Source organism: Gossypium raimondii, chromosome 9 (assembly GCF_025698545.1).
Source record: "Gossypium raimondii isolate GPD5lz chromosome 9, ASM2569854v1, whole genome shotgun sequence".
NCBI lineage: Eukaryota > Viridiplantae > Streptophyta > Magnoliopsida > Malvales > Malvaceae > Gossypium > Gossypium raimondii.
This window is the reverse complement of record NC_068573.1, coordinates 49477417-49547376: the sequence shown is the minus strand read 5'-3', so window position 1 is coordinate 49547376 and position 69960 is coordinate 49477417. Positions and strand designations below refer to the sequence as shown.

The 69960-nt window shown below is 32.0% G+C and overlaps 9 protein-coding genes across 15 annotated transcripts; 5 read left to right on the top strand and 4 right to left on the bottom strand.

Moving 5' to 3' along the window:
- Positions 1–66: 66 nt before the first annotated feature.
- LOC105800802 (agamous-like MADS-box protein MADS2) lies at positions 67–4373 on the bottom strand. The gene is made up of 8 exons (XM_012632139.2): positions 4040–4373; positions 3073–3151; positions 2888–2949; positions 2318–2417; positions 1583–1624; positions 1097–1138; positions 552–697; positions 67–280 (listed from the first exon to the last, which is right to left on the bottom strand). The coding sequence occupies exons 1-8, from the start codon at positions 4222–4224 to the stop codon at positions 193–195; spliced, it is 744 nt and encodes a 247-aa protein (XP_012487593.1). The 5' UTR covers positions 4225–4373; the 3' UTR covers positions 67–192.
- A 13056-nt stretch (positions 4374–17429) lies between these two features.
- LOC105800800 (protein LONGIFOLIA 1) lies at positions 17430–22533 on the top strand. 3 transcript variants are annotated; one of them, XM_012632135.2, is made up of 7 exons: positions 17430–17629; positions 17719–17794; positions 18000–18176; positions 18624–18694; positions 18784–20814; positions 20900–21050; positions 21466–22533. In XM_012632135.2, the coding sequence occupies exons 3-7, from the start codon at positions 18029–18031 to the stop codon at positions 22278–22280; spliced, it is 3216 nt and encodes a 1071-aa protein (XP_012487589.1). In that variant the 5' UTR covers positions 17430–17629; positions 17719–17794; positions 18000–18028; the 3' UTR covers positions 22281–22533. The 3 variants fall into 3 exon arrangements, with proteins under 3 accessions (XP_012487589.1, XP_012487588.1, XP_012487587.1); XM_012632134.2 differs by having other exon boundaries at positions 17719–18176; XM_012632133.2 differs by lacking the exon at positions 17430–17629 and having other exon boundaries at positions 17666–18176.
- A 749-nt stretch (positions 22534–23282) lies between these two features.
- Positions 23283–26629, bottom strand: LOC105800798 (uncharacterized). 3 transcript variants are annotated; one of them, XR_001135860.2, is made up of 3 exons: positions 26135–26629; positions 23603–23747; positions 23283–23443 (listed from the first exon to the last, which is right to left on the bottom strand). XR_001135860.2 is itself a non-coding variant. In XM_012632131.2 (2 exons), exon 1 carries the CDS (start codon positions 26516–26518, stop codon positions 26135–26137), a length of 384 nt encoding a protein of 127 aa, XP_012487585.1. In that variant the 5' UTR covers positions 26519–26629; the 3' UTR covers positions 23469–23747. The 3 variants fall into 3 exon arrangements, 1 of the variants encoding a protein (XP_012487585.1); XR_001135861.2 differs by having other exon boundaries at positions 23283–23440; XM_012632131.2 differs by lacking the exon at positions 23283–23443 and having other exon boundaries at positions 23469–23747.
- A 750-nt stretch (positions 26630–27379) lies between these two features.
- Positions 27380–31680, bottom strand: LOC105800797 (exocyst complex component EXO70E2). The gene is made up of 2 exons (XM_012632128.2): positions 28656–31680; positions 27380–27756 (listed from the first exon to the last, which is right to left on the bottom strand). The coding sequence occupies exon 1, from the start codon at positions 30600–30602 to the stop codon at positions 28668–28670; it is 1935 nt and encodes a 644-aa protein (XP_012487582.1). The 5' UTR covers positions 30603–31680; the 3' UTR covers positions 27380–27756; positions 28656–28667.
- Positions 31681–34545: 2865 nt separating this feature from the next.
- On the top strand, positions 34546–43098 carry LOC105800796 (uncharacterized). 2 transcript variants are annotated; one of them, XM_012632127.2, is made up of 10 exons: positions 34546–34779; positions 35662–35722; positions 35841–36091; positions 36222–38812; positions 38974–39086; positions 39346–41247; positions 41419–41467; positions 41563–41810; positions 41941–42039; positions 42504–43098. In XM_012632127.2, exons 3-10 carry the CDS (start codon positions 35899–35901, stop codon positions 42736–42738), a joined length of 5430 nt encoding a protein of 1809 aa, XP_012487581.1. In that variant the 5' UTR covers positions 34546–34779; positions 35662–35722; positions 35841–35898; the 3' UTR covers positions 42739–43098. The 2 variants fall into 2 exon arrangements, with proteins under 2 accessions (XP_012487581.1, XP_012487580.1); XM_012632126.2 differs by having other exon boundaries at positions 35662–35733.
- Positions 43099–46129: 3031 nt separating this feature from the next.
- LOC105798002 (NAC domain-containing protein 102) lies at positions 46130–48104 on the top strand. Its single transcript, XM_052621314.1, has 3 exons — positions 46130–46652; positions 46989–47129; positions 48079–48104. Exons 1-3 carry the CDS (start codon positions 46211–46213, stop codon positions 48102–48104), a joined length of 609 nt encoding a protein of 202 aa, XP_052477274.1. The 5' UTR covers positions 46130–46210.
- A 5070-nt stretch (positions 48105–53174) lies between these two features.
- Positions 53175–56094, top strand: LOC105800795 (40S ribosomal protein S19-3). Its single transcript, XM_012632125.2, has 4 exons — positions 53175–53334; positions 54388–54478; positions 54620–54803; positions 55769–56094. The coding sequence occupies exons 1-4, from the start codon at positions 53251–53253 to the stop codon at positions 55839–55841; spliced, it is 432 nt and encodes a 143-aa protein (XP_012487579.1). The 5' UTR covers positions 53175–53250; the 3' UTR covers positions 55842–56094.
- A 1157-nt stretch (positions 56095–57251) lies between these two features.
- Positions 57252–62662, top strand: LOC105800792 (plant intracellular Ras-group-related LRR protein 7). Its single transcript, XM_012632123.2, has 10 exons — positions 57252–57575; positions 58643–58712; positions 58819–58865; positions 59151–59259; positions 59412–59497; positions 59801–59891; positions 60074–60159; positions 61298–61384; positions 61490–61623; positions 62363–62662. The coding sequence occupies exons 1-9, from the start codon at positions 57477–57479 to the stop codon at positions 61598–61600; spliced, it is 786 nt and encodes a 261-aa protein (XP_012487577.1). The 5' UTR covers positions 57252–57476; the 3' UTR covers positions 61601–61623; positions 62363–62662.
- A 130-nt stretch (positions 62663–62792) lies between these two features.
- On the bottom strand, positions 62793–69213 carry LOC105800791 (heparanase-like protein 1). 2 transcript variants are annotated; one of them, XM_012632119.2, is made up of 10 exons: positions 69055–69213; positions 67566–67783; positions 66539–66575; positions 65999–66182; positions 65438–65586; positions 64891–65124; positions 64143–64332; positions 63883–64008; positions 63412–63511; positions 62793–63314 (listed from the first exon to the last, which is right to left on the bottom strand). In XM_012632119.2, the coding sequence occupies exons 2-10, from the start codon at positions 67773–67775 to the stop codon at positions 62916–62918; spliced, it is 1629 nt and encodes a 542-aa protein (XP_012487573.1). In that variant the 5' UTR covers positions 67776–67783; positions 69055–69213; the 3' UTR covers positions 62793–62915. The 2 variants fall into 2 exon arrangements, with proteins under 2 accessions (XP_012487573.1, XP_012487574.1); XM_012632120.2 differs by having other exon boundaries at positions 68929–69059.
- Positions 69214–69960: the final 747 nt, after the last annotated feature.

Genomic DNA, 69960 nt, shown 5'->3' with positions numbered 1-69960 from the left:
GAAAAGTAGAAAGGGTATAAGCATATTTTAACCAAATATTTAATACCATATACAGAGAAGGAAAAGTGAAATTAAGTCCTTACAATTTATTATATGTTCATGTTTATGTTTATTGTCATTCATACAAATATAATTACAAGTTGCGTTAATTTTTGTTTAAATAAATAATGAAAAGTAGGTAGCTAGATATAATTAAAGCATCCATCCTGGGAAATACCCGTTCACATTTTGGCTATGCACTGCCCCATTCATCTCATCCGAAACCACATCATTGCTATATCTGCAAAATTAAAAATAAAATTTGCAATTCATTAATTAATAAATAAATGTGGCTCAATGGCAGAGGGAATCTCCTTTAAATGAAAAAAATTGTAAAAAACTTATAACTTAATACATTATAAAATTATTTTGATTTCTCAAAAAAATTATTGCTCCTCCCTTATTGCTAATAAAATAATGAAATATACATTTTAACCCTCTAAAAAAATTATAACTCTATTTTCATCCTTAATCATAAATTAAATAGAGTTAAAACCAAAGGAAAAACGTACCCGATTTGTGAAGAGCAATTGGCCCCAGGAGGGTGAAAAAATGCCTCAGATTGAGCTGCTGTGAGGCGATTGTAAGGTGGAATGCTTGGCCCTCCAATGTTGTCCCATGCTAGCCCTTGAGGAACTTGTGTGCTCAACTCCTCCAACTAATCAAACATTATATATGTTATAATCCCTGCATTTTCTCGAGTAATAATATTTGTTTCTTAATTAAAAAACGATTAAATTCTAGTTTTAATCCGTCTATAATATTTAAGGGGGAAGAGAGAAGGAGTCACCCTAGTTTGAACTCGGGACTGATGTTAACAAGGACTTTTTTGTCTTAAAATGTCGATGTAGATTTGTCTTAAAAACATCCCTTCTAACTAATTAATTATAATATTGATGTTTTATGTGCACGTTTTTTTATGAAATCCACATCAACATATTTAAACTAACCAATCACATTATAAAAGTAAAGAATCATAGTGTAGATATCAAAACCACAGTATAAAGATTAAATTGTCATAATATAGGGACCAAAACCAAAAATTGGAACATGATACCTTCCTTCTCAAGGATTTGTTGGCATCCACTAGCAGTTTCTCCTGTACCAAAAAATAAGGGCAAAATTGATTCTTTAAAATGCATGTAATTGAGAACCATGGCAATGTCATAAGCGTTTATTTATATTTGAATATAAATATTACATTATAATCTTTCGAAAAAATGGAAAAACGGTCCAAATTATAATGTTGGGTTTAGTGTTTATTGATTTGAATAATAATTAGATATATTTGTTTCATTTTAATTCATGTAAAACGTAATCAAACCAAACTATACTTTATAATTATCTCAATTTTCAGCTAATGACGTAACTCAATTTCATAATGTACATCACCATATCTCGACAGAATTCAAGTTTAAGGACTAAAATAGATGTAATTCCCAAGTTCAAATAGCAGAGTAGGCTAAAAAATATAGATACCAAGTTGAAGGACCAAAATCACATTAAACCAAAAAAATATTTATTTTCATAAATAAATGAATACCCTGTTATGAAGGTCATGGAGCTGATCAAGCATGGCTTGAACCTACGAAGTAGATAAAAGAGAACAATAAGATTATGACAATGCAACAAATTTAAAGCATAATCAGGGCATACTTTAGATTTATTGGTTGCCTAGTTTTCTTTTAATCCTTTTAATTATTTTGAATCCGATAATTAAAACAATTCTTAAAAAATAATTAATGAACTACTTGATGGAGCAGGTTTATAGACATCTAGTTACAGGTGAGTTAAATTAATTATTTAAAATAATACTTTTAATTATGAGTTTTAATTTAAAGATAATAATATATTACAAACACCCAACTCATATAAAAACAAATAAAAACACGATAATTCATTTTTAGTGATTATAAATAACTTTATATAAACATAACTCAAATAAAAATCCGATATTTGATATAAATCCTAAATTATAATCCTGAAACTTCAAATTCAAGAAAGAATATAATAGTTATAATTAATATTTAATTATATTCAAATAAAATGACTAGTCTTCCACTATTTTTTCCTAATAATAACACGTTTGGTAGTACATAAAATTAAAAACCGAGGTGCATCTAATCAATTAATTAACTCTAAATTACAGCCTGCTTCATCTTTCTTATTTGTAAAATGCATCCTAAAACCACGTTTTCATATTTTGATTTTATTACTTTACCATCTTTTTTTGGTCTTATAAGATGCTTAATAATTTGGGTTTTTTTTTTCTTTTTACCTTGGTTGATCTTATTTGCTTCAAAGATGCCTCCAATTGATGTTCAAGTTGATCAAGTTCCTTTGAGTCCAATGGCCCTAAATCTTCACCAAGTAGGTTTCTATAACATCATTTCAAACCAAAAAAAAAGTTCAGAATTCAATTATAATAATTTACGCGAATATTATTTATAATTTTTTAACTAATCTCATTATAGATTCGGATTTTTTTTGACAAAATGTCTAAAACTACCCATAAGAGAATAATGTGTTTCAATGCACTCGAACCTATATCCTCCTGCACTGATAACAATGTCCATGCTAATTGAACTGAAACTCAATATATTGAATCATGATGGTATCATAATCTATAATATATTTAATAAAATAATAATTTCGAGCCGATTGAGTCATAGCTTGATTAGCATTGATATTGTTATCAGTGCAAGAGGACATAGGTTTGATTGCGCTGAAATGCAACATCCTCCTTAAAGTTAAGGAGGGGTTGTGGATAGTTAAATGCATTGTATTAAAAAAAGCTAAGAATTTGAGGAAAAAATATAATATAAAATTAAACATTGATCAATATTACCTTTGAGATCTTTGTAGCACCTCAACTCTTGCTTTCAGCTTCAAATATTCTTGATAACTGTTCTGCTTGTTACACAATATATATATATATAATATAAAATCAAATTTATAGTTGGAAGTGTGACTTGATTTAAAATGCTATTTGGTTCGGTCCGATTTCAACATGGAAACAGAATTTAACTGTACCTGAGTTTCACTGATTGATCGGCTGTTGTCAAGTGTACTGTAACTGCACTTCTGGTATTTTTCAAGTGTTTTCGTCATGCTAAGAAACGAAGATAAAAAATAAATAAATATTTTTTTTAAAAAAAGTAAAAATAAATATAAATATTCAACATGAAATTATATGAAATAATCAAACAAGCTTATTTATTTTCATAAAACAAATCTTCTTTTTTAAATTTTAAAAAAATTTAAAATGTATTAAAGAAGCTGGTGTCTATACATATTAAAACAGTTTATATATATGGAGTTTTTTACCCTGAAAGCAGTGCTTTAGAAATGGTAATTATAATTTAATTAAATATATTTACTAAACAAAAGAACTATGATGAAAATTGAAGAATACTCAGCCAAATTGTCTTATTTGCTAAGTTGTTTTTGCAGCTTTTGGAAAACAACAGTCTTTGCACTGCAGAAACATCAAATCTCTCATAGGGACCAAATCATAACAGTAATAAAACCCTGTTTAATTTTAAGCCCCCAAAGACTTTTTATTTATTTTTGCCTTTTGAGTAAAAGAAACTACTTAGGTCATGCACCAACATAACCAGAACTTGCTTTGAATCTTCTTTCTCAAAGGCCAAAACCCTAATTTTTTTTCCCTTCAATAAACACCAACTTCACTTATGAAAACTGTTTTTTTCTTTCCTTTTTTAAAGACAAAAATTTATATATATATTTTAAAGAAAACAACAACAGATCCTCTCAAGAACAGCTTTAAGAAACTGTACTTCAAACAAATAAAGATCAAAATAACCAAAAACCATTCATCAATGGGGAAAAAAATGAAGAACAAACCCCCCAAAAAACCATGTCTTTGTTCATCAAAAAGATACAGATCTTTGCACTACAAACAAAAAAACAAAACCCCAACGATAGTATAATAACATTTCACATACATACATACATGAACGGGGAAAAAACAATATACCTAGGGCTGCTACAAAACTCATAGAGCTTGCCACGATTAGAGAAGACGATAAGGGCAACCTCAGCATCACAAAGAACTGAGAGCTCATAAGCTTTTTTAAGTAACCCATTTCTTCTCTTTGCAAACGTGACTTGCCTGTTGATTTTGTTTTCAATTCTCTTCAACTCAACTCTCCCTCTCCCCATTTTTTTTTTCTCTTTTCTTTTTTTACCTAAATTTCTCGCACTTCCTTTACCACTCTTTATTTTCTTTTCCGGTCTTAGCTAAGAAAGTGTGAGAGAATTGAGCTTGTTTAGGGGGGGGGTACTAAAACGGATAACAAGTGAGAATTAATGATAAAGAGAGAAAGAGGAAAAAAAAAAAAAGGGTTTGTGGAAAATAAACCTGAGGTTCTCAGTGAATTGTTATGTCATGTACTCCATACGTATTATGTTATGCTTAGCTTTTTTGTGTTTTTTTTCCTTTCACTTTCTACTTCCCATAAGAAAAAGGTCTATTTTTTATTTGCGTACCCCTATTTTTATGATGTTTGGGATTTCAGCTTATATGAAAGATAGGCTCCCAAACTATGCAACTTTTATCATTTAGGTACTTTTTTCCTTTTTTTTTTTAAAGTAGGTACCTAAAGTTTTATTTCGATACCACTTTAGATATTAACTGGTAACTCCGATTCAAAAGATGCATAATTTGATTGTTCAAAGGTTTTTTTAACCGGAGTTAACATTTACAATATTTTTATTTAATTAAAAATTTCATGTGGCATAATTTGATTGGTTTAAAGGGTTTTTTAGTCATAATTAATGGTTGACACCTAAAATGTTAATGAAATAAAACTTTAAATACCTAAATAAAAAATTATATTGTTTGGATACCCATTTCATATAAGCTTTTATTTTTTACATAATTTCGTCCCTTCATTATATATATACATACATATATATTTATTAGGGATAGGAGAAAGGATTGCCCATACTTTAACTCGGGACATAATGTCCACAAGGATTTGAACAACATAAGACATTTGTTACTAAGGTCTAACTTTTTTTAGCCCCACCTACTGTGCTGATGTTTGGGATTTAATCCCTTTGATTTAACATACTTTGGCCCTTTATGTTTTTTATGCAATTTTTTTTTACTAAGGTCTAGTTTGATTTTAGCCCCCCTACTCTGCTGATGTTTGGAACGTACCCATTTAGTTTAACATAACCCTCTCTCTCTCTCAATACATTTACACACACGTATATTGTTATTTCAGATAGAGTAAGGTTACCTAGATTTGAACTCGAGACCTAATGTAAATAAGGGTATAAGTAATGTAAGATATTTGTTACAACATAATAATTAGATGATTATTTTATAATGTTGTTAGAATATAGAATTTGGTTAGATTGGTCGATTGAATTAATTGAAAAAAAATGGTCAATATATTAACTTGAATCGATTTATAAGTTTTTAAAATAATTATTTAATTTATTATTATTTTATTATTGGTTGTTTATTTATTTATCATTAAACCAGTAGATGAACTGCTATGTAAATTATTATGTGAAAATTGTATAAATTTTAATATATATTCATAATTTTATAAATTTTATTGTAATTATATTTAAATTGTTATATCGTATTTATGTTTTTTTGTCAGAATTGTAACGTAATAATATCAATGAAAAGTATTGAACACGTGTCAAGTTCTTAGTAGAAGATCTTTTTTTGCAACTATTGGTTTTCCATTTCTAGTAAATGTGTAATAATAATACCTGTTCATTGGGTTCCGAGTAGTCCGTACAATCGATTTAAGTAAAGGAATCGAACTGATCTCTGTTCGGAATTGATAAAAATTAAAATTTTTTAAAAATATAATTAAATTTAGTTATAAATAATAAATACTTCAATTGGTAAAATATATAAATAATATAGATTAAAATCATCATTATTCCTTTACACAATCGAAGCTTCGGAGCAGTGGTGAAACCAGAAAATTCTTTTGGGGGACGAAATTAAATTGTATATTTTACGATAATAAAATTACAATTTCACTATTTTAATAGTCTATATCTTTATCTTTTAAAAATGATTAAATTATTTTTTTATTATTTTGGGGGGCCAAAATATAATTTTATTATTACTAATTTAAAATTTTATAAATTATAAATAGTCTAAATGAAAAAAAATTCTATTTTAGGGAGAACCGGAGCCCCCGCCAGCCCCCTTAGCTCCGCTACTGCTTCGGGGGTGATTCTAAATGCTCGAATAAGTAGAAATAATCGTAAACCTAAGGGTACGTTTGGTTCACTGTAATGGAATAAAACTGTAATTGAATATAGTTGTAATGGAATAAAGCTGTGATCAGTAATTCAATTGTTTGGTTAAATGGAATGGAATAAAACTGTAATAGTATTCTTGTGTTTGGTTGAATGGAATGGTGTTGTAATAGCATAAGGAAAAAAAACTAAAATGACTAGAATATCCTTAGCAGAATTTTTTAGGTAGATAATTATTGTTATTGTTGTTAAATTTTAATAAGCTTATTATTAAAAATAATTTAATAAAACTAATAAATAATTTAACCATATTTTAACATAATTATTATTAAATATAATTTAATAAAATAATATATGATTTAATAAAATTCTTAATATAATTATTATATGAATTAAAAATCATAATATATAATACTATAAAAATAATATATAATCTACTTTATTATTTTTAAACTGCAATACATATTTAATGTGCTAAAATATCACTAGTGAAACAAATAATTTAATTATTCTACAATAAATAAATAAAACAAAATATTAGAAGTAATAAACAACTTTAGAATTATATTTCACATCCAAACATAATATTCATATATTAACAAAAAGTTACATGATTTCATTAGTTTATATGTCATAATTCATATGTTATAAAATTTTACAACATAAAAAAGTTACAACATTATAATGACATTCTATCATGTCATTATACCATTGAAATATTACAAACACAAAAAGTTACCAAAATATTATCAACACAACCATGATTTTTAATTGTCAGCAAGAAATCTTCTGACCCATTCCAATCGTACAGAAGAAGGCAAACTAAAGAAAATGAGCATTTGCGTTGGATGATCTGGAATTTTACTCAATGCACGATAGCACCCATCTTCAGTTAAACCTTCTACTTCACATAATGTTGGATATAATTTTAGAGCTCTTTCTTGAATGGTCATTTTTTTACTTTTGTTGAATTAGCACTTCGGAGGCAAAACTCCTACTGATTTCTCGATTGATAAGATTAAACGAAAACCTAATGAAACAAGAAAAATATAATATTACATGCCTCTAGTTCATAGATTATCTCGATCGCACTGTAAAACTCCTCAATAGGCCGCTCCTTCCGCCTCACCACAATAACAGTTGCTATCACCGCCGATATCACCGAAGAAACGATCAAAAGGCAAACTGAACATTAAACTAATTTCTTTCTTTTATCTCTATGAATTTCCCCCTATCCCTCCCTCCTTAGCTGCTGAGGAAGGTTTTTAATTCCAATTTCAATCTCAATTTCCCAATTTCTACGTCAAAAATCCTCTCCGTTAATCTGCCCCCAAAAAAAATTTGATATTCACAAAATAAACATGAAAATATAAATCAACAAAATTTAAAATATATATGTCTCTGTTTTTCTATTTTTATTTATTTCTCAATGATCTCAAAAAAATAAAATCTTAAAATTGGTAATTACTTAATCAGATTTTTCACTCAGAAAAAAAAAACTTATAAAATCTAAAATAAATAAAATATGATCAATTTACCTCTCCGACCTAGATTTTGCTGAACTAGATTTTGTCAAAGGGAGATCAAGTTGGTGAGGATAGAAGCATGAAAAAAAGGGAGATAATGTTGGGAGGAATTGGGAAGAAGAATGAGAAAAGAGAAAAATGCTTTAGACGTGAGAAAGAAATGAGGGTAAATTTGAAAGTTAGAGGAAATTTTTCACCCACCCATTAACTGAATTGTTATTCTGAACCACACTACTGAATTGTAAACAAAACTTTTGCCTTGAATAATCCCGTTTGGAATAGGATTGTAATAGCTCATTACAGCCAACCAAACAATGGCTTAGTGATGGGCTCACTGAATTCAGCTGTAATGTATTACTATTACAGCCAACGAAACATGATGTAAAAGTTTAGGTATGATTTGAGTCGATTCTATGGCATATTTAAAATTAATACTAATTCAAATTAATTAATTTTTGTGAAAACTAAAGTTGCTAAAACCTTAACGGATGAGAAGGTAAGCCAGGTTCCTGTACAGTATGCATGAGAAATAAATAATGATGTGTCAACCTATAATTGAACAAATGTGTTTCCCTGCCCTAATAAAAGTATCAGTGGAAAACCTTTTCAACAGAGTCCGTACTATCTAACAACTGTAAACTAAATTCCCAATCCCAACCATCTTTTATGAAGAGGACATGTGTCGTTACGGATGAAAGCCTATTATTTTATTGTAATATATTTAAAAGATGTATAATGTTAAATTTAATCCTTAATATTCATTTATTTTTATTACTTTGGTTCTATTTTTTTTATCATGTACACAGTAAAATTTTAAACCTTTTTCAAATTAATTTTATTTGATGAAATTATTAAAATTTTAATGACATTAATGTGAGTCTATGTTTACTTCACTATGAACGTGGATAATTTTTAAATTTTTTTACGTTTTTAATTGTTTGAATTTTTAAACAATTTTATTATTTTTGAATTTTGGTAAGATGCATGTGGATTACTACACGAGTTGATGTGTTAGAGTCATTAAAATTTTAATGATCCAATAAAAATAATTTATTTAAATATTAAATATTAAAGGCAAATAAAAAAATTAGGGTCACAATATTGCCGGTTGACATAGAAAATGATAAGCCTCCATAGTAATAAATTGATATTGAGTTTTGTATTTTCATTTTAATTAATTTAATTGGTCAAAAGAAATATATATTTTTATTTTTAATATTTAGATATTTTATGCTTACTTAATATAAATTAATTATGAATTACAAGTAGTTTTCTAAAAAGTAAAATGCATAGGAAATCAGTTTTATTAGTTCATTCAAGCTTTTATTATTATCTTATTTTTAATAGTTCGTTCAAGCTTTTATTATTATCTTATTTTAAGTTTATTTCACAATTTAGCTCTTGAAATATATTCATTTTCTCATTTTAGTATTTAAATTTTTATTTGTCTCAATTTGATAGTTAAAGTATTAATTTCTTCTATTTTGATCTCTTTTGTAACAACCATTAAAGAAAACCTGTTAGCCCACTTTGGCCAATGGCAAAGTACCATATGGCTTATTTTTTGCCAATAAAAAAAATTCACGTGAAAATTAAATTTATTTAAATTAAAAATATTAAATTTAAATTAAAAATAAAAAATTATAATATTAAATATTTAAATATTATAAAACATTATTAATTTAGACAAGTCGATGAACAACCACAGATTGGCATTGACCAAATGTTGACAAGCATTGATCGAGCGTTGACCTATCCTGTGGTGCTATTAGAATATGCCACATATCCTCTCTTTTTTTAATATTATATAAATTATATTGATTAAAAATGTAAAAAATTATATATAATATATAAAAATTAAAAAAATATTTTTTTATAAAATTCTAAAATATATATAATTATCAATTTTAAAAGTCAAATTAATATATAAAATTGTTATATTTTCAAGTAACTTGAAATTTAAATATATTTTTAGAATTTTATAAAAAATATTTTAAAATTTTCTTAAAATGTTTTTACAGTTTCTTTTTTACATTTTGTAATAATATTATTAATTTCAACTAATTTCTTTTCAATTATCTTATTTTTGTAAATTTTATTTTTATAATTTATATTTTCTAGATTATATTTTTCTATATGTTTATATATTTATTTATATTTTCATTTTTAATGTGTATATACATTTGATAAAATTTATTTATTTATTTTTTACATAAAACCGCCATGTGACGTTTTGTAATTGGCTATCATATTTTTTTTAATGCTTGTGAAATGATAGACTTTTCTTAATATCGATGGTGATGTTCAAGTGAGATCAAGGAGTGCAGCTACTGGGGGAGTGATGCGTAATGAAAATGGAGGTTGGATTCTTAGATATAACAAATTCTTAGGGAATTACTTGATTCTGAATGCATAACTTTGGGATATTCTGGATGGCCTAAAACTCATCCAGCAAAGAGGTTACAACAAGGTGGTTATTCAATTGGATAGCTTGGAGGTAGTTAAAGCTATACATAAAAGTATTTCAAAGATTTCAAACTTTGCTCTGATTAGAAAGATACACCATATTTTGACCCAAGAAAGTCAATGGATTTTAAGATACATTCATAGGGAGGAGAATCAAAGTACTGACTATCTACCCAAATTGGCTTTTGAAATAAAGGAGTTTTTACAACTGGTTGAGACCCTTCCAGTCGACGCATTAAAATTTCTTAAAGTAGACAAAGAGAGGAATTTTTGTATCTCTTCTCCAAAACTATTTAGATCGATATTGTCTAATCTCATTAGAAAAACGTGAAACTTCATTTTTATTATGGAAAATAATATAATATTAAACTTTTTTATATTTAATTATTTTAAAAATTAAAATTAAAATAATAATTCAGATTGTCAAACTAGCCTGGATTGTAAATTGCTTCATCAAAGGCAATGGCAGCAAGTAGAATATTAGTATTTTTTTTATTTCTTTAGGTAATCGAAATAAACTTTAAATATTATTATGGTAAATTTCTAATTAATTTAATTATGAAAATATGTTACCATAAAAACAATTCATTTGATATTTAAATAATTTATAAATAATAATCTGTTTGTGGGTTAAAAAAAGATTGGGCCGCAGTCCACCACTACTCATAAACTTGTCTTATTGTTTTTTTTAAGAGATTTCCTTTTCTTGTCTTGTTGTTTGGGATTGAAGTTCAACTTCTCATGTCTACAACATCTTGGTGTTGTCATTGGGTCAAAAGTTTCTCGACAAAATAAAATTTCTTAATTTTTTCTATTAATATTTATTTATTTTATAATTAAATTTACATGAAAATGTATTTAAGGATATATTTAAAAATGAAATAAGTGGTAATATTTTAAACTGTGGCAGAACTAGAAAATTTTTTGGGGCCAGAATTAAATTATATATATTTTATTATAGTAAAAATATAATTTTACCATTTCAATAGTCTATGTTTTTTATAATTTTTAAAGGATCAAATCAAATTATTATTATTATTTGAGGGCCAATGTGTAATTTTACTATTATTAATTTAAAATTTTATAAATTATAAAAAGACCTAAATGGGACTGGGGCTGTTGCCAGCTCCCCTAGCTCCGCCACTAATTTTAAATGTTCTTTTTCTTAAAACTTGATTAATTTTAATAAGCTAAGTTTGACACTCAAAGACGAATTTGAAGGGACAAGTAGAGGTTTGACTTCCCTAGAATGAAAAAATTGTCATATAAATCACTATTAAATAATTAAATTAAAAATTAATTTATAGTAGAATTACCGTTTTAACCCTAAAAATAATTTTTAAAAAAATGAAATCATTGTAAATTTATATTTTAATATCTCAAAAAAAATTCATTCCCTACAAAATTTCTCAATTCGCTCCTACCCTTGCTTATCCTAGATTTGTTTATGTAATCACCATCATCCTTTACTTTATAAATAAGTTAGAGGCACGAAGGGATTTTGGCCCCTTAATCTTAACCCCTGATAATAATAAATTACTTAATTAACATAAAAAAATAAAAATTGTATAATTAAATCTCCACCTCTTCAAATTAATATATAGGGAGAGATATTTGCTACATTTAGCAAAAGAGTAGGTTCCATCTTCCGTGTGCCTTCTAACCTGTTTTAAACTAAACTATCTTTGCTTAAATAATCACAAATCTCATTAGCCCACACCAACCCTCTAATTTGGGCCCCACCTTAATAACTCATAAATTGGGCCCTACATACAGCTATTAAAAAGCCCAATAAATCTTATTGATTATTGACGGTAACTTTGATAATTACTTCACATGGGCATTGTTTTGTGTTTAACCTTATGGATATCTTTATATTAAGATATTAAATTATATTTTGTTCTATTTACTCAAAAAGTGAATAAATTAGTCATGCACATTAGATCAAAGATTAAAATGGTCTTTCTATTAAAAATTCCATTCATTTCTATTATTAAGTGATGACATATTTACTATTTGATTGCTTGAATTATTTCATCTACGTTAAAAATTCTATTCATTTCACTGTCTACTAAAAATTTTATCTATTTTGCTTGAATTGGTCCCTACATATTTGCATGAGTTACACGTATGTCAAGTGTCCTTATTCGGTTACTCCATTAACCGCTTTAGCACTTGATAGTAAAAATGGATGAAATTTTTAACAAAATGACCAATTTACTTTTTGATCAAACATATAATAATTATTTTACTATTTTTTTAATAAAAGGGCTCCTAGTACAAAGACTTGTATGATACTTATAATTGAAAAGGGAAAAAATAAAATAAAAAAATCAACCCCTCACACGTCTTATGATTATAGAATCTGGATGACATGTAAAACAACAAAATGTTGAATGGTTGAAAAGATGGATAAGAAAAAGCTGTATTTTTAGGTAACTATTTCATACCTCTTTTAAGTAATTCATTAGCATGAAATTATGGTATTTACTATATCAATCTAAGAACTTTCAATATTTATATTTATTTCAATTTTGTCTTTATTTTTTAAGTTAAATTTAATATTCGGCCTTTTAAAATAATAGTAATTGATCATTAATTTATCAAAAGTGTTGAATTATTGCATTTTAACAAAAAAACTAATTAAAACTTTAAATTTTTAAATATGGTAGCTCACATATACTTCATATTTTTTAATTTTTTATTTTGATTTTTAAAATATTTTTATAATTTAAGATTGTTTATTGTTGTGGTATATGATATAAATAATGTCATATTAGGATGAAGTACATGTGGACAAATTGTTACACCAACATGGTTAATAAAACAATGTTTTAGTCTACATTTTCATTAAAAACGATTTGACTCTTTTTGAAATACTGAGAGTTACATTTATATTTAAAAATGGTCAATTTGATAAAATATATATATAAACGTTGAGAACGAAATTTATCATTATACATTTAATAGATTATATCTATCTAGATGGTTTTTTAATAAAATGATTTGTAATTTAAATGTTTTTGAGCTAAATTACAATTTAATAATAAAATTTTAAAATAAATATATTCTTCTTATTTTATTATTAATAAAAGAAGTAATTTTTTTCCAATCAAAAGTCACTTTAGTTGCAAACCTAAGATAAAATCCACAACCTCTTGTCAATTTCAAACTTTATCAATGATTAAAAGTAACAATGGACCTTAATAAATATATATTTATATTTATATCCTTTAATTTTTTGGCCTATAATATGAGAGATCTTTATTTTTAGTCCACTCATTTATTGTACTATAAACTCTTTATTCTTATTTATATATATATATATATATATATGTATGAATGACATTTATACAAAGAGAATGTTAATGACATTGATTAAGATGATGTCAAAGAAAAAAACAATATATAATTACACTTTTGTTTTAATTCATTAAATGTAAAAAATACTAATTATATATTATCATCCTTAATTAGGGCTATAAGCACCAATTTTAAAAAAACCCTTATCAAATTATTATTGATTGATAAATTTGAAGGTTTTGATTCCAAATTTGTTTGGTTATTTGTAGAAATGATGATTTTGGTTGAGATAAGATGGATAAAATTGTGATAATCAAGGAAATAAATAGGGTGGATTAAGCAAATAATAAGAAATATTTTATTTAAATAAATATAAAAGTATTAAATATTTTTCATTATTAATATTTATGTTATGATGATTTTTGGTTATTGAAATTTTGCAATTAATTTAATGAAAATAATTTTTTAAAAATTAATTTGAAATTAAAAGAGAAAATATTAAAACAAAAAATGTTCACCTATTTTTTAATCTTTCATTTTTTTTTTGAAAAAAATGTTTGTTATACTATACGTCGATAATGGCAGTAGGAATGATCGTAAAGCAATAAAAAAAAAGAACACGGAGATTTTACGTGAAAAGCTCTTATCGAGAAAAACCACAAGCAGAGGAAAATAAATTCATTAATGTTGAAAAACAATAATATAATAGATTTTTGGCTATATATGCACAGTTTTTAAGGGTTAAACGGTCCCTTTTTTTTTAATCAGTGTCTAATAAAAGAAATATAATTATATATGGATTTAACTTGTGCGGCAAGGTCCGTACCGTGGGGTAGGTCGAGATTAGTGGTGGATGAGGATCTATGGTGGGTTACGGTTACGGCCTCGAACCTCCGCCTCCACAAATCATCAATTTTACCTCTCTATTCTATTTCTTTAACAAGTGAGTTGTACCTCAAACTTTTCAGACTGGATCAAACGAGATTTGGGTCATAAAATTCTAATAATATTTTTTCAAAAAATAAAAGGTAGGAAAAAAAGAAGTAAAAAAGAAACATTTTGGGCACAGCAGCCATGTGCCTAAGGAATTTACTATTTTCATTTTTAGCTTTTACTTAAAATTTGTCATTATGAGATTTTGGCAATTAATAGAACATTTTATGAATCGAGTTAGGTCGTGATTCAAATTTATTTATTTTTTATAAATTTTAATTTAAATTGGTTTGAAATTTATATAATTATTTATATTATTTTTGTAATTATTTAAATAAAACATTTTAAATATATAATGAATTTAAATTAAGTAAAAAATTATTTAAATCGTATTTAATATGAACAAATTAAATAGCTAAAACTTTATAAGATAATTAGTAAATAATACATTTCTCCTCATGAAATTTCTCAATACTTAGGGTGGGTTTGGATGGGCGATTGGGTGCGGTGCGGTGCGGTGCGTTTAGCTTACTTTTTGTCTCACGCTACAGTATTACTACAGTATCTAATCTCGCCGCTACCGTTGTTTTTACACTAACCACAGGTAAACGCACCGCCTATCTAAACTCACCCTTAGACTTTTTGCGTATGTATGTATGCTGTGGTGGAATGTAGTGGAGATCAGGGTCATGATTCTCTTAAAATGATAAATTTTTAATTTAAATTATTTATAATAATGATAAAATTACACTTTGACCCCTCTAAAAATGAAAAAAAATTAATTTAACTTTTTAAATTTATAAATATATAAGCTATTAGAATAATGAAATTATATTTTTACTATTGTAAAAATATATAATTTAATTCCAGTCTCCCAAACAATTTCAAGTTCTGCCACTATATATATGTATGTATGTATAATTGATTACTTTTATTTATTTTGTCAAATTAATGTTCATTATTGGGAAAAAAAAGAAGCAACAATATTGAATAAAACTTTATATTAAAAAATTGTAGGACATAATGGCCTCCATGTATGGTGATGTTGCCACCTTATGTTATTGGATTTTTTATTTTATTTTATGGTACAACTACTTCAATTTTAAATGTTTAAAGAAAACATTAATTAACACAAACAATAAATACATTAATTGAGAGAATTAAATAAATATAAATATATATATTAAATTTGAGCTTTAACTCGACTTAAAGCTATTAAATATGAGAAATTATAGAAAAATAAATTGTATACGAAATAATTATATAAATATATTAAAAATTATCTAACACGAATTAAAAATAAACAAAAATTATTAAAAAATCTCGTTTAAAGTGATTTTTTGTTTAAATTTTTTTTCTCTTTGTTATGATTGTTTTGAGTTGGCAAAGATGCAAAAGACAATACAAGAATGTCCAAAAGATCATGTTATCCTTTTCCAATTTTCTAGAACATAAAATATGTGTTGGTTTGCCTAATTCCACTTATGCAACTTGGATTTTATTACATGAAAAAGAAAACACATTTCAAACTAGAATGTCCAATTATCAAGTTAATTAGGATGCATGAATTTAAGTAAAATCCACTCCATATATTTATTAAAATGCTCTTTTTTAATTTTTATAATTCTTTTAAAGATCATATAAAATCTAAAAAAAAAAATACCAAAATTTAGGGACTAAAATGGGAAAAGTTACAAAATTCAAAGACTGAATGTTGAGTTTATCCCAAAGAAATGCCGCTGCCATCCCAATCTATCCCTTCTTTTTCATTTGGTTTGAATTTCTTCATTATATATAGATGTATCCTGACAGAATCACATGGCAATGCACAGAGACAGGTCTAGACCCACTCACATGCCCTTCTCACATGGCTGTGCATTATAAGACCCCACATTTAATCCCCCCACAACCAATCACATCTTCAGTCCCGCTTTATTTATATCATGTTCATCTATATTTATTATATATCCTATTTATTTGATATTAATTTTCAGTTTTTATTTTTTTTCTAATATTGTTAATCTTCAATTTACTTGATATTAACAAACAAACAAAAGTAAACTACAATTTAAGATGATTAAACTATCAGTAAGTTTATACTTTGGTTATTCAATTTTAAAAATTAAAAGTGATCACTAAACGATTTGATGATCGGTACATCCATCGATGAGTAAGAATATATATTTTAGATCCAAATTAACCTAATGGTTAGTGTTAGAGATTGAAAAAGAAAACTATCGGATTTTGATTCATAAATTTATAATGTTTAAAGTTATTTCATAAAAAAAACTAAACTATATAAAAAAAGTTTTCGATTGGTAGTATAATAGAATCTTTACCATTTCATTCGTCCTTCATCAATACAATCCAATGAATATTTATACACATAATCTTTAACAAAAGATAATGATGACAGAATAACAAACTCAAATTACTTCTACTTATGCAACTATTTATCTAATAGTGTGTATAGATAAAACTATATAACAACGATTTTAATAGCTCAATGATTTAAAGAGAAATTCTAAATAGTCCAATAATCATTTTATAATTTTTAAAATTAAACAACCAAAAATAAACTTATTAATAGTATAATAACTTTATAAAATATAATTTACCTCAAAAACTTAAGCTAAGTATCTTTTATTTTAAGATAAAACTTCATTTTTAATAATGGTTTTGGTATGGTCTACTTCTTCTTCTCTGACCTCTCACACACACAAAAAGGAATATACATACATATATGCATTTTTTAATTGGGTATGATTGACCAGAATGTGATATTGACATGGTGGCATAATAACAAACCTTCCTATCACTTCTGGGTTTGTCATAGGGACACACATTTTTATATATATATATGTTAAATTTTATTTATCCTTCTTGGATCTGAGGATATATTCCTTTTTACAGTTTCTGTACATTAATTTTTAGTTTTCTTACAGATGAAACTGTAGTATTGCTATACAAACTGTTGGATTTTATTTTGTGTGTGTATATTTGTGCAAATGGGGTATTTGGGGTCCCTTCTTTTCTTCTTTTCTTTTTGGTTGTATTATAAGATACCACACACAAGCCATTGTCTGTGAAGTTTCCATGAGGTACTTTTTTTTTATATATTATATATTCATTAGAGATATATAGTTTCATGTGTAAGTTTCCTTTTTTTTTTCTCTGTTCTTTCTTGCAGTTTTGTTTGGTTGCTGATAAAAAAAAAAGGGTTCGAGTGAGCTTTGAAGGATTTTCATGGCAAAGTCAATAAACTTGTAAGGAACTTTGTGTGTACAGTGGCTTTTTTTTTGGATTAAACTATAATCTGTGTCTGAAATTTGGACACGTGTGAAGGGTGAGTTGATGAGTTTTGGTTAGGCATCTGATAGAACATTAATGGTGAAAGAGTAAAAAAGATTATTGCAATTCAAGTGTTTGAAAAAAGGTTGATGAGAATTATAGGAGTTTTTTTTTTATAAGGTTCGATTAGTTGAAAGGGAGAATTAAAGATGGCTGCAAAGTTGCTTCATTCCTTGGCCGATGAAAACCCGGATTTACAGAAGCAAATCGGGTGCATGACCGGGATATTTCAGATCTTTGACCGTCACCATATGATAACGGCAAAGCGCCTGAGCCATCGGAAACTTCCTGCTGCAGGTACATGCATATTTTTCATGTCGATGCCTTTCGAAAATTAAATGATTTCATTTGTGAGCACTAATATCACCTCTGTTATGTTCCTGTCCGAATTTAATGTTAGGTTGTATGTTTTAATGGAAAAAAAATTATGAATGTACTTTATGATCGATGTACATTCGTGTATTACTACATACCGAAAGAACTATGCTCCAATGGATTGTATTGATTTTCAACTGCTGTCTATCTGTAAATTGATGAATGTAGGTGGAATTCAATTCAAACTGTTGGAACTTTATCTTGTTGTCTGAAACTGTTATTGTAAGAGTTTTATGTAGATGTTAGAATTGGAGTTTCTGGTTCCTTAATTTTCTCAGAATCATAGTTTCCATTTTCCATTTCGAGTACTATCTTGTTCTTTTGTGAGTGCAGTCTAAAGAACAAGCTAATCTTTTCACTCGTTTACAGGTAATTCCAGGACAAACAATGGAGTCCTAGAAGGTGACTCAAATAATCTGTACCATCGACACGTATCAACGGTACGTTCCTGGAAATTTTCTGTGTTTATGGTCACTACATTGCTTCAATTGTTGCTGAAATCTGTGCTTTATGGTCTTCCGGCTTCCAGGAAATGAATATAGACAGAACCGTGAATGAGAAACAAAAAATCTCTACGGAGTCTTCACGAGCCTCGTTTTCGTCATCATGTTCATCTTCCATGTCATCACTTGATTGTAACAAGATAGCTCAGCAAGAGGCCTCATCCTTTGACAGAATGCTTTTTCCCGAAACTCCGTCTAGGGATGCAATGATGAACCAACTGAGTACTTCTCCACATTTAGGGTCACAATGCCTTGATCTTCGAGATATGGTCAAGGACTCGATGTACCGAGAAGCTAGAGGACTATTGGTTAAAACGACAACAAGAGAGGACATATTGGGCAGTACCGTGAAACATAGAGATTCTCCAAGGCCATTTCAGGTTCCGAAATCGGTGGATGGGTCTTACAGTGTCAGGACTAATGGAAAGAAAAACACGTCGTCCGCTGATCTTAAGGAGTCTCTTAGAGTTCTTGCTAAACTTCAGGACGCACCTTGGTACTACAATAACGAAGCTAGACAACTTCAAAGATCATCATGTGAAGCAAACGGCTTGTGGAATTCAACGTCAAAGGACACTCCTCGATTTTCTTACGACGGAAGGGAGATTAATCGTTTATCATTTGAATCACAAGACACCTTCAAATCGACACCGAAGCTTAAAGAGCAATCGAGACTTTCTTTGGATAGTAGAGAATGGTCAATGAAGGGTTCGAAGAACCTTACTAAAAGTTTTCATAATACTGGCAACTTGAACATTCCACCGCAATCTCCGGGATCCCAGTCACGCCCTGCAAATATAGTAGCCAAGCTGATGGGCTTGGAACCACTGCCGGATCATTCCTCGGGCGTAATGAATACCTGCACAGTTGAAGATAGCAATCCTTTCTTGCAGCCACTAAGAGCAAACGATCTGAACCGGCCAACCCGAACTTCTAATGGAACAAGAAGCTCATTAAAAGACCCAACATCACCGCGGTGGAAAAATCCCGATATGATCATGAAGCCTATTTTGAGTTCAAGGTTCCCTATCGAGCCAGCACCATGGAGATATGCAAATGGAAGTCGAGGTACTCAGAAACAACCTCTTAAACATGTAAAGGTTCCACCCAAGCCTCCGAACTGTTCCCCTTCAGTTTATAGTGAGATCGAGAAAAGATTGAAAGATCTCGAGTTTAGACACTCGGGAAAGGATCTCAGAGCTCTTAAACAGATACTTGAAGCAATGCAAGCAAAGGGACTACTTGAGACCGGGAAAGAAGAACAAGCTGCGAACTTGGTGTCTCAAAGAGACTATGAACCGAAATGCACAAGCCCCAGTCAGCATCTGAGAGGTCAGCGAAGCCAACGGGGTTCGGATTCTATTGGAACATATGAATCACCTATTGTGATCATGAAACCAGCAAAACTTGTTGAGCAAGTTAGTATGCATGCTTCAACTGTAGTTCCCATAGTTGACATCTCAAGTCTCCCGAAGATTCAGAATGGGGCATCTGTAGATAATAAACGAGGTTCGATAAGTAGTCGACCAGCTAGAGATCATACTTCTCGAAACAGTCAAAGCACTTCCATTGCCGGCTCTACTAATAAGAGAGCTAGTAGCAGGAATCTCGGAACCATACAGTCTTCAACGAAACCTCCAAAAGAAAGCACTGCAAGTTCAGTAAAGAGTTCAGGAGGATCAGTGAGCCCCAGACTGCAGCAAAAGAAGCTTGAGTTGGACCGACGATCTCGTCCACCCACTCCACCATCTGATCCAAGCAAACTTCGAAGGCAATCCAACAGGCATCCATTGGAGTCAGGCTCCCCTAGCGGTAAACGCAGATCAAAATCTCACAACATGCAGCAATGTGACGACCAATTGAGTCAGGTAAGTTCTGAATCGTGGACTTCGAGTCACCAAGGAGATGACGTTTCTTTGCAATCAGACAGCAATCTTACCTTGGAGTTGAAGTTAGATACGGAAGTCACCAGTCGTGAACGATCTATTGAGACCAATTGTAGTCAAAGTCCATCCATGAATACAACCAAGTACTCAGTTTCGGGCATAATGCAGAAAGTAGGTGATATTATTCTTCAGTCTTGACCATTCATCCAATTGTTTGTTGCGGTTATCTTACAATGTCGTGTTCGGTTTTTGTCAGAAATCAACATCAAGACTGGTCGAGGATGGATCAGTGGCAGAACTTGCTATGGTTACTCCGGAGCATCCTAGCCCGGTTTCCGTTCTTGACACCTCAATATATCGAGATGATGCGCCATCTCCAGTAAGGCAGATATTGAATGCCCCAGAAGGTAATGCTTACTGGTTTCTAAGATACTTAATTTTGATATAAACTGTTCCGAGTTAAACGAAGATGCAACCGTTTTTGCTTATCCCGGTAACCTTTTCTACAAAATTTACAACTCACATTGCAAACATATTTCTTAGGCTATGGAAATTATGTCATCTTTCATTGCAATTGCCACCATTGCTATTGTTGTAATGGAGCGATCCCGAGTAACTTTTAAGCATTCATACCCCTTCCCAACCGCATAATACCGGTATTTTCCGATGCAAAATCTTGTGTCTCTAGGTTATATTAGAGAAATCAAAGTTGTTTTGGGATGTATAAACCGAGGCCATTGATATAATTCGGTTAGCTTTTGAGTCTTGTACCAGTTATAAACCAAAACTTCCCTCAACTCACTTGAATATCCTTCATATCAGGTGATGTTGCTGAAGTTTTCAATGACGGTCGCAAAGAAGAGCAATGGAACCCTGCAGATAACTGCTTATCAGACAACACTGGGTCTGGTCTAGTCTCGGAGATTAATCGCAAGAAACTTCAGAAGATCGAGCATTTGGTCCAAAAACTTCGAAGACTAAACTCCACTCATGATGAAGCTAGTACAGATTACATTGCATCACTTTGTGAGAATACGAATCCAGATCATCGATACATTTCCGAGATATTATTAGCCTCTGGCCTTCTACTAAGAGACCTCAGTTCTGGCTTGACAACGTTTCAACTCCATCCATCAGGCCATCCTATCAACCCAGAACTATTCTTAGTTTTGGAACAAACCAAAGCAAGCTCTTTGCTATCAAAGCCGGATCATGAGAAGTTGCATCGGAAGCTGATATTTGATTCTGCTAATGAGATTCTTGTTGGAAAGTTAGCTCAAGTCGGAGCTTCTCCAGAGCCTTGGTTAAATCCTGGAAAGCTCACAACGAGGACCCTCAATGCACAAAAGCTTCTAAAGGAACTATGCATGGAGATAGAGCAACTTCAACCGAAGAAATCAGACAACAACATGGAGGAAGAGGATGGTCTGAAAAACATATTGTGGGAAGATGTAACACGTAGATCTGAAAGCTGGACAGATTTCAATGGTGAGATATCTGGGATGGTTCTCGATGTTGAAAGGTTGGTCTTTAAGGATTTAGTCAATGAGATCGTGATCGGTGAAGGGGTTACCTTACGAGCCAAGCAGCAGCAACAACAACAACAACGAAGGAGACGTCAGTTATTTTCCAAGTAAAAACTGTTTCCAAAAAAGTCTGGTTATTTTCTTTTTCATTCACCATTGAGTTCTTCATCTGTTCTGATTTTTTTTTTTTGAATTTTTGCATGAAAGCTTAATAATTTCATGGACAAGATTAAGAACTGCAGTCCTTTGTTACATCATAAAAATGTTACATTTTCTCAGATTATGACATTATACGTTTATACATATGTATGTAAGAAAAATATATATACATCTTTTATATATAAGCTCATCATGTTTTAAGCAAGTGTTTTCTTTTTATTCTTTGTAAGAAAAAAGGGTCAACTACGTAGTAGTCACTCCAATATTAGTAATTTTCGTTTTGGTTACTCAATTATGAAAATTTTAAAATGATCACTTAATTATTTAACTTTTCTTTTTGATCACCAATCGTTACATGATTAATGACAAGATAATGTGACAGCTTCTATAGTTGGCATTATAACAAATTTAGCTTTCAATATTTACACACTATGTCAATTTAATCAATTTAGTCTTAATTTTATAAAATGTACCCTCAATGTTGGTATATTTTTAAAAAAAAATTAATTCATAACCAACATATCATGAGAAAAGATAAAAATTATGATCTTAAGTTTTGGGATGTTTCCATTTTTGACATGCTTTTTATCAAATTTAGCCGATAAATTGTCTTTCGAGCTTTTTAAGTAAAAAGGTCACAAAACAAGCAAAACTGCACAATGACCAAATTATACAATGTATAAATGTCGAACGCTAAATTTTTTAAAAATTAAAATTAAATTGACACAATATTTAAATTTTGAAGATTAAACTTGTTATTATGTTAATTTTAAAAGTTGTCACGTCATCTTTCTTTTAATTATCTAAAGATCGATGACAAAAAAAATCAAATAATTAAATGATCATTTCACAATTTTCTTAATTGAGTGATAAAAGTTTACTAATAGTTGAATGACTAGCAACATAATTTAACCAAGAAAATTAGTGCAAGCCCATCACTTGTTGCACTATAAATTCCAGAAGATTGATAATCAAATTATTTAAACTTTCAAGCAGTCTCATATGACGTACCAGATCCGTTTGTTTTTTCGGTTTTCTAGGATACAGTTAATGTGCTGTCTCATCTTGCATACTGGATCGGTTTGGTCGGTTGGGGTTTAATTTCAACAATGCTTCTGGCATTAGCAAAATCCAGAAATATAACTTAGAAATCAGATACTTTGTGAATTTGTGAAAACTTATGATGCATGATGATCAGAAAAGCATACAAGCTTCAAATCCAATTACATCATTCATGCAGTTGAATATTGGATTTATACATAAAAGAGACCTACGCTTTTTCATGTCGGACACTGCATCCTCTTTAGTTTTCAAGAGTCTCAAGAAACTGTTATGTTAAGATGGCCGGCATTTGTTCACAGCAAGACAGCGAAACGTAAGGAAACTGGTGCATACTAAATTTCCACAGGTTCCATAGGCCTGCTCACATGCCCAAAAAACATTTTTAAAGTCAGTAAATACATATCATTAACAATTCTACGTTGTTTGGACTTTTCATTTTTTGAAGAGCCCATGTCCAACACATATCTAGACATGGTTATAGGAATATAATCCTATAATGACCCTCCAAATACATGAAAACCTTGAAAACATTTGAACACACTCATAATAGACGCATACCTATGACCGACACTCACATTTGAGTCTGAATAACATAGAACATAACTGAGCCTTTTTTTACTACAAGAAATCTGACTATAACCAAGCCGTTTCCAACTACATGAAAATCTTGAAAACATTTGAACATATTCATAATAGATGCATACCTATGACCGACACTCACATTTGAGTCTGAGTAACATAGTTGTACATACACGAGCTTTTCCCGACTACATGAAATCAGACTATATGGACCATATTGCATCACCCTGCTCTATCTATCCTTTAGGATCCTATCCTTCGTAAGCAGAAAAAAAAGCGAGGTCCCTTTTCATAAGGTTCAAATATGAATCTACGTTGATATTACAAACAACTTTGAAATTTGGCGACAAAATCTAGCACGTTTGGATATCTTGAATGGCCCCATTCTTCCAATCTAACTCCGTTGAAAAATAAAACAATTCAAGAATGTGGCTACCAAGCAAATACTAGACTAGTAGAATATGGTTGGTATACAATTCCAAAATGAACACATGCATCATCCACCAAACACGATAGAAATGAAAACCATAAGATCATGCAGCAGAATCTATAACCTTTACTGCTAGCATCAAAAGTTCAGAGATGAGAGCTGGTTGTGGGATCTAACAAGTTTATAGCAACAAAGATTCACTGTTTGTTCCCTTTGATTGAGTCTTTTTAAAAGACCCAACAGATCCCCCAAGGGGCGTGTCTAACTACCTCATAGATAGCATCCACAAGACACTGAATTAGCCTAGAAATGGATGCATCTTATTGCTATCTCTCACCGACCTTTCGGTCCCCGGTTTCACTGGAAAATGGGAAGGTCACAAACCGCCCTCTACAGTTGCAAATGTGAAACAGTGCTAAAGCAGGACCCGTGACTATGAAAAATGACTGCTCAATCGAGACTTGAGTCACCCTGGAGTAAGTCAAGCCACATACTCAACGTCTCTGGTTGAATCATGGAATTCTTAACTTGATCCCCAAGATTTACGACTAACACCTAACCAGCTTTTCCAGCAAATCCAAGTTCAAGAACCTTGTTCTACACTAAAAACTGCAGGCAGGATAGCCACCTTTGGAACCGAGGAATGCTATGGGAATATAAAGTTTGCAGCACTTGATGCACAAGTTAATGCGAATTAGAAGCAAGAGATAAAAGAATTGTCTGAAACACAACATGCATATAAAAATAAGATCACTGTTTCTTTTTTCGCTTTGTCGAACAACACCAAGGTTTGACAATATAAAAGTAACAAATAGTGCTTGATGAGTCAAACAATTCTTTTCCCAAAGATTACATTATTTCCTAGCTTCCTTCCACTCAATCCCACAACGATTGATTGATGTTACCAGCCAAAACCACAATTTGCCAAGAAATCAGGATAGAAAAAGAATACCAGGAAAGACCTATGCTAAGAAAGAAGGAATGCACTGTCAACAACCTCTAGTGCATCGAAGCAACAAAAAAATTCCCGTAGAAGTATACCTTCAAACTTTAAGATCCATATACCAACATTTAAAATCTCATGATGTTCATAATCCCATCAAAACGAAACATTCTTGAACCTAATAAATTAGGAAAACCTTCTAAAACCACATTCATCCTTAATCTTAGAAGTAATCTAGTTCCAATATCTTCACTTCTACATGATCATATAGTAACCTATATTACTTGGACTCGGGTGTGTACACTGTATGTATCCAGCACGGGTATGTATCTTTTGAAGTCATATCCCCATATCCATGTGTTGGATATGGGTATTTCATAAAAAAGAAGGCTCCGAGCAACATAGATTGTAACTCATAATCAAGCTTGGATAAAATTCAACCCAAACCACACATGCCAATAGAGAAAAACCAATCACTATATCTCAAAAATAGAAAAGTGACCATACCCAAATCTTTAAAACATAAAAGTTCCTTAAAAAACCAAATACCACATCTTAAAACATCTCAAGTAGCTAAATTAATCCTCCAACTAAAAATTAATAGCAATAACTTTAAAGGATTTCAATAACCAATAGTGAGAAACCAATCAACACATCTCAATAAAAAAAAAAAAAAAAACAATGCCCAGTTCTTTAAAACATCAAACTACATAGAAAAACTAATACCGAAATCTTAAAAAGTAACGAGTAACTAAATTGAGCCTCAAATTTTAAGAAATTCGAAAATCTGACCTATTTCTGGTAGCCTCCACTTACGGCATTTTCATCTTCTTCAAATTTAGCAGTCAAGTAAACCTTAGGGAAATCGTTGACATCGAACGTGTTCTCTTTCATCATTTTCTCAACGTCGGCTTTCTTCAAGACGGTGCGGCGGATCGGGGAGCGGTTGCGGCGTTGATCGCGGGCGTAATACTTGATGTCGAAGACGGTTTCGGGGTCGGAAGTGGGGACAATGGGCTTTTGCAAAGTGGTGGCCGGGCAGCGAATACGATACTCCGTGGCCTTGGGCAAAGCAATTTTGTACTCTGGGTCGGTGCAAGGTCCGGTTACCTCCCATGGCTTCTTGATGTATCGTTTCAAGGTTTGGGAAATGGAGCTGCTTGCTTTGGAAGCCATTGATAAATCTGTTGTTCTCGACGGGAAAATATTTGAGAGATGATTGGAAATGTGGATCCAAATTGGCTAGTTTTATGAATAATTGAAAAAGGTGAAGTTCTAGGATTTGGTCATTTAATTCTTATAATTTAATTGGACCATTTTTAGTATTATATTATATAGTTCAAACGGTTAATACAATTAACTATATTATATTTAATCTTAAAACATTGATGTCTCCAGCTTTAATTATTCGGTGGGATAATTATAAAAGTCGAAAATAGCAGTGTCAAAATATCAGTTGATAGTTTTGTAAATTGACTTTTTTTTTTATGTTAGTTAATTTTGTTTCCATGTGTTATAATTTTATTCGTCATTTTATATATATCAACTTTTAACTATCAGTTAAATTTTACTAATTATATTTAAATAAACAATTAATAGAACCAATTAATACAATCAGTTATTAGCCAATTATTAAAGACCCTCAATTCTACCAACAAAATTTATTGTATTTGTACGCATGCATTAGTTATAGTACACAATCTAACCTCACAACTTCGCAAGAGAATTTGGTTTACAATCAAGGCCTTACATAAACATAACGCTCGCTAATTATTTTAATTTTTATTTGTTTATGTGTATTTATCAAGTTTAAAAAAATAAACATAAATAATTGTGACTTGTTTATTAAATGAATCGAACACAAACAAAATTTGTACAGTTCATTTATATTCAAACATAGTTTAGCTTGTTATTTTTCTTTTCAAAAAAATTGAAAAAAGAATGTGCCCATTGGACAGTTATTTTAGACAAAATTTGTGTTTGAGGGGCTGTTTAAAATTTTAGGAAGCTTGATATGGAATTTTGAAAATTTTGAGGTTTCAACTAAAATTTTGAATGGATTAATGAAGATTTCCGGAAATATTTGGAGGGTCTAATAGAAATTTCAATACTTTCGTAGGACAATACAAAATTTTGGAGGCTCCTTGAATTATGCTCATATTTCGAGTATGAATGAAGCTGGTATAGCTGCTATTTGCAGCTAACAGTTGACCAAGAACTAGCATATTGCACATGCACATTAACACCTTAAGCATGAAGGTCCTTTTTTCTTTTTCTTTTTTCTCATTGATGAAAACTTTCTCCATGTCAACTGCTTTTAATCTAAAAAGATCCAATGCCTTCCATCATCAGCATCACATGGTGCTTTCACTCTTTCCTTAAACCTGAAGCAGCTAAGTGGTATCAATGGCGTCCTGCCCCAAATTAAAAAGCAGTAAAAAAAAAAAAGTAAGAAAGCTTCAAAATTATTAGTGGCGGATCTTGGCATAAACTTTCAGGGGTTTGATTAGAAATTTTGAAAATTTTAATGAGTTTTTAGAAAAAAAATTATTAAGAGGTTTAATTAAAATTTTCAAAACTTTTGAAGATTTAATGAGAAATTTTAAAATTTTTGAAGGGTTCTAAATAAAAATTTCAAAAAAATCTTAGAGGCATAATAAGAAATTAAAAAAATTTTGGCCAAGCGCTCCTTGGCTCCCGTTACCGTCCGCGGCTGCAAATTACCTTCATCAACACTGAAATATATACAGATATACTCTTCTTATTTCCATCGTATATTTGAACATGGATATGAATACCAGGAACCAAGACAAAAGAGGCTAGAAGTGGCCTTGGTCCCCAAAAATGGTAGATTTAACATTTGGTCATTAAATTTTTATGAAATTATATGTTAATATAATGATAAAATTACACTTTATCCCTTAATAATTTACGATCATCTCTAATCCCCTAAAGCAATTTTCTGGCTTCGTCCCTGATGAAGACCCTCTAATGCATGAAAAACTCGGAAATTATTAATATATTCATGTCAAAGATATATACAGATCCGGCACTCACAGCTGAGCCCAAATAACACAACGTAGATGTACATAAAAAGCATATTGACATTAAAAAATAAACAAATCCCAATACAAGAATGAATGAGATGAGATCATATATGCATGTTGTTTTTCAAGCTAAAAGAAACACAGGCTTAGCCATTTGTATATATGCAATCATAGAACCAATTGCTAGTATTCTAACATTGTTAAATATATAATCACATTTACATCTATGACAATCAAGAGTTTTACCAGGGAGAAAAAAAAAAGACCTTTTTAAATGTTCACCATCTGCGCGAATTGCGTAATGATCTCGACGATCCTCCGAAAAGATCCAAGAGCGAATTTTCCACGTGTTCGACGGTATGCTTGACACATTTGTCGTCGGTATAAGCAAGGTTTCTCCCGAGGAAAGTTCGATACGCGAGGACTACTTTAAGTGAAGTTGAAATTCGCAAGTCTTCGCGGAGTTGTGGATCCGGGATAGACCAACTTGTCTGGGTCTTGTATACCTCCTCGAAAGCAATGCTAAAGCCCTTGCACCTTTCTTTGAAGGTTGATTTCGACATGGAACTCGAACCCGGGTTATTGTCTTTGAGGAAAGAAACAACTGAACTCCAAGTGGCTCTCTCATAGTTCATTGCGTGTTGTTGAAACATTGCGTTGTGCTTACGAATCCATTCGTCTCCGAAGAAGAGCCGGAGTTCTGAGCCCTTAACCTTTTGCACCAAGTAATGGATGTTGTTCATCAAGAAAATATGTTGTAAAGCCTCATCTTTGTATAGTTGTGATTTTTTATGAAGATTGGACTCCAAACAACTTGTGATTGATCGAAGGTGATAAGCCATCGGACAAGAAGTCAAAAGAGATGTGTCCGGCCCATAATCTGGCTTGGTAACTTGATCTGCAACACCGGGATGTTGGTTCTTGAGAAGCAAATTGAGGGTGTTCCAATATTCAGGGAACATCCTAATGTAGTTCATGACATATTTATTGAGAGGGTGAACTCCGCCACCAGCAAAGGGGTATAAGGATCCGTTTGAAGAAATAGCAACCCGAAATGCCTTGAAAGCTGCTATTGCAGATTCACCTAATCTCTCCAAAAGTTCATGGAACTGGAGCTGAATGAAAGAACCAGCCTCTTCTGAGAACAATGTATCTATGTCTCGGAGAAGATCTGCCAAAGTTTCATACATGTCAAGCAAACGAAGCAGCTTTTCAGGTCGATGAGGCCCCATTGCTACGGCTTCACCGAAGTTCAACAGGCAAAGGATCGTTGCCTTTGAGATCTCGAGAAAGCAATATGAACTAACAGATCCCAAGCCCCCTAAGACCTGGTCACATAACTGTTTTTCACTAGCGAGATAGACTCGGACGATGATCTTCATGGACCAGGTCCATTTATTCATCTTGCTACTCAAGCAAGTCCATTCCATTTTCAGCACATCTTCAATGCTGAGATTCTCGGTTCCAAGAAAGGAAAAGTACTGCTCCAACGCCTCTTTCTGTACACTGATGAAAGCTTCACAAAATTCCGGACCGTAATTTGAAGTGAACATCACCTTTGCAATGGACTTGATATCAGGAATTACATCTGCATGGACCAAATCTACAATACATTCACCACTTTCATCATTACTGCAGTTTTGGCTAGATGTTTCCTTGGTTGGTTCATCCTCAACTGAAACAAATGACTCGTCATACACAATATCCTTTCGAATAGATCGAGAGTACATGTTTTTGGGCTCAAACTGTTGCCCATGCCGAACAAGTATATGAATAAGCTCTTCCTCGAGCCTAGACATTGCCGTCTGAAAAATGTTCATTGCACGGTGAAGAATTTCCTTCTGCTTCCGATTTTCATGCACAGATAACCCTCGTAAACCATCAACCAATTTCCCAGTTTCATCTACAGCTTCAAGATAGTCAGAAGCTTCTTTAGGTCCAGAATCCCATATCATCATTGGATCCGTTTCCCACCGCATGATCTTTCTTTCTGCTTGATCAAGTCGTTCCTCGACATCAACAAGTCCCCTTCCTCCCTTGCTGTCTATATTCGAAGTTATCATAGACAAATGAGAGTCGAGATCAATAAGGATCTTCCGCAAATCATCACTAAGATTCTTAGTTGCTCCTAATGCCTTGACAATATGGTGAGCTGCAGCAACAACATGAAGGTCTCCTTCATATGTCGGGACCCCGGATCGACATCCATCCATATCAAAACCAAGAACACACAAGAAAACTGAATAAAAACGGATCAAACAATCGACTTAACGCCACCAGGCAACTTGTTATACAATCAAAGCCAAGCCTTTCGATCGAGCAAACGATATATATAGAACCTAAACCATCCACTTTCTAGAACCATGATTCATTCAATGAAACCCCAGATACAACAATCAAGAGCAAATCAACACTATTCGATGCTTTCGAATACGAAGAAATCAATCACACAGTTTATAAACTCGATAGAGCCTCACCACAGCCAAATCAAAATTCTTGATTCAAATTCAATAAACCGTAGATTACAATCAAGAGCAGATCAACACAATTGGACGCTTTCGAATTCGAAGAAATCAATCAAACAATTTACAACTTGATAAACCCTCACCACAGCTAAATAGAAAAAGGGATTTAAATTGTCCAAATTAAAACCAAGACTTGGATTGAAATTGAAATTGAAAGTGAAAGTGAATAAACCCCAGATACAATCAATAACAGATCAACACAATTCGATACTCTCAAATTCGAAGAAATCAATCAAAAGATTATCCACTTAGAACATAAAGTTGAAGAAAATTGAACTTTGCCAATGCCAAAGAACGCAAAAGAAAAGATGAAGCTTAGAAATAGCTGAAACCAATCAAATTAAATATCATTTGATCATCAAATTAACTTAAATCCCCAACACTTAATCCTTTAAAAACTCAATTAAACAAAATTGCCAAAAGAAGCCAATTTGTAACTTTCACAAACTCAATCTTCAAAAGCCCATTTACAAAAACAATTGCTTATCTTACAAGAAAATCCATCAAACCTTAAAAAACTTGTTTTCCGTTGTATCTTCGAAATCGAGCAGCATCAACCCAGAAAAAAAAAAGTCAAACGAACATCAAATTCTCAATCGAGAAAGAGAAATTAAATAAAAGAGAAAAAAAAATGTTGGGAAGGTTTTGAAAGAGACTGGGGATAAAGACGCGAATTTCGTAGTAAATTAATGATTTAAAATTTATTTTATTTTCCATTTTCAGAGGAGTTGAATTCTCAATACTCTGAGTGCTGGAAAATTTTTAAAGTGGTGTTTGACCTTTTAGTAGCTTTTGTTCGAGACTAGTCTTGCTTTTGACCATTTGCCAAACACGACACCGTTTTAAATCCTATTATTTTATTACAAGTCTGCATTCGCTCATTGTTAGTGACTTTTCTATTGAATTTTATGTTAATATTTTTATTATAGATTCTGATTGTTTTTGTCATAATATTTAAAATTATTCATAATTTCTTTTAAATTTATAAATAAGAAGATAATACGTTTTAGTGTCTTTAAATTCATATGTTCTTACATTAACAATAATACTTATGTCAATCGAGTTAAGAATCAATTAATAACTTTTTATTGACTCTTAAAATTAATCCAATTTATGTTGTTTTATATTTATTATATATCTTTAATAAATTAATATAGATTTCTTTTTGTATTGATGTGTGGTCATATTTTTTTTATATTGTGTAGTTGTATTATTTTATAATTTTAAAAATTTTCAAACCACCTTATGTGTAATTTTAAGGTCTTGAGAACTAAACTCCAGTCAGCCCTGCATTTGCACATTGTTAAAATAGAATTTTGTGAGGAGATGGTGGAAGTCATGGTTACCTCAACTTCCAACAACTTTCGCATTACGTCTGATTTTTTTTTTTTTAAGTTAAACTGATTTTATTATTTTTATATTGGGTTTTGAAAAAAAAATTAATTTTTAAAGAAATTTAAATTTTAATATTTTCAAGAAAATATCGTAAATTAAGTTAAAAAATTTAGGTCCTAATATAAAAATAATTATCAAATTTAATGACTAATTTAAATAAAAATATTTAAACCCTAATATGATAACAATCATCAAATAAAAAAAAAAACTATCCAACCAAATCAAGCACGATTTGATTTTTTCTCAATTTTGGCAAAAGATTCAATTTGATCCGGTTGACTGTTATAATATGATCAGCTCATTCGATTAATGGTATATAAAAAAACGAACTAACCAAATGTAGCTCTTACCACGAGAAAGCAAGAGGGCAATTTGGACCCAGAAACCATGACAAGCCCATCCCATTCCAGCCCTCTAAATTGGGTATTTGTGCTCTTTATACCTGGGCCTGGGCCGGCCGAATTGCTTTTGAGTAAATTTTTTATTAGAGGTGAATGTTGGATCGGATCGAGTAAATTTTTTTTTAGTTATTTGAGTTGAAGAGTCATGTTTTATCATTTTAAATATATTCAAATTTCTTTTGAATTTATTTTAAATTGTTTTGTAATTTTTTTTTAGAGATAAACCAATTTGTTAATTTTCAAATTTGATAGGAACCAATGAGATATTTACACTAATTTGTTATTCGAATTGTAAATTCAACTTGACTCGAACTTGAAACTCGAATTACTTATTCGAGTTGACTCGAATAACTTGATTCGATTAACTTGAAATTAGATTTTTTTCAAATCGAATCGAGTTTTGCTCACCCTTATTTATTACCCATATTAGAAGAAGACTTTTATTTGTAATATTGCATTTGGTTATTAATATAATACGAGGAAAAAGGATTACCTAACATACACATATGTTAAAGCAGTTGGACATAAAATAATAAATTTTGGTACGGATTTAAACTTGAAATCTTAAAATTTAGGCCCAATGTGGCAATAGTTGTCATGCTCGGACCCTAATACAAAGACAGTTTGTCAACTTCATGGGCTAACTTAAACAAAAATAATGTTTAAGCACTAATGTAAAAATAATTACCTAATTTATGTCTCGATATAGAAATAATTACCTAGTTCAAGACTAAATTAGACAATAAAAAATTTAAGTTCAATGCAAGCGATGTTATCAAGTCCATGCCTTAAATAGTAATTTAATCCCTTCAAAATAAACAATTTTTTCTAATCAATAATTTATATAAATAGCTAAAATTAACAATTGTGATTAAGTTATAATTAACTCCGACTAAAAACATGTGAAAATAAATAACACATATTAAAAGAATAAAACTCTTTAAAAGAAATATCATTGACTCTATTTAATCTAATCGATGAACAAATTGGAGGTACTAGGAGTAGTCACCATTGACACCCACAAACTTGAATTTAAAAAGAAATTTGGTAATTGAAATAGCTTTAATGCCACACATTTAACTACTTGTTAAGAGATTTAGATTAAATCTTTGTAAAGAATAAAATAAAGTGGTTAGGATAATGATAAAAATACTTTGATTATTAAGGACTTTAATGGTAAATATTATAGATTAGGTTTCTTTAATTATAAAATAAGGGATAAAGTAACATTTAGTCCTTAAACTTGGAAACTTTTTCTATTTTGGTTCTTAAATTTTAATGGTCCATATTAATTCGAAACATAAAACTTTTCTTAAATTGGACTTTAAACTTTGATTTATTTTAATGTGGGAGAACGTGACACTGTAAAAAGTATTACATTATCACTTAAAATTTTGAAAATATAAAGAATCTTTAAGTATCACATCATTTTACTTCAATAAAATTCAAGTTTAGGGATGAAATTAAAAAAAATTATGAGGACTAATATGGAGAAAAAAGTTTAGGGACGAAGGTTTTGAGTGCTGCCAAGTTCTGAGACTATATATTTGCTTCATCCTAAAGTATATTGGCTTCTTTAAACATGATGTTTTTGATATATTAGCCAAAATATAATTATTGTAAAAAAAAACTTTTTATGCAGATCCGACGGTGGAATCCTCAACTTTTCACAAGTGTGGGAGCCACCATTGTGTTTCCACGTGTCAAATCATCAGTGGAGGACCACCAAATTCTTTCTTTTTCCTACCGCACCCAAACACTGCCTATTTTTCCCAAGCAACGCGTCTTCCTCTTTCCTTCCTTCAACCTCCTCGTTACAGCTTCGACTCCGAACCTAGTATACGTTCCCTCCGAACCTTAACTTCGGTCCGAACCTTAATTTTGCCCCCCCTGTTCGTTGAAAATTTGGCACACTATTTCGATCACTTTATCGCTCTCCCTCTCTCTTTGAGCTAAAAAAAAACGCCCAAATTTTTAGAACCCTAATATTTTTCATAATTTTCTTACAATTTTAACATCTTCGAGGATCGATTTTTCGAGCTCCATTTCAACGGCTTCTCCTCTCCAATGTGAGTTCACTTTTCCCTTCTTTCTCTCTCTCTAGGAACCCTAATGTATTTTTTTTCACTCTACAAGTCTTTCTTATGTTGTATATATATGTAAGAAGCTGAATCGATGATAGGGATTTGGTATTATAGAGCTGGGCAGTTATGTTTTCTGTATTTCGCTTTAGGGACGGGGATTGCTTGCTGCCGTTTCGGGGTTTTTTTTTTTTGTAGTCTAGATTAGAAATGCGCGATTTTGCGGAAAATTTGAGTTAAGTGTCTGTTTGTTTGCTGAGAAGATGGAGGGATGCCGGAATCCTCACCGTGGGGGATTGCAAATTTTGAATTGAGTTGAAGTTGTAGTAGTTCTTTTCTTCCTGCTGTATGGAAGATTTCAAGCCTTTTAAAAAAAAGCAAATGTTTTAGTTTTTATTGAGAATTTAGTTTCGTGCATTTTTCATTAATGGTGGATTTATGTTTGTACTTCACGTGTGGTATTCTGCTTCGCTGCTTCTAGAGTGTCTCTTTTTCATTTTGTGTTAGTTGGAGTTCATTGACATTGATATGGTAGCTATTCTTCTGCAGCTAATCAGTAATTTGTGTTTTACTGGGCATTTCTGTTTCACTAGGCAAGGGAAAAATTGTGATGAGCTGATATTAAAATTATGGAATACCACTTTTTTCATTCAAGAAATTGTGATGAAGCATATTTGGTTTTTGTGCCATGCTGCTATTTCATTTGTTTACTGGATATCCTTTTTTTGACTTTTTTATACCTCTTGGCTCACCTTTGCAATACCAAATGAAGAAAGAAAGGTGGAACAAATTTTATGATTGGATAGTTACCTTAACTTGCTTTAATTTTGTTTCCATGAAGAGATGATATGTTGGATTTTATCCATGCAGGATAAGCTGTTAAGGTTGATTTTCAAACTTCACAACTCAAAACCAGGGTGAATGTTTAAATGTATGGAAGAGGTTTGTTTTTAATTATAGTTGGATTTATAGAAGGATTCTTATGATCGTATGTTCCGTAATGGAATTGAAAGTGCGAAGATTTTTAACCTAATTCTTATTCCTTTTAGATAGTAAATTTTCTCCCAAAACTTTAGCTGCTGAAAATTCTTGGCTTGGATTATCTCTATGCCTGGCAACGAAGTTGGAGACAGGATCCATAATTTTCTTGGTCAAGAGGGTTTGCCCCAGGGGCAGCATCATTCGCAAGGCCTTGACACTGCCTGGCCCGGATTAAATAACAATCGGTGGGTTGGAAGCCAGAGACAAGTTGGTGGACCTCTTGTTTCCAGTTTGAAGAATTTTAGTGTACATCAATTAGGTAATACGAAGACTTCTTGATTGTTTAGTTTCTACTCTCTTCTGTTACTACAAATTTGATTTTAGTGCGTGGTTATAACATGCTTTTGAACCACTGTTTAATTGATATTATTATACTCTTTTGGCACTAGCTGAATGTGACAGAGGACAGACTGGTCAGTCTTCGAGCCGACAGCATGATCTGAACTTCACTCAGTCAGGTCTGAGGTTTGAAACCGCCAGAAGTCGATCACAAAACCAATCTCCAACTGCAAATGGCTATTTGCTAGGGCATCAGGCTTTCCAGACAAGTCAGAATGAACCTAACTTTTTGGGTGTGGATACAGTATCTAGATGCTTATCACCTCTTGATTCACAGATAGGAAATGGTCCTGACCTTAGTAAGAAAAATTCATTGAGGTTGGAATCTACTGAATCTCCCATGAATTACGACTTTTTTGGGGGGCAACAGCAAATTAGCGCACAGCATTCTGGCATGATCCAGTCTTTACCAAGGCAGCAATCAGGGATGAATGACATGCAGCTATTACAACAAAATGCTATGCTTAAGCAAATGCAAGAATTACAGAGGCAACAACTCCTGAGGCCACAGTTTCAATTACCAGATGCAAGGCAATTGGGCTCTGCAAATCAGGTTTCTTCTACTGTAAAACATGGCTTGGGTAGCCTTTCTCCAGCTCCAATCAATGGCGTTCCTGTCCATGATGCTTCAAATTATTCCTGGCAGCCTGAGCACATGGCACCAAATTGGTTGCAGCATGGTACATCTCCATCCATGCATGTATCCTCTGGTGGATTTACGTTTTCCCCGGAGCGAGGCCAGGCGTCTTTGATGGGTTTGGTTCCTCAACAGGTTGATCAATCATTTTATGGGACTACCAGCAATGCGAGAGGAAACCCTTATCACCATTCTTCTGTCCAAATGGAGAAGCCTTCAATGCAGCAGCTGCCAGCCAGCAGTAATTCTTTTCCAGGTAATCAATATGCTCTGTTTTCAGATCAAGTTGGTTTGCAAGATGGAAGACAGGGTGATCAGGGTAAAAATGTGTTTGGGGCTACGACAGGACAAGGCTTAAATACTGGATTTCGTCCAGAAACCTTGCAGGAAATGACTATCCAGCCAAATAATGCGGTGATGCAGGAGTCTTATGATGGAAGGCAGGAACGTCCTGGTCCATCAGAAATATCCTTGGAAAAGTCAACGGCTCAGGCTGCCCCCTCACAGAGTGTGGCTACGCTAGATGCGACTGAAGAAAAGATTTTGTTTGGATCAGATGACAGTGTGTGGGATATCTTTGGAAAGAGCACCAACATGGGCTCAGTGTTGGATGGTACAGACTCTTTTGGAGCATTGCCTTCTTTGCAAAGTGGAAGTTGGAGTGCACTTATGCAGTCTGCTGTAGCAGAAACATCTAGTAATGATTTAGGGGCGCAGGAAGAGTGGAGTGGTTTGGGTGTGCAGAATAGCGAACCTTCAAGTAGGAACATGCCATCACAAATTGTCAATGATGGCAGCAAACATCAGTTGGCTTGGGCCGATAACAACTTGCAGACTGCCTCAACATTGAATTCTAAATCTTTTCCCATGTCTAGTGATGCCAATATCAATCTTGACTTTTTTAGCATCCCTGGAGTTCAGCAATCAGGAGTCCAGATTGCAAGTGAACAGACCGGGAAAATACATAATCATTCGTCTCAGAAATTTGTTCAACAGTTAACAGAAGAAAGAAACAAACGGTTAGATTGCAGTCCTCTACAAAAACCTGTAGCCGAATGTGTGCAAATCTTTGGAAATGTTGCTCACTCACCCAACATGCAAGTAAGTGCAAAGAGCATTTCGGGCCACCAACAAGACATGGATGTACTTAATCTGCGTGTTCAGCCACATAACAAGCCAAACGGTTGGAGCTTCATTGAGTCTGCGTCACATAGTGGTGAAGCTATGTCAAAAAGTCAGGATATTGATTGTGCATTGCAACCTTCTCAGAATAGTGATCAGAGAGGTGCCATGTCTGAGGAGAAAGGTCATGGTTCTTTTCTTGGTTATCCTGTTCCTGATGCAAATAGCGAATGGGGAAATTTGAATTCCGGCTTGGGAAGCCCACAGGTGAACAGGGAAGGTTCTGAGCTGGATAATGTTGCTGCAATAACAGATTCAAGAACCGCAAGGGTCACCGAGGATAGCAGCCAGCAACTTCCGAACAATCATAATCTTAATCTCAGGAGAAGTACTGATTCTAAAGTAAACTCTGGACCAAGCAAGGTTCAAGCAAGATATCTGCAAAATCAGGATATGAACCCTCGAACTTTTGATTCATCTAGAAATGATTGCTTGGACAAGGGAGCATCTGAAGCAAATATATTGGAGAATTCCAATGTCAAAGAAACTTCCAATGACAGTTTTCACCCAAACTTATCCCACCCATGTTCTACTGGTGGCATGAGAGACAATGTCTGGCTGGATGTAAATGATCGACATGGAGGAAAACAGAAGTCATCTGTTCGTATTAGTCATAAACCTTCTGGAATCCGTAAATTTCAGTATCATCCAATGGGGGATCTGGATGTGGAGGTTGAACCTTCATATGGAACTAAAAGTGTTGCACATTCACAGGCAATGTCCCAAAATATTTCGCAAGGATTGAAAGGTCATGACCGAGGATACTTTGGGCAGTCAAAATTTACTGGTCATGCTACTAGAGAGTCTATAGAAACCGAGAAGGTAATTTTCTGTGTTTTTCCGCTTATGTAAATAGTGTGAAATTATCAGCTCGTTTTCTCTCCGTCCTCTATATCACCACTGAATTTTACTTTATTTTTTAATAATATCATTAGCCTTTGGAAGGCAATTTTTATTTATTAATTTTCTTCTTCTATTCTTAGGGCTGTTTTCCTGGCATTCAAGTAGATGAGGTACCTTCCAGAAGCTCAAATCAAGGTTCTGCTTCTGACAGATCTTTTGTTGGTTCTGTGCTGAACAAGACAGCTCCAATGAGGTGGTTGAATATTTGTACTCAACTTTTAGCTTGGTTTGAATTTCTTGCTTTTCTCAAATTTTATTGTTGTGATAGTCTAGCTATAAATAATATTCTTTTTGGTTGTAAAAACTGTGATAGTAAAAACTTATATGTCACCATATATCTGAAATCTGATCTTATTTGGTGATGCTGGCACTTTAGATTTCTTTATTATTATTTTTGTGCTGCTGTCCTTAATTACTTTCTATTGTGCTCTGGGTATTACAAAATTTCGCAGTCAAAATATGCTGGAGCTTCTTCCTAAGACTGATCAGCCAAGGGAACATGGCACTGCTACACGCTTAAGCCCTTCTGAACGCAATCTATCATCTGAAATGCCAGATACAGAAACTTCTGATGGATCAGTAGGCCAGTTTCAGCATAATAGGCCTCCTGCTTCGCAAGGTTTTGGTTTACAACTAGGTCTCCCATCTCAAAGGTTTACGAATCCTGATCGTGCAATGTCATCTCAGAGTTCTCCCCAAAGAGTTAGTTCTCTGAATTCAGTTCTTGGCTCTTCTGAGGTAGGAAGGAAGGGTCATGCATGGTTGGATTCAAGAACTTGTGTTCAGTCCTCAACTCATGGAGAATCCTATGGAGATATTAAGAATAATGTTTTAAGTGGCTCTGGTCAAATCAGCAATAAAGCGGCACCATATAATAGCCAGACCAACTTTTCTGCCCGTTTTACCTCTGATTATCATTTGAAAAGTCATCTCCAAAGCCAAAATATTACTAGTGTGGGTAGTCAGGCAACACCAAGTGCATCTATCAATGCACCTTTTGATGGGTTGGGATCTCTGCCCAAGCAGACTGATGACTCTTCTGAGAGAGTTCAAACTAGTCAATTGCAAAGGAAACCAGCACTCCACATACCTAAATCTGCTGTAGATAACGATCGTGCTTCTTCTGAGACTTCTCAGCCAAGTAGTAGCAACCAAATCCGTGCAAGGGATCCAGGCCAGCAGTATCCAGTTTTGGAGGCTCTACCAGCTTACCCACCATCTGCTACCCCTGAATCTCCAAAGCAAGGTTCTTTTACCAAAATGCCTGATGTGTGGACCAGTGTTTCTGCCCCACAACATCCATTAGGAGCACAGTCCTCTTGGGCTTCCCAAAATTTGTTCAAGTACCATCATCAATCGAATATTAACTCTGAAACATCTCTTCCTGGAACAAAGAAGCTAGACGATCAAATTGCTAAGGCAGGAGGGGGTGGTCAATCTGAGTTTCCTGGAGGCCCTGATAAACCACAGAGCTTTGTCGGAGAAGAGCAACCAGCAAAAGATCAGCACTTATTTCCCGAAAGTGATGCCAGTCAAAATCCTACAACTATGCCACAAGACATTGATACCCTTGGTCATTCTTTGAGACCAAATAACATTGTAAATCAGAACCATTCATTATTGAATCAGGTGCAGTCAATGAAAGATATAGAGGTTGAACCAAGTAATAGGAGTGTCAAAAGATTTAAAGGCCCATGTCAAGACTCTGCTTTGGATACTCAGCCAGTAAGTTCAGAAGGTGCAGAGCAGTTATCTTATGGATCAGATACCATGATGAAAGATGCTCCAGTTAATCGTATCTTAGTTTCTTCTGGAGATCCTAAGATGCTAAGGTTTTCACCAAACACTAGAGACAACTGTGAGGCACAGGTATCTTCTTATGATATGATGGCATATGCTCAGAATGATTCCCAGAATTTCTGCAGTGCTAATAATTCAGCTGCTAATCTCAAGGGTGAACATTCTCAAATAAGTCCCCAGATGGCTCCTTCCTGGTTTGATCGGTATGGCTCGTTTAAAAATGAGCAAATGTCACCTCTATATGATGCTCGAAAAACTGCCATGTTGAAGGCCGCAGAAAAAGCACTCATTGTTGGTAGACCTTCTGACAGCATGCATGCACTTCATTCAAATGAGCAGGTTAATGCTGCTGCTTATCCTAGCCAGCTGGATAGTGCCTGTAAAAGCTCAAAGCCAATTGTGAGTGAGCTGATCTCCTCTCACTCGCTGCCTCCTGAAATCACAAATCAGGATTTGGTTGTTGTGAGAGCAAGAAAGCGGAAAAGTATGGTATTTGAGCTTCTACCATGGCATAGAGAAGTGAAACAAGTTTCTCAAAGATCTCAGAACATCAGGTGATTGGAATAAATAACCCATTCGCTGCAATTATTTCGGTGGTATAGATTTTACTGACCAAAAGCACTAATGTATTTGCCTTACTATGCAAAAATTAGTTGCTCTCTCCTCTCCCTATGGTTATGTTTTTCTTATTTTTGGAATTATATTGAAGTTTTCTGTTGATACAGTGTGGCAGAGGTGGAATGGGTGCATGCAGCAAATCGATTGATTGAGAAGGTTTGTTCAATGTTTAACTGTCTTACTTTGATCATATGTTATTCCTTCTTAGAACTCTGACAGTTCTCAGCTTAAGGACATCGATCTAATCATAGGTTGAAGATGAACCTGAAATGTTTGAAGATTGGCCACCAGGGGTTAGATCAAAAAGAAGGCTTATCTTGACAAGGCAGCTTATGCAGCAACTACTACTTGCTCCTCCAAGAGTAATTCTTTCTGCAGATGCTAGCAAAAGCTATGAGGCTGTGGCATATTTTGTTGCCAGATCAGTCCTGGGAGATGCATGCAGCACAGCATGTATACCTGAAAGTGATACTGCTATTCTTCCTGACAGTGAAAGCACGTAAGAACATCTTATATTGTTTGAAATCCTCAAATCTTGTTTTTACTTGTTTTCATCTGCTGGATCATTGTTGTTATAGTCGATACTATCTTACAAATATATATATATTTTCCTTTCAAATTACTTTTAGCCTCTCTGAAAAGCTTAAGAAGGAGAGAAACCAGTCCACCTTAAAGTATGCCGAAGATTTTGTCATCAAAACGAGGAAGCTGGAGAATGATTTACAGAGGTAAGTCACATCTAGTTCTTCTCACCAATATCTTTTATGCATGATATTTCATTTGTTAGTCTTTTGCAACAACGTTATTAATTATGAAGTTCAATGTTTTGTGGTAAGAACTTCCCCTCACAAACCACCCATTACATTTGATCATATTGTTGTCATCACGGTGTGCTGCATGTGTTTCCTGGTAATGTTCCTGTAGTACTTTGACCTGAAGGGATAACGTCTTGCTAGTTCAATGGATGAAATTGCTCATAATTATATGCCTTATTTAGAATCATCGGACATGAATTTACCTGTGGGATAAATTTTTGCTTTGATTCACATCATGTTTTAAGGGTTTACTTAGGCTTCTAATTATTCATGTTCTTAATTATATATTCTTTTTGATTTGTCCATCAATTATTTTGCCCTAAGCTACTTTTATGACCATGCCAGTTATCTTCAAATGTTTCCTATTTGTTGTGCAGTCTGGACAAGAGAGCCTCAATCTTGGACTTAAGATTGGAATGTCAGGATCTAGAGAAGATTTCCGTCATCAATCGTTTCGCCAAGTTCCATGGTCGGGGGCAAGCTGACGGCACTGAGACCTCATTGTCCTCTGATGCAATTGCTAGTTCTCACAAATTCTTCTCCCAGAGATACGTAATTGCACTCCCAATGCCCCGTAATCTCCCTGACAGGGTACAATGTCTTTCCCTTTGAACATTACTTGATTGATTTTTCCCTCCTTTTTTTTTTGGCCAATTATCTTCTTATCCCTCGGTGCATCTATGCTCCAAAATTTAAAAGCAATGGAGGCTCTTAGATCATTGCCTGCCATTGCAGGCCATTTGTATCAATTTCCTGAGAAATATGAGTTTATCATTGAATATACTTGTCTGAAAATCTTGAGAGAAAGTGAGGGGTCAACCCCATAATTTTTGGGTAAAATGGGGGATGAACAAAGCTCAGTCTGAATTATTTTTGAAACAGGTAGCTGAATATTCTTAAGGTAAAAATTAAGTGTATTTATTAAAGCCTTTTGGATGCCTTTCATTCATAAGTAAAGGGTTTCTCTACATATCTCTCATCTTCTCTTTTTATCCTCTCTGAGACTGAAAGGGATTGGAATCAGTTTGAGAATTGCTGATGTTTATAATGTGCCCAAAGCCTTCACAAAGTTCTTTAAATTGAAATAAATCTTGGACTTTATATTGTTATTGTCATTGTCGTGGTCATCATCATCATATAGGTTGCTTTAGCTTATGTCTCTGTTGTTGTTGCATGATTTTTGAATTATTGTTGTTATTATTAGGGATAATATAATTTTTGACCCCTAACTTGTCAACTAGGTCTATTTTGGTACCTAAACTTTGCAACTAGATTCATTTTGGTCATTGAATTTGAAAAATATAAAAGTTTGATACCTGTTCAACAACTGGTTTTTGTCCCAGTTTTCGATTTTTACTGGTTTCGAGCAATTTTGGTTCTTGGTCCAACCAGTCTGATCGACCAATCCAGTCTTGTTCCAATCTTGATGGAATTCAGGTCAGGGACCAAAATGGATCTAGTTGTCAAATTTAGGCACCAAAGTGAAAAAAAAAAATACAGGTACCAAAGTGGATCTAGTTGCCAAGTTCAAAGGCAAAAAATTATATTATTCCTTATCATTATTATTACTATTGATGAAAGATATTATTGTTTTGTTTGCTAGAAAATAGGAATGAAAATGGAGGACAGATTTCTTTATCCATTTCTGTTCCACTCTTGCATGATTGTTGAAATATTATTCTTATTATTTGATGAAATAATCATATAATATAATATAAGATTACCTTCTTTGAATTATAAGATAAGATTTCAGAATAATATTCTCTTCTTTGAATTTCAAAGATGAGCTCAAGTAAAACATATTTACATTCTCATGGAGATGTTAATGAATTACTTTCTCCGGTTTTGCTCTCGCCTACTTCAAAACTTGAACAGAGCACTTGGGAATCTTTTTTCTCTTGCTCTCACCTGCCCCGGAACTTTGTTGGCATTCTTGTTTCTGCTAAATCTTACGGAAATATTGTGCTTTGCATTAAACGGAACTTCAAAAGTATAAAACACCAGAGCACTCTTGTTTCTCGTATAAAAACCAACCTGTTGAATTGCCTACCTGCTTCGATGTCTTGAATTAATAAGGGTGACCATTATTTATAGTTTTAAGGGTTTAGATTGATTTAGATGAATTGTTAAAAGATTTGAACTTATCTACAACATAGAGTTCAAATTAACCTAGTCAGCTGCAGTAGTTTCTAAAAAGAATCGGTGGTTTAAGGTAAGTCAAATTTATCCAAATGATCACTAACCTAGTCAACTACAGTAGTTTCTAGAAAGAATCGGTGGTTTAAAGTAAGTCAAAATTATTACTTTGTATGATATCTTACAGTTTCAGTATCATATCATTAGCTGGGAAATTAAATTACAGTTTTATTGAGCTTGGCGAATATATCTAAAACAAATGGGTTTAATTCACCTATTGTATGAATGTTTTGGCTATAACGTGTTTATTCTTTAATACGTGTAATTTAAAAATGTTCCACTTCAAAACCTCAACCAATCAATAGCTAGAGTATGGAGCAAGACAACTCTCATGATTTCACGGAGTTAGATCTTTTGTCTTGCTATCTGTGCGACCTTGGACGATCCGCTCATTTTAAACTCGCCTAAGTCAACCTAACCACCACAATTGAGGATTTTTTTGAAATTCTTTCAATGTATCAATTTGTATAGCAAAAGCAATTATGTTAAAAGAATCCCCAAAAGTTTATAGAAAACCACATAAAAGAATGCACGAAAGGTGTTTGAGTAAATGCTTTTAATATACTCTTATTTACAAAAAATAAAGAAACAATGGATGAATGGAGTGATTTATAAATGAGAGGAGACTCTTTATTTATAGTTGAGCTCCCTAAAAACTGACAGTCTAGATTAAGTTACATCGGCGGACAAGATTAGCCTATCCTTTAAATCATGAGATTTACAAAATATTCAATATCTAATCTAATCTTTACAAGATATGATTCCTATCAATTTTTGAAGATTAGTTCTTATATCTACTAAAATAGCCCATGTTGTCATATCTTTATCATTGGACCACCTGGACTTCAATCGAACAGGCTTCTTCTATAGTTTTTTAAATCGGGTCAGTTCTTGTAGGTCAAATGATTCACATCTAAACAATAGACTTTCATTGGATGCATTTGGTGCGATGGTCACGAGCTTTGAATTGCGACCTGTGACACTTAAAACACTTTAACTGGCAAATATCAGTACACTAGAAGTTAGAGCCTATGCTCTCGTATACCAATGAACCAGCTTATTCATCGTTGATATTAATTGATCAGCTTGCCCTCTAAGATTAGCAAACATCAAAAACAGACTCTTGTTGCGAGGGACTAATTTTAAATTTTGAACAATAATTGGGAGATATTAGTATAATTAACCCTTCTCCTTTATTCAACAAACCATTACGTCTGATTAACTTAATTAAAAATAATAAGAGTATTAAACGTTAGTTTAAATTTTGTGAATTCCACAAAGTTAAAAACCGTATTTAACTAAATGGAATACGCATATACTTAATCGTAAATGCACATATACTCAATCAAAACGTAAAGTAAAAACTTGACTACAAGTATACTCTCCATAAATAATCTTCAAACCAGGAGTGAAGTTGAAAATTTTTTAGGGTTAAAATTAAATTGTAAACTTTACGTTTGTAAAATGTAATTTTATCATTTTAATAGTTTATATTTTATAATTTTAAAAGATTAAAAAATTCATTTTAAGGGGTTAAAGTGTAATTTTATTTTATTAATTTAATTTTTAAAAATTTTAAAAGACTAGAGCCCTGCTTTGAACATAAAGTAAAGAAATCACTATCAATATACCCCATGAATAATTAATTTTTTTTCAAAAGAAAATAGAATTTGTTACCTGAAAAACACAAATAGAATTTTAGATAAATTTTTCAACTAAAAATATTACAAAAAAAAAAAACATGAAAAGGTCTTTCATCTTTCTCATTGAACTAGCCAGCGAGTCAATGTTCTAATAGGATTCGAATTCGTGTAGCATTTTAAGCAATTAAACTCTTCGTTTTCTCAAATCCATTATACTTTTACCTATAAAATCATTTGAACTCCTCATGTTTTTCTTCACGTCATTTTCATATACACAAATATACATATATATGTATACGTATATACATATACTGTGTCACCCTAAAGCTACGCCAATGGTACTGATTCAAAACTACGAGGACCTTCATTGGTCTTTTCTTCATCAAATCTCAAAGAATCGAGTCAAAGAAGATGAACTCGAAAACCCAGTCAAAGAAGATCTTCACAAATGGGATTATTCGATTCCGGTCTCAGAAAATCGAGTCGAAGAAGATCGTGAAGAAGATCGTGAAGAAGATCACTACGAATTGGATAATCCGATTCCAGTTGGGTTTCAGTTTTTACCTACAAATGAAGAACTTGTTACGGAGTATTTGATCAACAAGATTTTCCATAATCCGTTGCCTTTTTGGGATTTTTCAGAGGTTGAAGAAGCTGCTCTTTATAGTACACATCCAAAGAGCTTAGGTAATTTTTAATAACTTCTACTTTACTTAATAATTGAGAATTTATTGCGTAATAAGTCGGATCATATACATAATATGTTATATAATGAATAATTATATATGAAATGATGATATATTATAAGAATGATATGTCGGATCATGTACATTATATATGATATGTGGAATGATATATATACCGTATTTGTTAATTACAGTTCAATGCCACATTAAATTCAAACTTTAGAAATGTTATTATTGTATTATTCCTCAATTCTTTACTCTAAATTGTTGCCTTTATTATTAGTTTTATCATTGAATGTCTTTAACTTTATTTTTTTCTAAATTTTCTTTGCAGTAGATTTCGCTAACGGAGAGAAGAAATGGTATTTTTATATTCACAAGGACAAGAGCTTTTCGAATAATACGATTCGAAAAGTTGAAGATAATTTAGGATCCTGGAGTTTAAAATGGTACGAAGAAATACACGACACGAAGGGAAGTAAAATTGCATTTAACAATCATTTTGTTTTTTTTTCGAAACGTCGTAAAAAAACACATTGGAAAATGGATGAACTTCAATTACGTCCAGAATGGTACAAAGATTTCAATCTTGAGGTACATTCTGAAAATAATTATGAAATAATCAGTTGGTTCTTTTATACATTTGGCAACATATATTTGTTGTTTTTATTTTAGAATTGAATTTATAATAGATTAATGTCTTTTATTTTAAAAATATTTACTCTCCTTTTCTGTTTTTTCCCTCAAACGACATTTCGCTTAACTTTTATATATTTAAGATTTTATTACTCTGATAAATAAAGTTTTTTTGAAAAAAAATAAATGCATTTTTTATAAAATATTGAATAACATGGAGGATGTGAGTTCGAGTAATTATGAGTAATTCTAGGCATTATATAAAAAGAATATAGGTAAACTATCAAAATTGTCGCTTTTGTCTACCTCAAGTTACATTTTAGTCACTTAGTTTGAAATATTACATTTTCGTAATTTATGTTAGCATGTTATAACATTTTAGTTATTGGGTTGTTAATTATCGTTAATAGTGTAACGGTGGTGACATGGCATGTTAAATCATCATTTTAAACAAAATTTTGACGTGTCATGTCACTACTATAATTACTATTTAGGCCTCCTAAAATAAAAATTACTATTTAGGCCTTTCAATTTTTAAATTTTAAATTAGTAAAAAATTACACTTTGGCCCTTAAAATTATAAAAATTGATTTAATCCTTTAAAATTTATAAAATATAGATTATAAAAATTAAAATTGTTTTGGCTTCACCCTGTATAAAACATATGATCAGATTGTAAAAGAAAAAATTTTACTACATTGTATCACTTTTATAATAAAACTTGCAGAATTTGAAATTTTCGCTATAATTTTCTGAATAACATTTCTATTTTTTTTTCTCACTATTTGCAGGAAGAATGGGCTTTGGGGATACTTAAAAGAGGGACAGAATATCATTAGTTTATAAAATTCCACTTGTATAGTTTCGGTTTTGGTTCCCTCTCTTGTCTGACAAGTTGTTTTATTATTATTATGTAAATTGACTTCCCAGGAAGTCGAAAATATCTTCGGGAAATTATAACAATTATGTAAATTGAGTATTAGCTCAATTGGTATGGACATTATAATTTCCAATGCAAAAATATATAGCAGCGTCAAGTACGCTGAAGCGCATTATTCGTTGGAGAAAAGCTATTAGTAGTTCTAAGTAAATTGATTTAATAATCAACTTAAGCTACTGTTAAAAAAGTAATATCAGAGGTAGAAGTTAACAGCTGTGGTGGTGGAAGATGACAACCGAAATCGAGAAAGTGAGCGAGTAAGAGGATGTATCGACAAAGCAATGAAGTTACTGAGGTCATAAGTGTAAAGGTAAAGCAGGGCAAACTACATACTTGGTCATCTACTTTTCATAAGTTTTTATTTTGGTCATTTGTACAAATTTTTACACGAGTTGTAGAGATAAACTCTGTAACATGTAAAAACTCAAGTTTTTCTTAGAAGAAACTCATTCTAAAAGAGAAAAATAAAGGAAATTAAAAAGAAAAATAAAATTTCTCTGTAAAATCCAAGTAATTTGTTATTTTTTTGTAAAATTAAGGCAATTAAAAATAAATTGATTTTTCCCTATGAAACCCCAAATTCTTGCTTAAAAATCCCATGTTTTTCCTGGAAAAAGAACCAAATTGTTTATAAAAAAAGGAAAAATAAAATTAATTTTAAAAAGCTAAAATGAGTAACCAAAGTGAAAACTAATTAAAGTTGGGTGATTAAAATAAGTGTAGAATAACATTGAATTAAAGACGATTGATCAAAATGAAAGCTTATTAAAGTTGGGTGACTAAAATGAAACGAGTGACCAAAATGAAAGCTTATTAAAGTTGGGGGACTAAAATAAAAATAATTGTTAATGACAGTGCCCAATTTGCAAATTTTTCATTTTCAGCCAAATTTGCTATTAGTTCCCCTACGTTGTGTAAATTGTGAATTTAATCCATGTATTTTAATTTTGTCAAATTTAGTCTTTATGTTTTTTTAATTTTGAAATTTAAGTCTTGAACCAAACTGTGGCAGTTGAATCCATTTGTTTAAGTCTTACTATTAGTCCTATACAACGTGTAAAGTTGTAGATTTAGTTCATATTCTTCAGCTGAATTCTTCTTCTTCTTTTTTGAATAATCAATTGGATCATTCTTAATTCCTATTCTTTTAAAATTTGAAATTTTAATCTTGATGCAAACGACAACAATTGAATTTATTAATTAGATTTTTTATTACTAACATGTGAAAATAACAAGCTAATGTGACATTACACATGTGATAATTAGAAACTTTAACAAGTATCGTTTGATCGTAATTAGAAAAATTAAAAGTATAATGATTAAAATAACCAAATTAACATCATATATGTTTAATTGATATTTTAAAAAAGGTCTAAGTGAGGTGTGTTTAAATGAAGGGTAAACTAACGGTAAATTGACGTGACACATTAAATCATCATTTCAAATAAAAATTTTAGGTTAAATTATACAATTGGTCCCTATATTTTTTCGTTTTGAGCAAAAAATTTTCTTTTACGTTGAAGGAGATAGAGAAGGGAGGAAAATAGAAAGAAAGCGAAGAAAATGAAAAAAAAAGAAAAGTTAAAAGAATATAAAAGAAAAAATTACTTAAAACGAAAAAATATAGAGACAAATTGTATAATTTAACCTAAATTTTGTTTGAAATGATGATTTAACGTACACGTCAGCTTACCGTTACACCTTTAATGGAAATTAACGATTCAATGACTAAAATGTTATAATACGTTAACGTAAGTGACTAAAACATAACATTTAAAATATAAGTGACTAAAATGTAAAGTAAGGGAAACAAAAGTGACTATTTTGTAGTTTACCCTTAAATGAGTTACTCTATATAAGTCTACCAACAAAGCTAAAAGTTTAATTGGATTACTATATATAGATTCTAACGAATTTGTTCCACGAAAAACACAAATACATAAATTACACTCAGAAGTTGTTGCATGAAAAACACAAATTCCAACCAATATACTGTATAAATTACAGTTAGAAGTTGTTGCATGAAAAACACAAATACCACTACGTAAATCTAAACTCTTTCCTACCGAAAAGCAAGCGAATCAAAGTTGTAATAGGATTCCTTTTTCTTTTTCTTCATCTATAAAACCACTTGAATCCCCCAAAGCCTTTTACGACCTACAGCTACAATGGCAATGGTGGAAGTTGAAAAAAACTACGAAGATGTTCATCAAAATTGGGGTCATCGAATTCCGGTTGAAGAAGATTATTGTCACGATTGGCATAATCAACCTCCGGTGGGGTTTCGATTTTTGCCGACGCCTGAAGAATTGGTGAAGCAGTATTTGATAAAGAAGGTGTTGGGTAATCCGTTGCCTGTTTCGGATTTTCTAGAGGTTGAAGAAGCTGAATTTTACACCACGCCTCCAATGAGTTGTGGTACTTTTCAATAACATTGATTTTACGTTAATTATTTCAATTTTTTATTTTTAGCATAAAAAATACATGCATCTATCATGGTATATTCCTCAATTATTTATTATTATAATTGAAAATATTGATTTTGTTTTTTTCCTTTTTCTTTGTAGTTCATTTTTGTAGCGGAGAAAGAGAACGTTAGTTTTTCATTCACAAGGACAACAACATTCCGAATAATCCTATTTGGAATGTTGGAAATAATGCAGGGTCTTGGAAATTAAGAAAGACAAGAGAGATATTCGACACAATGGGAAATAAAATAGCTTTTAAGTTTTGTTTTGTGTATTATTCAAAACTCGGCAAAACACATTGGAGAATAGATGAATTTCGATTACCTGCTGAATTTTACAAATATTTCAAAGTTAAGGTACGTATGATAATGTGCTTCAATACATTGAAATCTACATACTCCTGCACTGGGGCAACTTTTTTTTTTCACTACATTGTATCATTTTTATAATTTAGCTTTCGGAATTTAAAATTTTCACTATAATTTTCTGAATAAATATAACTATTTTTAAAATATTATTTGCATTTTGCAGGATGAATGGGCTATGGGGAGACTTATAAGAGGAAGAGAATATTTTAGTTTATAAAATTCCACTTTTATTTCAGTTTCATTTATTGGGTTCAAGTATATATGTTCCTCTTGCATTATTATTATTTTTCCCCATCAATCAATAAATGAGATTTTATCAATTTGTTATTTGTTAAAAAGTATATTTGTCGGATACTTTTTTATTAATATTTTAATAATAAATATTATAATTTATAAATATTCAAGAATAAAATTAATACAAATAATATAAAATGAATATGGTAAGAGTTTTATATTATTTCTTTCATTGGAAAAAGCCCATTAAAGTTGACCTATTTCTTAAAGGTTTCAATAATCACAATATATTTATTTTAGAGGTGTGCATGGGCCGGGCAGGGTTCGGGTCGGGTTCAACTAAAAATCTAGGCTCGTTTATTAGGCCCAAGCCCGGCCCGGATAATGAGCCTAAAATTTTGCCAAAGCTTGATCCAGATAAAAATGTTAAAATTCCAGCCCGACCGGGCCCACTCATATTAATTTTTATATTAATTTTATATAATTTTAAAATATATATAATACATCAAAAATACTAAAAACATCAAAATAAATATTTCCCAACAAATTGAAAATAAATTTTAAAAAATATGTATACTTAAATAACACTATGATAGATGCAACTTAATAAGCAAATGCCTCTAAAATAATAACAAAATTAACAAATGTCTTTAAAATAATAACAAAATTAACAATAAAATAATTTTTATACAATGTCCAAACAATAACAACAAAATAGTAGCAACATAATAGTAAAATAGTAGCAAAATAGGGAGAAAACAATAAGAAAATAATATTAAAAAACAAAAAGAAAAACATATTCTTTTTGTCTTTTACTGAATTCTGGCCGGGCCGAACCCGAGCCAAAATGCCATACTTGAGGCCTGACCTGTTTTTTAAATGGGCATTATTTTTTTAAGCTTATATTTCTGCCCAAACCCTCCCAGATTTCGAGTGAACCTTTGGGCTGGGCCGAGTGGACCGACCCATGAACAAGTCTAATTTATTCTTATTATAGTTAATTTTTAATTAATTGCTGAGTTAATTATTCAATTTAGTAGTTATAATGACATGCTTTAGTAAGAATTATTGATACATCGATAACTTAAAAAACATATGCCTCTTGAAATCATATAAGTTCATATTCAATATTTTTATTTGCTTATTTCATTTTTCATGGGTATAACATTGGCCCATAAGCATTATTTTTTAGATGTCACATAATATATTTTATGAAAGTTATTTCATGTTGTCATAAGAAAACTATAATTAATGTATGCTCGAGTTTTGTTATGTTAATGAAAATGTCACAGGTCATGAATCAAAGTCCTTGTGATCATTGCGCACGAAATGTTACGTGGAGGTCAACTGATCAAATGTGACTTATTTAATCCATTTGAATCGGCCCGATTCGTAGAACAAATGTAATTCGATCTGTATCGTCAGTTGTAAATTTTCAAAGTAATAAAATACTTTTGAGAGAATTTTCATTTTTCAAAGAGTAATACTGACTTAGGTGGATTTGAACTAAAAAAATTGCCTAAGGTGATGCGATTTACTAAACTAAAGTTCTAACCCCATAGCAAAATATGATACTAATATTTTAAGGACTAAATTAAAACATTTAGAAGTTCAGAGACTACTCCAAAATCTAAACCATGATATTTTAATTCAAATAATTAACAACCTTGCTAATGAGTCATTAAGTAAATCGTATATATGAGTCTCATCTTATATAAATGTTATATTCTCTTCATATTAAAAAATAGTTATATTAAAAAAGTATAGGGTTAAATTATATCAGATTCAAGTATAAGATTAAATTCTAAATTTGAGCATAATAAAAGGACCAAAATTAGAATTTGACCATTCCTCAAACCAACTCCAAAACTTAAAACCCTAATTTTATTATAAACACTCAGATCACTCAAACTTCATTTCTCGCAAGCAGCTTCCGCGGCAGGGAAAATAATAATGGAGGCAGCGAGAACTGTAAAGGACGTTTCTCCCCACGAGTTCGTGAAGGCCTACGCCGCCCACCTCAAGCGCTCCGGCAAGGTTTGCTTTTAGAAACCCTTAAAAAAATGGAGGCTTGCTTGTAGATTTGAACGCTTTTTTGTTAAACTGTTTTTAGGGGTTTTTGCCTTCGGTTTAGTTTAATTTTGCATTTTGTTGCTAATGTTTACTTGAGTATGGGAAATCTTCAGAAAAAAATGCTGTTATTCGTATTGTTTCGTCTCCAGTTGATTGTTACTTTGCTGCTTCATTTCGGATCAATGGTGAATTTGTTTTTTCAAAGAATACATTATTTGAATAATAAATTGTTTGATTTACATATTTATGTGAAACTCTTTGCATATTTTTAGTTGCTATTCGTTGTTCTTTTGTTGTTGTTTTGCTTTTTTGCTCTTCAGCTAGCTTTGATGAAAAATTAGGACAGCTACAAAAAAATTGAGGCCTTAATTGGGTTCTTAATTTGTTTTTATGGTACCATGGGTTTTTTTGCAGATTATTTGCTGTTTAAATAATGCTTTATGAATGAATCTGATTGGGATAATATAATTTTTGGCTACTTGGCAACTAAGTCCACTTTGGTATTATATTTTTTTTTCCACTTTGATACTTGAACAGGGTAACTAGATTCATTTTAGTCCCTGAACTTGGATTTTGTCAAGATTTGATGATGTGATCAGTTTTCTTGGAACTGGATTGGTTGGTTGGACAGCCTGGACCATATACCGGTCTGAACAAAGGGGTTGAACCAATTGAATCAGAAATTGCTTGAAACCGGTAAAAATCTAGTTGCCAAGTTCAGGGATAAAAAATTATATATCCCAATCTGATTCATTAGCTTGATTAAGGATTCTGCGCTTTGATGTGTGTTATCGTGTGCACTGCTGAAATTTCAATAAAAGTAATGCATTGAATGTAAAATGCATTCTTAAATTAGTAATTGAATAATACTTAATCAGTGTCTTGTGGCAGTAGGTAAGCAAACCTTTTATTATATGCCTAATTTTTCTTGATGTTTAAAGAATAAAGTAATAAGGGGTTTAGGTCAATGTATGGCTTTTTGTTCCTTATGTTTGCTTTTCTCCTGCTTTTGAACAGATTGAGCTTCCTCCATGGACCGATATTGTCAAGGGTGGTAAATTGAAGGAGCTTCCACCGTATGACCCTGATTGGTACTATATAAGAGCTGGTATGTAGATATCTCACTCTCGAATCCTTTTTCCACTTGTTATTTTTTATTATGTTTGTTTAGGCACCTATCAGAGAGTGCTACTAATGCACCATATGCATCTATAACTTCTCATAAAATCCGTACTACGTTACTTTGTAGCTTCCATGGCAAGGAAAATCTACTTGAGGGGAGGTCTTGGTGTTGGTGCCTTCAGGAGGATATATGGAGGAGCCAAGAGGAACGGTAGCCGCCCACGCCATTTCTGCAAGAGCAGTGGGTCTATTGCTCGTCATATTCTCCAGCAATTGCAGAATGTGTACATCGTCGATCTTGATACTAAAGGGTGAGTCCCCCCTTTTATATGACTCTTGGCTTTTGTAAATTCTTTTTTTCTATTAGCTTTAATACTTTGGTGGCATCAAAGCTAATTGGTTTAGTACGCTATGAATATTTCATGAGGAGGCAATTCGGCTAGGATTGTTAGAATCTAGCAAAACTAGCTCGAAAGGATTCAAATATAACGATTTTCATTTTTTTCATTTGGAAAAAACATTTGATATAACAATGCTAGATTTCCTTTTTTTTTTTTCTATTAATCATTTCGGGTCTTAAACTCGTATCTCGAAAAAATTTAAGAACTAAATTGCAGAAGTTATTTATTTAGAGCCTGTATTAATTATATTGGTAAAAGTATTATGAAAGCTCCTGTTCTAGGAGTCAAATTGCATTTTGCCCCCTTTAGTAAAAAAATGAGCAAATTAGTCATTGTATGTTAGGTCAAAGAGCAAACTGGTCCTTTTTATTAAAAAATTCATTCATTTCTTTTGTTAAAAATTGACGTGATTAACAGAATAACCATAATTACATGTGGCGTATCAAGTGTACCTCGTGCTGACGTATAGGATCTAGTTTTTAATAGTATAAATGGATGAAAGTTTTAACAGAAAAGATCAATTTACTCTTTGATCTAATCTAATGTACAGAGATTAATTTTCCCAATTTTTAGTAGTGGGGTAAAATGCAATCAAATTCCTAGTACAAAGGTCTCCATGATATTTTTACCTAACTATATTGCATATTATCAATGTTATCTAGATTTATATATCCAATACATATTCATATATGCATGGAACGCTTTGAATCTATGAAAAAACTTAGAAATGAAAAAAATTGAGTATCCTCGAAGTTCTTTATTTTTATGGTGGGATAGGATGCTTGGTTAGCAACTCATCTCGAGTTGGTGTAACATAGTTGTCAACATTCTTCAATCCGTTAAAACACTACTAAAATTGTATGCTTGTGTATCAGTGGTAGGAAAATCACATCGAATGGCCAACGGGATCTCGATCAAGTTGCTGGAAGGATTGCAGTTGCCCTCTGAGAAATTTCATTATATGGATTGAGTTAAGAAAAATTAGTTTGTTTGCAAGATAACTGTTTTATGAGATGGTGTTCAAATCAATTCTGTTTGTGTCCATGTCTGGTATCTTCCATTCTATATCTAGAATTTTTGTTTTCAAGTTCATTATGGTTTTTTTGTTGACTATGACCTTAAAAGTTTTGAAACTTGTTTTTAGAAAAATTTACTAGTGAAATGATCCCGAGAAAAAAAATTGGATCATGTTTGTCTTCTACACATTTGTATTCAACATTCATCCTTGTTTAGGTAAGTTTATATTTGATTAGATTAGGATAAAAGTAGTGTGAAGGTCCTTGTACCTAGAGAAATTGGATTGCATTTTGTCCCTTTCGTTTTGAAGTCCACATGACATATGTGTATTTCTTATTTTTTTATATTTTTTAAATAAAAGGGGTAAAATGTGATCTGAACTTTAGTATAAAGGTTCTTAGTGATACTATTTTACCCGTACGAGATATGATTACATAATGTTTTGAAATTTATATTTGTGTTTTATGTATAAATAAATAAATATATTGTCGGAAGCCACTTTTATTGCTTTATGTATTAAAATTTCATTATATTATCATCAATCTAATATTAAAAGTCTGCAAGTTTTTATATTTCATATAAATTAAAATTGCTAATTTTATAAGCGAAAAATGTGCTAAATAACCATTGTTATCATAAAACAACCTCGAGGTTTCACTCGATTTTTGAGGTAAATCTGCCCACTCATTTCGAAATATTTACAAAAATATATTTAATATACATAATAAGTTTTACTTTAAATAATTAAATAAATATTAAGTTTTAATTTTAAACTAAAAATTTTATTTGTTTCAAAATAAAATAAAATAAATTTATTTACTTCAAAATTAATAATTAATAATTTAATTATTAAATTAAATTAATAATGTTTTGAAATTAAATTTGGGATCAGAGTGGATTGATCAAATTTAAATTTTAGGTCGAAGTCGGGGAACGTAAAAGTTTACAAGATTTTTTCAAAAAATTAATTAAATCAGACATTTCATAATATTTTAATTCATTTGTGAGTTAGTCTAATAATGATCCATATATTAACTGCAATTATGGCTAATAAATATTTAAGTTATTATAATGTTTTGAGTTAGTAAAAGTTATTTGAATTAGTAAATAATACAATAAACTTATTTTTATTTTATAAGTTACAATTTATATACGTGAATGCCCAAACTAGGCTTAACATTTTTCTTTTAAATCATATTATTTTGTTCACCCACTTAGTGGGTGTGTTATGGTACAACAGTATAAATCTCTCTCAAAACATATATTAAAAATTAAAAATATTTTCTTAAAACATGGTTTTTAACACAAAATACGGTGAACGAGTTGGCCATAGGAACTCACCTATATATCAACAGAAAACGTCAAAAGAATTCCCACCTCAGAGCAACGCGGTTTTTCGTCTGCACCAAAAACAATAGCACACCATTTGAAGACTGTTCAAAGCTTTGTTAACTCATCTGTTTAATCTCCTTCCTTTCCTTTTTTCCCTTCTCCATAGTTTCTTTCCCGGTTAAATTCTCTGGGAAAATAGTGGGAAAGAGAAGGAATATTTTTTAGGAAAAAAAGATGGGATGTTGTCAAAGTAAAGGCGCTGATTCCAAAGCTAATAGGATTGCTCGGTGGCGATCAACTGGCATTGTTGCTTTACGTGATGCCAAATTGAAGGCAAGCCATTTACCTCTCTTGGGTGCTTTTTTGTTTTTTTGATCCGTTTATATGTAATTCGAGTATTTCGAGGAAGTCGATAGATATTTTAGATGATTATGATTTCTGGGTTTATCTTAAATTTATTTGATTCGATGTTATTTTAGAGCTTTTAAGAGTGTTTTTATTGCTTATTATTAGACCAATTCTGCACCGCAATCCCATGTGTGCGTGTGTGTGTTTTGGGGTCTTTATACAGTAAGTTTTCAATGAATTTTTGTTATTTAAATGTGTAATTAAGTATTTTATCATTTAATTTTGTTTGCTAATAGTTATTATGAATTGCAAATTAAAGATGCTTTGTTCTTGGAGAATTGAAGGCATGAATTTACATTTAGTCAACTAGGTCAGAATTGGTATTGTGTTTTAGTCATTAATTTATTTTTGATTAATTGTTGTTTTGCTTTTTAGCTTTTTTTTTTTAAAACACCTTTCTATGAGCAAAAAACTATAAAAATCAAGTAGCCAAAGCTAGGGTTGAGAACTGTAGTGTTTGGTTCAGTTTTTATTGTATTTGGTCCATTTCTAATTGGTGTTCGGTTTATGGTTCCTTGGTCCTAAGATGAAAAGCTGTCATTATTCACATTGAACTGAATTTTTTTTATTTAATTTTGTATAATATGTTCTTTTTATTCCTGTTTTAGAGAAAAGAAAACCTTTAAAATATTATATAAATGATTTTTTTTAAGAAAAAAAATTAAAACCCAATGAATAAACAATTGAATTCAGTTTGGGTTGGTTCAGTTTTCAAAAGAAACCAAAATATGGCACATTGACCATAAATTTTTCTCGTAACCAAACCGAACCGTTGCCATTCCTATCCAAAATGGCAATCAAAGAAAGCCTTAATCTAACATGTTGGCCTTTTGTGTGGGGATCAATTACAATTAGATAGATGCAGGGTTCATGCTAATTGGTTATTCAAATGTTATGCCGTATTGGATGAAAACACATGGTTGTTCTTCTATTGGGGGATTCTTGCATTTGTTCAATTGTGTGTCTGCTGATGTGTGCTTTGACTTGAACAGACATTTCCCGATGAAGTTCTTGAGCTGGATAGATCTGTGCGTACTCTTGATTTAACGCACAATAAATTAGGTTCGGCCTGTCCCAACTTAAGAATTTCCTTTAAGGAGAAAAAAAGAATCTTAAACTGGCTTAGTGAATTCTTAGGTTTATTAATTAATTTTATCTTTCCGTGCAGTTGAAATTCCTGTGGATATCAGCAAATTAGTCAACATGCAGCGTCTGGTAAGACTTACGTGCAAGTACTGTTAGCAATATTTACAGCTTCTTTTGACACGTACATGTTGAATAATGCTGTTTTCTTGTTGAATTACTGTTTCCATGTTCGTAACTTTTTGCGACACTGAGTGTGCTGTTATAATCAGCAAATGCATTTGATTAAATTATTTTATCAAACATGAATATTTGTTTGTCCTCATTAGCATATTCACTTATTGCGATGGATGAAGAGATTTTATTTAAAGCTTAGCTACATTTTAACGTATCTCTTTCTCTTTTTTCCCCATCCAGATTTTAGCCACTAATCTTATCGAGCGACTACCAATTAATATCGGGAAGCTTCAGTCTCTGAAAGTTATGATACTTGATGGGAATCAAATTACTTCCTTACCTGATGAATGTAATATCCTTTTCTAAATAAGTAAGAAAAATCTAATATGTACCCATTTCTTTGCCTCCATTGTTTGCGGATTTGCTTTCGTGGCAATGTCAGCAAACTTCATGGGGTAAATGTACTGTCTCACTGCCTTCTAACTGCATTCTTCTGTCCAGTGGGCCAGCTGGTAAGACTTGAGAAGTTATCGATCTCTGGAAATATGTTAATGTCCTTGCCCGAGACTATTGGCAGCTTGCGCAATGTAAGTGACCCTACTTATATAATAATGAACCTTGTAGAACTGTTCTTGATTCTTGGTTTCACAAAGATTTGCATCTTTGCCTGGTTTAAGCTTCCGTAATAATCTCGAGATCAGCCAAGTTAATCTTATTTTGATTTTTACGATTATTATATGGTAATTTGTTAATGAAGAAAAAGAATGCTAAGAGGTATTAGACATTTGATAAAGCACTAAGTAAACCTACAATAAATGAGTGGGGTATGCCATATGTTTAGAATGTTTCAAATAGTTCATGGATCTAATTTACGTTGTTTTGTACTGCAGCTGTCATTACTTAATGTGTCTAACAACAAGTTAAAGTATCTTCCTGAATCAGTTGGGAGCTGCTTTTCTTTGGAAGAGCTGCAAGCGAATGGTATGTTTATGCATGCATATTTAGCAGTTATCACTTCTCTACTAAAATTGCTTGCCTGCTTTTAAAGCTCATTTGTTAAATAATTGTTTTTCAAATATGTGTTAGACATTGTTTTTCTACTTTCATGTATTTCTATCATATTTCTAAAACTTAAGGATTTATGACTTTCTGTAAATTTGCAGATAATCTTATCGAAGAACTTCCTGCATCTGTTTGCAATCTTGTTCACTTAAAGTCACTTTGTTTAAACAATAACAAAGTCAGCCAGGTATTTAATACACTGTTCGCATCATTTCTAACTTCTTCCTGCTGCATAACACTAGTAGTTTTTTCGAATTTCTTTTGCCCTTTGCATAAGTCGTGCTGGTTACCTAAGTTACTCGGCCTTGTGTGTGAATGTCAAATATGAGTATGTACCCGACATAAGTATGATCAGATTTTTCTAGATTTCTCCATGTATTTGGAGGATCCTTGGAAGTTGTACCCCTGTATCCTTGTATTAGACACAAGTTTTGGACATGGGCACTTCAAGAAAAATGAGGAGTCGGGGAAACATCAGCTGATGTCTTACAAGAAATATGGCAATGTTTCTCAATTGTGTTTTGTCTAAATCAGGAAGCTTTCAAAGATATCCTTTAAGGTTTTGGTAGAGGCCTTATGGTACAATTGAAAATTAATGCTGAAATGGATAAAATGCGAATATTTGAGAAGATTAGGTTTGAAAAGCTTGGTTTGAATATTTGTTGCTGATCATGTAGGTTCATGCAATGACGTGGCCAATACTGGCATGTGTCAGACACGGATATGTTCAATTTTTAGGTTTTTCAATGTATTTGGAGAGTTATATCCTTTATACCTATGTCCAGAAATGTGTACTTTAAGAAAAATGAAGAGTCCAGACAGCATAGTTCTTAACATAAAGAATGTATACTTTCCTTTAAATAATTGAATCATACGGAAAAAATATAATTATAAAATCAATCAGGTGTATCTTATGTGGAGAGCTAGATTTGAGCTGTGCATTGGCTGCAGAGGACCTGGGTTGCTGATTGCTCCAACTCTTTATATATTCTTTAGATATCCGTACCCGTGACATGTTTGACAAAATTTTGGATATGGATATAGGGATTGAGCTTCCAAGGACCCGCTAAATACATGGAAAAACCTAGAAAAATTGAATATTCTCATACTCAACACTAACATCTTAGTCCAAGTACCATAGCACGGAACTCCCTATGTGAATGCAGCTTATACAAATATGTACATAGCAACTCATGCAGATTCGCTTTACTGAGTGGAAAAAGAATCTGAATGTTAAGCCCTGTGATTTTTGTTATATAAATTGTTTGAGGACAGTGTTCTGTAGTTCGTTTTCGATTTATACACCGATATCTCTTGGTTGACAGATTCCTCCTAATTTATTGAAAGACTGCAAAGCTCTTCAGAATATCTCTCTGCACGGCAATCCTATTTCAATGGATCAGTTTCAGCAAGTAAGTATCTCCATGATTCACTTCCAGATATGGTTCAAGTAATCCAGAAAATAAAAATCACTAAAGCTTCATGTGTTTTAATTAACTGAAAAAATACATATTCAGATGGAAGGGTTCCAAGAATTCGAAGCAAGAAGGAAGAAGAAGTTTGACAAGCAAATTGACTCTAATGTGATGATTGGTTCGAATGGCCTCGATGAGGGTGTCGATCTATAAACTCTGCTGCATTTCTAGTTCCGGTAAGTTTGAGTCTTACAGCATTAAGTTTATTGCACATAGACACTGAAGTTATTGGATAAAACAACTTAAATGATGTTATGTCAGTACTAGCCTATGAGGTATTCGAGTCTTGATGATGTATCACTTAAATTAGCGATCTATTTTTAGACCTTTTGATATTTAAGACTAGAGATACTCGAACCGGAAAAATGGTAAAATCAGCTGATGCTGTTCTTATACATAATGCCGATATATACGACATAGAGCTTATTGGCTGCAGAAAGTACTTGCGCTGAAACAAATTGATAGTTTATAGATGAAGTAGGATGCATGCAGGCTAAACCATGTCCTCCTAGGGTTGGCAAAATAACCCGAATTTATCGGCTTTTATCCTGACCTGATCATTAAGGGACAGTTTTTTTCCTTAAATTGGGTTTAGGAGCAGGTAGGTGGATCATTTTTAGGTTTGGTCAGGACAGTTTTAGATAAAATCCGTCCCACCTTATCCCAAAGATCCATACATCTTTTTAGCGAATCGGTAGTGTAAGAACAAAGTTTACAATTAGGTACATTAACTCAACGGAAATGAAAGTTCATGTACCCGAGTATGAATATCATTTTTAGGTGTCGAATTGTTAAAAAGTGTACCGTTAGAGGCCAATTTACATGTTTTCCCGAATTAGGAACTCCATATTTTGTCTTGTATATTCCCCTTTTTTTTATATTAAAATCAACCATTTCTTTTTCCCATTTGAACAGAGGGGACAATGGTTTCAAATCTTGAGCAGCAACAGATACCAAAGAGTGTGGATTGGGACAGATCATGTTGATAATTTACTAGTTTTTTTTCTCTTAAAAAATAAAATGTATATTTGCAAAATTGGGGTTGGATTTTATTTGTAAATAATTGATATTTAGCTTTCGTTTTTATTTATAGTTTTTACCATAATGCATGTAATTTGCAGAGACTTGTATATCGTTAAAAGGATGGTTTCGCTTTTGAAATATTTTTATAGTGAATTACAACTTGAAATCCTAGTGATTAGGTACAATGATTAATTTCAATCCTAGATTTTAAAATCATTTGCATTTTGGGTGACTGAAGATGCTAATTTTTTTAAAATAAATTAGGTTAATTAAATAATTCATTCTAGTGGAAATTTTAATTTAACATGCATATGCATATATGTAAAGGACAAAGGAATTTTCTTATATTTAGAGGATAGTACGAGTATAGATATTAAAGTCGACAAAAAAACTGTACTAACCTAGAAAAGCTATATTATAGCATATGAAAGGGAATCTCGAACGATTATCTGCAAGCCGGAGCAACAAAGTCGGGGAATACTAGGAAGGCAATCGACAACGGAGTGATGGATATCGGAGACTTAACATTAACACGAACAGGGTCTAGCCTTGGGATGTTTCCAGTACTTGTAAGTTCTAAAGGAATGCCATTAAGAACCATAGTTCGGGTTTGAAGGTACCCATTTTTTGGAGTTAAATGATACTCTTCTCTGTATGAATATTCGTCAGAAGAAGCTTTGATTTCGGCTCCGGAAGCTGTGTTCTTAAGACTCCGTGAGAAGCTCTTCCTGCTGATGTTTTGTTGTTCTGTAGCCAACCTGATGTTGTTGTTCATACTGTTTTGAACATCCGTAATGAATTTCGTCTGATCACTCAAGTTGATCACGAGTAAAGTCACACCAATCTGCATAGACATGAATGTTAAATATAGATATATATTAAAACTTTTCATATATTTTAAGAATTTTCCGAAAAATCATCCGCAACATAATCTCACTCACTCTTCCCTTAGAACAATGGGCGTAAGATCGCAAAAAGGGGGATGCATCACTACCAACAGCTAAAACCACTTTTCCCATCAAACGATGCCATAGAAGTGCACTGTTCAGCACCATTAAAACATAAAAAAGGTCTTTATACACAAAGTTAGTCAAATTTCAGTGTCAGTGTCTGATATGTTCGAAAGCAAAGAAAGCCCCAAAGTAAAATGTCCTCTTCATACAAATTGCACACTTATATATGAAATAAACTCCACAGTTCTGTCACCCTTCCCCCTTCAAGTTCACCACTCGGATTTGAGTGTCAATGTCAGATACCTTTATGCTTCTCTTCAATTTTTTTAAAAGTTTTTCCATATATTTGGTCGGTCCTATATTTCAATGTATGTCAGGTACAAATATTTTAAGCAAAAACGAAGCAACGTAAAACCAAAATGACAAACAAGCAAAGAACTTGAAATGACTATTCCTTGCCTGTAATAATCGGGGTTTGGAACATATGTTGTGGCATTGAGAAGACCATAGTTGCCACCAATTAGTGTTTGCCGACAATATACTTTAGTATGGTACTTGGAAGCCATTCCAAGTTGATCTAAATACCTAAAATCATGACAATAAGATCATTTCATTCAAAACTCAAATTTCAAACTCCTAATCTATGATTTCAACCACAAAAGCCAACCTGTATACCAAAGGGTAATGCTAAACGGGTTTAGTTCAGAAATTGTGATTACCAAAAGCTGTTGACGAATGTGTCAGACACGTGAGGACCGCCGCTGTTATAAGCCCCACCGGATTCTCCGACCCATGCGGAAGACCAAGGACCATGCGTCTGGACGGTGCGTGCGAGATTGATGAAAGTATTTGCAACCTTGTTCAAGTGGTTAGGATCCAATATCTTACTCACAAGTTTGGGATCAGAACCTGAATTGAAAAATAAGGCTTAAAAAATATCAGATAAAGCCCCAACACAATGATACATTCCCATTACAAAAGAGTATATGTTCCAATGTTATAAGCGAAATGTCTGTTAACCAAGTCTTTTCAAAATAAAAACAGGGTTTATTCTCATCTAATCCAATTCTTTTTTGTTGAACCAAGTGAAGTATTCAACTCAATTCAACCAACTGATTTGATCCTGGTTTTTCAACACAGTGTATAAGTGATATAAGTATTATGGAGGCTAGAAGTTAGATTGCATTTTGGCTCATGTACTCAAAAAATGGGCAAATTAGTCCCTATATGTTAGATCAAAAGGCAAACTGGTCCTTTTATTAAAAATTTCATCTATTTTTACGGTTAAAAATTGTTTATGGACATCAGTAGGAGGTACACGTGGCATGTCACGTGTCACTGTCTAGTTATTCCATCAACTATGTTAATTTTCCTATTTTTTAAGTAGCGAGTAAAATACAATCTAACTCCTAATATATAGACTTCCACAAAATTTTTACCGTGTATAAGAAACTACCCTAAACTCACCAGCACCCAAATTGTATATGTGATGGCTTATAGCATCAAGTACATTTGAGCCAGAGACCTGAAGAAGCTTGGTGAACCATTGTTGGTTAAAGAATCCTCCTGGTGCAACTAATGATGGTTCAAATTGGGAGCCTCTGTATAACTCTTTTATGATTTTCTTTAGGTGGATCAAATCTTTCCCGTATCGGTCAGCATGAACATGTGCACCAACACCATTTCCACTCAATTCATTACCTAAAACAGTAGACAAAGGCTTCATTAGATTCTAAACTAGTTACAAAAATGATATGTTTGCTACAGTAAAAATCGATGTTGCATTCAAAATATAAATTAAATATTATTAATCATTATTAAAATAATAAAATAAAAAAATGTTGGTGTCATAGTAAGATGGAGCGACACCCTCTAAAACCGAATAAATGAAATTCGATTCGAATCAAGTTAATTATCTATTTTATTTAATTCAGTTTTTAGAAAACTACTGCAGAAAATTTCCAAATCTAAACCGAATGGACCATTATCACTACTAACATAAAGTGCTGTGTACCATATTCCCATGAATCTATCTGGTATCCCTTTGAAAAGGAGTACTTGATAAAATCTTGTGCATTGCTAGAGTCCCATTCCCCTCCCCAAAGGCTCCCCTTTATTTTATGTCTCCCATAGAGTGCATTCAAGCCAAAGGTCAACATCACACTGCAAAATTTGGAATCAAGTGATACTCGTATTAGCAGCATAAGCTTTATATAGGTTGCTTCTACTATTCATTTTTCTTGAAAACTAAATATGAGCATAAGGATGTGATCACGGGTGAAGTCAAGAAAATAGTTTAGGGGTAAAAGGGTATGACCGACCAACCCAATTATATTTTAAGAATACTGGTCACATAATTAATTTTTGATGAAATTTAAGTTCAAAGATCAAAATAAATCTAGTTGTTAAATTCTAATACCAAAATAGTCTTAATTGTCAAATTCGCGCATCGAAATGAATATCTTCCTTGAAATACCCTATGCAAACAAACCTTAATGTATATTTATATGTGTTGAAAACTTTTTAAATTTACCTTCTATGGGGAATTTTACAATACTAGAAATGCTAATCTTACCTGGTAGCATTGAAGAAATGGTTTAGTTCATCCCACCTTTTCATCTGCAAACATCCCTTTGAAAATCCAAACAGCCCATGTTTCATCTTTCTGAATGGATGGCAAGGAGACTTCAAATTTCCAACATTATACAACACTTGATCTTGCAAAGACCCTCCAATTCGTATTCTCAAACGGTTGAAAGCTATACAATGTGAAGAACAAAGATTAGCCCAATCATGCTTCACAACAAATAAACTCAGCAACATACAGAAACGAAGCTGTCAAAGTATAATTTTACCTTTATATATTCTTATTATTTTAGAAATTTTAAAAAAATTAAACTGAAAATTTTTCATTTTTGAAGGGCAAAAGTGTATATTTACCATTAAATTATAGTTTTAAAAACTTTAAAAGACTAGAATAATATTTTGCCATTTTTAAGGGCCAGGGCCCTGCCTACCCCTTGGGTGTATGAGGTATGGTCTTCTGAATGTAAAAAATCGAATATAACCATATGTATCCGACTTCACCCTGAAACAGGATAGTATAAATACAAACCTTGGATTGCTTTGGTAAGGATAGGATGAGACAGGTCCTGTTACAAAAACAGAAAAGCAGATTTAGTTACTAAATTGCTTCAATAACAGCTATATTCAGGGGTAGTCTTTATGAAAATTTAAATTAGTAAAGGTAAAATTTTATTTTTACCCTTTAAAATGATAAAAAAATAATTTAATCTCCTAAAATGATAAAGATATAGATATTAAAGTGGTCGTAAAATATATAATTTAATTTTGTCCCTAAAACAATTTTCTGACTTCATCCTAATTATATTGCTCTAACTTTTCTTTTTCCTAAAGTATCCTTCTTTGATACATATTAAGACAAGGGTAGGGGAGTCTTATTTCAAAATATGAAAAGATAAACCACACCAAATGTCATTAAATTATTAGTAAATTTACATCTTAGTCACTTAACTTCAAAAAGTTACAAAATGGTCACTGAACTATTCAAAAATTTTCATTTAAGTCATTAAGCTATTCGAAAATTCATATTTAAATTATTGGGCTATTAAGTTTTTCTTTTTATTCTTTTTAAATTTAGATTCTGAGCTCTAAATGACAATTCAACAATTAATACGGTAAATCAGTAACCATTGATGAGTAGAAGAACATAACTCATATCCAAGTTGATTTGACGATCAATGTCAGAGATTGAAGAAGCTGTTTGGATTTTGGTTCACAAATTCGTAATGTTCACAATTGTTTAATGAAAAAAAAACTAAAAATGTAGAAGAGCTTTTGATTAGTGTAGACAGTGTGAACAGAGAATGTCATACAATAGCAATTTTAATAACTCAGTGACTTAAATGAAAAATTTTGAATTATTTATTGGCTATTTTGTAACTTTTTAAAATTAAGTAATTAAAATATAAATTTACTAATCATTTAGTGAGCTTCGATAAAGTTTATCCAATATGAAAAAATATACTCATAGTCAATACCACTCTTAAATGCGTGTAACATAACCAAAAAAAAAAACAATAAATTCAAAAAGAAAATTTAATCTTGAGAAGAATCCTCACCAAAGTTATTGCAGATGTATAGTGCCACGGACACTGCTTATAATCACACTTATCATGAGGCCACCAATCGATTGTAGCACAAACGAAATTATCATCGGTTTGAGCAATACTTGTAGTCCCATCAACTACAATTGTTCCATAACTAATATCTTCAGCCAAAATTGTAGGGATTGAAGCCACAAATACGATCAAAATCATGCCAAATTCCATTTCATTAACTGTGAACAAAGTTACACAATTCTATCAGAAATTGAACCTCTCTTGTGGCATAACATGAAATGAGTTGCAAAGACAAAGAATCTTGAATGTTTCAAACATCTTTCCAGAATATTACTAAATTGAAAGATATCAAATCTTAAGACCTTGCTCAGCTATTTGCAGCTGTGTTAGGAATCGGATGATTATAGTATAAGGCTGAACTTTTTTTTAAGATTTTTCCACCATGTTTGTTATACCTTTACTCTCGGAGACCTTATACCCTCATAAACAACCCTCAGACTTGTGCCGAACAAAAGTCTTGCTTACTCTTTGGATAAACCCCTTAGGGCACTCTTCGACTCTACAGTCGCATGAGCACATGTGAACACAGATAAACCCACTTATTAACCGCCACTTTTAGTCCCAACTACTCTATCTAAGCCCACGGGAACAGACTGTTAGGCCACCTTTTCTTGATTTGCTTATGGTGATGACACATAACACCTCGAGATTATAACTAAGAGTATGTAAACCCTTAATCCTGACTGAAAACAGGATCACTTTTTTCTCTTTCTCTCCCTCTCTCCTACACTTCTCCTTAATACCCGATTTAACACTACCATAATCCAAGCACCCTCTACCGTGGCTCTCCACCTTACACTAATCAAGGTGAACCGTCCAATGCTACTACCATCTCTGGTTTGTCTGATCTCAACATTGTTTCTCTCCCTCTCTCCTACACTTCTCCTTAATACCCGATTTAACACTACCATAATCCAAGCACCCTCTACCGTGGCTCTCCACCTTACACTAATCAAGGTGAACCGTCCAATGCTACTACCATCTCTGGTTTGTCTGATCTCAACATCAACAATGTTGATATCAAAATATTTGTCAGACAGATGCTTTAACTAAATCAAAGCCAAACCAGGTAAGGATATAGTGGGATAACACACTTTATAATTGACTGCAGCTTCTAATCTAATTCCATCTAAGAACTGCCATTTACAATGAGCTAATTTAGCATTTTCTAAGTAAATTTCAGAAGAAAAAAAATATTAATTATCGAGAAGGCATGTTTATAGATTCATTCAAACACCGACAGTGTTTATATTTATATAATCTCAAAACATAAAAAAAAAACATCATTAATGCATCAACGTACATATGCCATAAGAATGGAACAAAAAATAAGGCCATTGTTCTTCACTGAGTTTTACTCAAATCCAAAATCAGTCGAAGTTTCAAACTTCAACAAAACTGTAAACAACCCATTGAAGAGAAAACTAACCTGCAATTGCCAAAGACAAAAATTATGAATTATGATCAAGCTCAACTCTAACATGTTAAACAAAAGAAGGGAGGGGGGAAGAAAACCGATATAAGAAACCAGCCTTTTGGGGGGGGAAAAGGCAAAACAGGGAAATGCAACGAAGTTTCTTTAGAAAGAGCAAACAACAAACAAGCACACAGTCATACACTGTCAAATCATTATTTTAAGGCTCCACTGTCACTTTTCCACGACATCGAAAAAGATGTTTGATGAAATGCGTCAGAGAACACAGAATTGTGGGGTTTGGCTAAAAATTTACGTTAAAAACATTATCATTCACGTATAAAAGAAAAAGCTTCACCTTCACCATGAATGTATAGTAAAATTTTTTGTTAAGCTGGAAAGCTTATTAGCACCGCAAAGACAATGACTTAACAACAGCTGTTGAAATAGAGAGATTGTTGTTGCCTTTTTAAGTAATGCCTTCAACTACAACTTTTGATGATTTTTACTCAATGAGAAGAACTCGAGCATTAGACCAGGCAAACACACGTTAGTCTCGATTCTTGGGGCTTTAAGATTGGGTCAACGATAATGAAAATCATTCTTGACTTAAATTTGAGTTTGAACCGGAGAATTTTAGTAATAATTCCAAGGTTAAATTTCAATATTTTTGAAAATTCACCGAGGAAACCACTGATTTAATCAGGTTCAATTGGTCAATAGTAGGTCTAACAATAATTAGTTAATTAATTAAAAAAATTAAATTTATTAAACTTTCAATCATCAATTTTTTCTCGGTTCCCAGAGATTCGTTAAGGGGTCGGTTCAACCCTTTTGTTTAGATTAATATACTGACCAATTTTCAATTTGATTAGATGGTCTGATTTGCTGGCCTAGAACTATAAGATAGACATTATATCA

Excerpts from the sequence above, each read along its gene's own strand:
- LOC105800797 (XM_012632128.2), bottom strand. The coding sequence starts at position 30,602 with ATGGATGGATGTCGATCCGGGGTCCCGACATATGAAGGAGACCTTCAT.
- LOC105800792 (XM_012632123.2), top strand. The coding sequence starts at position 57,477 with ATGGGATGTTGTCAAAGTAAAGGCGCTGATTCCAAAGCTAATAGGATT. Across the intron at positions 59,892-60,073 it reads GGAAGAGCTGCAAGCGAATG|ATAATCTTATCGAAGAACTT; the intron begins GTATGTTTATGC and ends GTAAATTTGCAG. Across the intron at positions 61,385-61,489 it reads CAATGGATCAGTTTCAGCAA|ATGGAAGGGTTCCAAGAATT; the intron begins GTAAGTATCTCC and ends ATACATATTCAG.
- LOC105800800 (XM_012632135.2), top strand. The coding sequence starts at position 18,029 with ATGGCTGCAAAGTTGCTTCATTCCTTGGCCGATGAAAACCCGGATTTA. Across the intron at positions 18,177-18,623 it reads TCGGAAACTTCCTGCTGCAG|GTAATTCCAGGACAAACAAT; the intron begins GTACATGCATAT and ends ACTCGTTTACAG. Across the intron at positions 18,695-18,783 it reads ACCATCGACACGTATCAACG|GAAATGAATATAGACAGAAC; the intron begins GTACGTTCCTGG and ends TCCGGCTTCCAG.
- LOC105798002 (XM_052621314.1), top strand. The coding sequence starts at position 46,211 with ATGTTTTTCTTCACGTCATTTTCATATACACAAATATACATATATATG. Across the intron at positions 46,653-46,988 it reads TACACATCCAAAGAGCTTAG|ATTTCGCTAACGGAGAGAAG; the intron begins GTAATTTTTAAT and ends TCTTTGCAGTAG. Across the intron at positions 47,130-48,078 it reads AATACACGACACGAAGGGAA|GAAGAATGGGCTTTGGGGAT; the intron begins GTAAAATTGCAT and ends CACTATTTGCAG.
- LOC105800796 (XM_012632127.2), top strand. The coding sequence starts at position 35,899 with ATGCCTGGCAACGAAGTTGGAGACAGGATCCATAATTTTCTTGGTCAA. Across the intron at positions 36,092-36,221 it reads TTTTAGTGTACATCAATTAG|CTGAATGTGACAGAGGACAG; the intron begins GTAATACGAAGA and ends TTTTGGCACTAG. Across the intron at positions 38,813-38,973 it reads AGTCTATAGAAACCGAGAAG|GGCTGTTTTCCTGGCATTCA; the intron begins GTAATTTTCTGT and ends TTCTATTCTTAG.
- LOC105800791 (XM_012632119.2), bottom strand. The coding sequence starts at position 67,775 with ATGGAATTTGGCATGATTTTGATCGTATTTGTGGCTTCAATCCCTACA. Across the intron at positions 66,576-67,565 it reads ATACATCTGCAATAACTTTG|GACCTGTCTCATCCTATCCT; the intron begins GTGAGGATTCTT and ends TTTTTGTAACAG. Across the intron at positions 63,315-63,411 it reads CCCATTGTTCTAAGGGAAGA|ATTGGTGTGACTTTACTCGT; the intron begins GTGAGTGAGATT and ends ATGTCTATGCAG.
- LOC105800798 (XM_012632131.2), bottom strand. The coding sequence starts at position 26,518 with ATGGCTTCCAAAGCAAGCAGCTCCATTTCCCAAACCTTGAAACGATAC.
- LOC105800795 (XM_012632125.2), top strand. The coding sequence starts at position 53,251 with ATGGAGGCAGCGAGAACTGTAAAGGACGTTTCTCCCCACGAGTTCGTG. Across the intron at positions 53,335-54,387 it reads ACCTCAAGCGCTCCGGCAAG|ATTGAGCTTCCTCCATGGAC; the intron begins GTTTGCTTTTAG and ends GCTTTTGAACAG. Across the intron at positions 54,479-54,619 it reads TTGGTACTATATAAGAGCTG|CTTCCATGGCAAGGAAAATC; the intron begins GTATGTAGATAT and ends GTTACTTTGTAG.
- LOC105800802 (XM_012632139.2), bottom strand. The coding sequence starts at position 4,224 with ATGGGGAGAGGGAGAGTTGAGTTGAAGAGAATTGAAAACAAAATCAAC. Across the intron at positions 3,152-4,039 it reads GAGTTTTGTAGCAGCCCTAG|CATGACGAAAACACTTGAAA; the intron begins GTATATTGTTTT and ends TTCGTTTCTTAG. Across the intron at positions 1,139-1,582 it reads TCCATGACCTTCATAACAGG|GAGAAACTGCTAGTGGATGC; the intron begins GTATTCATTTAT and ends TTTTTGGTACAG.